This window comes from Cicer arietinum, chromosome 3, assembly GCF_000331145.2.
Source record: "Cicer arietinum cultivar CDC Frontier isolate Library 1 chromosome 3, Cicar.CDCFrontier_v2.0, whole genome shotgun sequence".
Classification (NCBI taxonomy): domain Eukaryota; kingdom Viridiplantae; phylum Streptophyta; class Magnoliopsida; order Fabales; family Fabaceae; genus Cicer; species Cicer arietinum.
Window position 1 is genome coordinate 19252142 of NC_021162.2, and position 72089 is coordinate 19324230.

General features: G+C 31.1%; 4 protein-coding genes across 6 annotated transcripts; 1 reads left to right on the top strand and 3 right to left on the bottom strand.

The window, feature by feature from the left end:
- Positions 1 to 2805: 2805 nt before the first annotated feature.
- Positions 2806 to 8644, bottom strand: LOC101512693 (WUSCHEL-related homeobox 13-like). 3 transcript variants are annotated; one of them, XM_027333079.2, is made up of 6 exons: positions 8464 to 8644; positions 8229 to 8350; positions 7928 to 8143; positions 7618 to 7741; positions 6812 to 7053; positions 4801 to 4940 (listed from the first exon to the last, which is right to left on the bottom strand). In XM_027333079.2, exons 2-5 carry the CDS (start codon positions 8322 to 8324, stop codon positions 6815 to 6817), a joined length of 675 nt encoding a protein of 224 aa, XP_027188880.1. In that variant the 5' UTR covers positions 8325 to 8350; positions 8464 to 8644; the 3' UTR covers positions 4801 to 4940; positions 6812 to 6814. The 3 variants fall into 3 exon arrangements, with proteins under 3 accessions (XP_004492094.1, XP_027188880.1, XP_073222840.1); XM_073366739.1 differs by having other exon boundaries at positions 8229 to 8366; XM_004492037.4 differs by lacking the exons at positions 7928 to 8143; positions 8229 to 8350; positions 8464 to 8644 and adding an exon at positions 2806 to 3114 and having other exon boundaries at positions 4446 to 4940; positions 7618 to 7680.
- A 638-nt stretch (positions 8645 to 9282) lies between these two features.
- On the bottom strand, positions 9283 to 12720 carry LOC101492495 (pentatricopeptide repeat-containing protein At3g12770). Its single transcript, XM_027333078.2, has 2 exons — positions 9904 to 12720; positions 9283 to 9374 (listed from the first exon to the last, which is right to left on the bottom strand). Exon 1 carries the CDS (start codon positions 12213 to 12215, stop codon positions 10041 to 10043), a length of 2175 nt encoding a protein of 724 aa, XP_027188879.1. The 5' UTR covers positions 12216 to 12720; the 3' UTR covers positions 9283 to 9374; positions 9904 to 10040.
- Positions 12721 to 19778: 7058 nt separating this feature from the next.
- LOC101513341 (WUSCHEL-related homeobox 13-like) lies at positions 19779 to 23842 on the bottom strand. Its single transcript, XM_004492040.4, has 4 exons — positions 23787 to 23842; positions 23446 to 23650; positions 21501 to 21995; positions 19779 to 20087 (listed from the first exon to the last, which is right to left on the bottom strand). The coding sequence occupies exons 2-4, from the start codon at positions 23636 to 23638 to the stop codon at positions 19999 to 20001; spliced, it is 777 nt and encodes a 258-aa protein (XP_004492097.1). The 5' UTR covers positions 23639 to 23650; positions 23787 to 23842; the 3' UTR covers positions 19779 to 19998.
- An 8820-nt stretch (positions 23843 to 32662) lies between these two features.
- Positions 32663 to 36432, top strand: LOC101513872 (pentatricopeptide repeat-containing protein At2g39620). The gene has a single exon (XM_004492041.4). It carries the CDS (start codon positions 32939 to 32941, stop codon positions 35513 to 35515), a length of 2577 nt encoding a protein of 858 aa, XP_004492098.1. The 5' UTR covers positions 32663 to 32938; the 3' UTR covers positions 35516 to 36432.
- The last annotated feature ends 35657 nt before the right edge of the window (positions 36433 to 72089 follow it).

Sequence of the window (72089 nt, forward strand, 5' to 3'; positions counted from 1 at the left end):
TGGTTATTGATGATAGAATAACACATATTTTGAAAGAAGATAATCATTTGTAGAAGGCCACATACTTAGCAGAGAGAAATCATACAACAATGACCAATAAAAAATAGACATATAATGTTAAATCATGTTCGCAGCAGTACACTCTATAATATTTTAGTAAAATATATTATATTAACATTTAAAATACATATAATATCATACATAACAATTTCAAAAAATATTAATAAATTGAGTCAACTAAATTATCAAAATTCCATCTTCAACAATAAATTAAATTTTAATCTCCACCTACAAATTAAGTTTCCATTTAAAATTATAAAGTAAAAAAGACAAAGAAAAAAAAGTTTATCAAATTGAAAATGGAAAAGTTTATCTATTTAGTCATTATAGTAAAACTGCATCAAATTTGATACATTTATTCCAATTACTTACAAAGGTTTTGAGGAAGTGGATCAATATTCAACACACATACACCTCATAATTTCATCCTTCATTGTCAATATTTTAGAGCAAATAAGGGTGCAGGTAAATAAAATTCATATTTAGCTGTTCTATAAGACGCTTTTACACAAGAATAGAATCAAAGCATAAATTTTATAGCAGGGCAATTCCAGCAATAATATAATCAAGAAAGTCCATGAAACAAAGTATATTCATGTTGCAATATCACTTTGCATCCCATCCAAAACCCCAATATGTAGTCGTGCCTCGGAAGAGAACTCCAATTCATGGAAGCTATATTGCATGCAAAAGGTATATCGGTTTCAAAGTTAAAAATGACTAGAAGGTATGAAATATGAGAAAGATGCAGCAGGTTGCATCCCCTTCAAACTTGTATCATGGCCTTAACTATTTCGTCGTGGGTTCGATCTCTCGCCGGTGCGTGGAAAAACATATGTTTCAAGTGATTAGTCTCCACAATTGCGCACAAGACACATTGGTTTACAAAAAAAAAAACTAATCTCTAACATATTTCTAATTTTTTATCGCAAATGCTTAATGCTTTCAAAATCAAAGTAAAATTATTTTCAGTCCTTAGTAATAAAGACCTATCTCTTGACGTATAATATAATAATTTTGACCAAATATATACAGAGTGACAAAGCATTAGAGGGACACATGTGTTAGGTTCATCTACAACCATACCATCCCTTAACATAATAAGAAGGTTCACCAAAAAAGTTGAAATGGTTAGAAGTGAAGTCGCAAGGTTTGCAACTACTCCTCACTCATCAAAGGTTGTATAAACAAAAGAATAGCATGAGAAGGATGTTTGTATTAGAAGAGCGGGTGAACACGAATGCATCAAAAGATCTTAAGGGAAAAAGGGCATATAGTATTGTTATTAATGTATCATTTTGGAATGATGTTATGTTCTCTCTCAAGGCGATGAGGTCATTGGTGCATGTTTTAAGACCGGTTGATAACGAGAAAAAGTTGGCAATTAGTTACATATATGAGGCAATGGATAGGGAGAAAGAGTCTATTGCAACAACGTTCACTGTAAATGAGGGTAAATACTCTGAAATTTAAACAACTATAGATAATAGATAAGAGTGTCAACGTCATGGTTCATTACATACAACACGACATTTCCTTAACCTCGTCACTTCTATAGTGACCAGCAAAGATCCAAAAGTGACAAATGGAATTTATGTTTGCATTATAAAGAATTCTAAAGATTCTGATTATAATGAAGCTATAAAGGAGATTGCTCAATGTATACTTTTTGCAATTAGAATGAGGTATATTGTCTCCCATAGTAAATTAAGTACAATGTTTTGTTAATTTAAAATTACATATTTGATAATTGTATGTAAATAGTGGGAATAATTATTTATTTCGTTAGAGTTGAATGGTGGACCATGTTTGGAAACCATGTTCCACATTAGCAAGTGGTTGCAATCAAAATATTAAGTCTCACACGAAGCTCGTTAGGATGTGAGCGCAATTGGAGTACATTTGAGGAAGTAAGTAAATGCAAATTGGTTTTCTTATATAGTAGTGAATTTGGAATTAATTATTTCCTTTTAAAATTGTAATATAGATTCATTCTAAGAAGAGAAGCAAACATGAACACCAAAGACTACATGACTTGTTTTTTTGTGTGAAGTACAACCAAGCTCTTAAAGACCGATTTGATAACACGGATTCAACAGATCATATTCTCCTCAACAATATTGATGAGTGTTATGATTGCTTGAAAAAGAATTGGATGAAAACGGTGTATTTATACATAAATGCAGTTGGGTTTAATGAACTAACAAGACTTACTAGGCACCAATCAAGATTCGCTACAACCACGGTTAATGGAGACGAGGAGGTGGAGGAAAAAGAGTTTGAATCAAGATAATATTGATGTGGTTGAAACTACAAGCAAAAATGAAGAAGATAATTTTGCACGATTGTGATTGTTTTTTAGTTTGAGTCTTATCAAGTAGAACTTGATTACTTTTAGAACTTTATTTTAATTACTATTAGAACTTGTTTACTATTACGATTACTATTAGAATTTCATTTTGATTACTATTAGATCTAGATTTTGATCTTAGATTTTGGTTATGAAGTATGATTACCTCTTTGGTCATCCCGCTATACATAAAAACTGTATTTTATAAATTTTGATAACAAAATATTGTATTGTGTGACATTTGTATGATTTAGTTTCCCTTCAAATCATGTTGAACTAGTTTGTTGTTCAATTTAAACTTACTATGTTACTAGTGAATATCAATTTAAATTTCAAAAGATAGAACAAACAAGCTATAAGGCACTCAAAAGATAAAACAAACCAACATCACATAATGAAGTCACAATTCACAACTATATTCCACTCTGAAGTAAAATGTGCCAAGTACCATCAAAAGACATGACTATATATATAAAAAACTATATAACTATTTATATATAACTTGTAAGTTTCCAATTTCAGATGGTTCATTTTGTTTTTCTAATCAAAACCAGCTCAAAACCACACTACCAGTTCTTTACAGCTAATCACATTCGCCAGAAGTAACACCGAGTGTCAACCTTCCATGCCGTAGTCGCCTGCAGACTGGTATAAGTTGAAGCTCTCAGATGTTTCTATTTTTCCAGTAAGATAGTCGCTGCTCCCTGCAAAAATTAATAAGCGATGCAACAAAGGTCTTGATTGTCACCAAGTAAAAGTAGAAAGTAATTTTCACAGACACAAGCTACATTACCAGACTCCATGTTCTAGTTAAATTCAATCACCAAAAGGATAAAATAACATTCATCAAAATGGAATATGCCATGTCATCTAAACATGGATGAAAATGTGTGGTTTGCACAACTATGTTAATGAAAATTACAGCAAGAAGACCTATAAATAATGATATAATACATGGGAAAAAATGCTCAAATGTATGAAATTAATAATAAAAACACTTCTCCATTGTAAGACATGGATGAAAATTCTCCTACAATTACTGTTTTTTTTGTTTACTTTTCATCCTTTTAAAGTGTTGACTTAAGGGGTGTTCGTAGGAACAAAGGGAATTTCTCTTACAGTTACTGTTTCTTTTGTTTTCTTCATCGTTCCGAAGTGTTCTGAGTTAAGGGGTGCTTGGAAAAAAAATTTACAGCTTACTCAGGCTGATATTATGATATAATCACTTAAATAATAAAAGAGACCCCTAAGTATCTCTCATAAATTAAACCTAGTGAACAAGAATTCATTTACATAACTTCTCAAGAAACAATTATAAAAAAGAAACACTAAAAACTCTTGCAATACCTGATTTTTTTAAAATAATAGTAACTTCTTGTAATGTCTCAATATTTTCAAAGATCACTCATTTTTACTTTTCCATAACATATTCAAAAGCTGATAAGTTAGAAACTAATCTAAATTGGGCCAAGGTTCATAACAAGCAGTGTTGTCGATGACCAATGGTGGAAGGCCACAAATCCTCCATATAACACGCTAGTGCAGCCTATAGCGCCTCAATGGCAGGCATCCCCTTCACAAATTGCCTATGGCGATTGTAAAAATTCTTCCACGGCGGCACCATGGCCACCATTTAACAACACTAATAACAAGACTCCACATTAACTCATTAAGCTTGAGAAAAGCATAATAAGAATAACTTGTGTAGCACCAGTATTTCAGATTGAAGGCGTGTCCAATGTCCAACACATGTCAGTGTCTGACACCTATACAACACCCACACATGTAGTTGCATTCAATTTCTTTCATTTTTCAAAATTATTTTTCGTGTCAGTGTCATGTTCGGTAACCGTGTCTGTGTCATTGCTTCTCAGAGAAGAACATAATATTAAACAAAATAACTCAATTACTTATTGAAGTCAACTTTTAGAATGGTATACTAACTTTTATCTAATCACATTCTTAAAATACTAATCATACTTACAAACATCGAAACATGTAAAGAAAGAAGGCACAATATAAGTAAGCAACATACTTGAGTTTGATAGCATCCCATCAAAAACAGGCTCATGATCAAAGTTTCTAGCCAGTCGCAAACTGTCATCCGATTCAGGATTGAAGTACTGCAAATCAGAGCACACTTGAGGGTTTTGGAAGCTTAAATTTTCAGCAGGCTGAGGCACAACAAACTCATCCAGTATAATCTTGTTATTATTAGAATCAACCTCATTCTCCACTTCTGATTCAGCATTAACGCTACTAGGCGCTGCATTCTGCTGCTTTCTCTTTGACCTAGCACGCCTATTCTGAAACCAATTATATACATTGGTCTCTGAAATCTGCCCGTGCTTGCTTAAATCCGCAGTTATCTCCTTTATCTTTTCCTTGCTTGGAGTTCCTGTTCCAGCTTCAAATATTCGCTCTAGAATTTGAAGTTGCAAAGGTGTCGGTGTCCAACGCTGCCTTGAACTTATTTTGTGTCCACCAGAACCCATCAATTGGTCACAATACATACCTCCCAGCCTAGCCCCTAACAATCAAAACAAAACACCAATTTATATGTCTTCATTAATCGTTGATCATAACTTATCGAATCTAATTAAATAAATATTTTATAGTGAGGGCAGCTTAGGCCGCAACGATAAGGTTGCTTCCTTGTGACCCGGAGATCATAGGTTATAATCTTGGAAACAAGCACTCTACTTGCATGAGTAAAGTTTCTTTATCTACACTCCCCAGACCCCCACCTAATGAGAGTCTCACGAACTAGCACTCTCTTTAATAAATATTTTATAATAAGAACAACCAATTTAGTCCAGACATTGTTAGGTGTATAGCAATTTGGACCATAAAATCAGAAAAACTTCAGAACTGTTAGTGAAACTAATCATCTTTGACCACATTAATATGTTTAGTTCGGTAAATTTAGCCTTGAAATTGTCAATGTGATCAAAGACGTTAAATGACTATTTTGAAACTTTGTTATGAGTCTAGAATTTGAAGTTGCAAAGGTGTCAGTGTCCAACGCTGCCTTGAACTTATTGTGTCCACCAGAACCCGTCAATTGGTCACAATACATACCTCCCAGCCTAGCCCCTAACAATCAAAACAAAACACCAATTTATATGTCTTCATTAATCGTTGATCATAACTTATCGAATCTAATTAAATAAATATTTTATAGTGAGGGCAGCTTAGGCCGCAACGATAAGGTTGCTTCCTTGTGACCCGGAGATCATAGGTTATAATCTTGGAAACAAGCACTCTACTTGCATGAGTAAAGTTTCTTTATCTACACTCCCCAGACCCCCACCTAATGAGAGTCTCACGAACTAGCACTCTCTTTAATAAATATTTTATAATAAGAACAACCAATTTAGTCCAGACATTGTTAGGTGTATAGCAATTTGGACCATAAAATCAGAAAAACTTCAGAACTGTTAGTGAAACTAATCATCTTTGACCACATTAATATGTTTAGTTCGGTAAATTTAGCCTTGAAATTGTCAATGTGATCAAAGACGTTAAATGACTATTTTGAAACTTTGTTATGAGTTAAAGGGACAACCAAGCGTAAAATAGTTTTACACTTTGACATTCGATAAAAACGCACTACTTTGTCACTGTATAATCAATTTCATTATAAAATTGTGATGACATGGCAAAACAATGGACTTTCGTTAGATGATAGTGTAAAACTAACTTACACTAGCAATGCATTTCCTTTTAAACTCTTTTGTTAGTTTCATGGACCAAATGCTCTAAACTACAATTTCAGAATTAAACTGTTTTTAGACAATTATATGTCTAATCAAATAAAAAAAGAACTAAATAAATAAACTAAATTCTGGCATGTAGTAACTGAACTAGCTGAGTAAGAAACTGCATTCACGTTCTAGGGTTTTGTTTTGCAAGAAATGAAGATAAAACGGTGAAGAAAGGGAATAAAAAAAACGTAAAAGACTAATATGATACAATAAAATAACTTAAAAGGACCGTGCAATATTACTCAAAAATTATTTAAAAAGCTTATAAAAACAGTATTTAAAGTAGACAACAATTCAATCTAGAGAAAAAATGATTTATTAAATAAACAGTTAAACACTGAAGCATTTCAAAATTACATTGTACTAGTGTATGGAAAAAAAAAAGAAGTGAAACCATCAAGGTACCGATTCCACTTGGAAACGCAACACTCATTTCCGTGTTACATTACATAGCAATTACCTCTTCAACAAAGAAACAAAACTATCTCAGCATTTAGTATATGTATGAGCTTTATAAGCTTTGCATGAGAAACATAAAGACCAAATAACTCAAAAGCAAATATAGTTAAGCCACCTTATGTAAATAAATAAATCAAGTGAACTATATTCCTCAAAAAGCATTCATATGCAAAACCTTTCATAATGGGAAGTTGACTGGTTCGCATTGAAGGGCATTCTCGGCAATCTCGGCTTGCTCCTTCTGGTGAACCTTGAGGAAACCAGTGGCTGTGGCTGCAGATGGAGCACGACCGACATATTTGACGTCGTCAAAACCACCTCTACCTACAGCTTTCATGGAAGAGACAAGTCGCGGTAAGATGTAAGTGTATCCACCCATGTTCATTGGTTCTTCTTGACACCAAACAACCTCTGCATCTATAAGAAACAAAACAGAAAAAGAAAAAAAAATATAAGACATATAGCGAAAAAATAAAAAATATGAAAATATAATGTTACCATCTTTAATGCTCAAAAGTTAAAACATTGAGTTTAACGGGGAATTAAATGTCAGTGTAAAATTGGTTGTCACCGACATCGAGAGAACTCGTCAAAGTCACATAAGCCTATTTTGTTACCTCATTTTAAATATAACTTCAAAATATTTAATTCTTATTGGACATCTTTGTAAAACTAGTTTACACTGTTGGTCCTTTTGTGTCCGCTTCTCTCAAACATTTTAGGAAAAAGGAACAAAAAACAGATTTGCCAAAAATATTATGATGACCAATTTTAGGAAAAGTGAAGAATTATCTCTCTATTAGCAGAACTACTATTTTTTATTATTATGAAAAGGTCAGAGATGCAACATGAAAATGAGAAATTTTTAAATCTTTATTTCCTAACAGAAAGACAATGTATCATTGGACATCTTGTATATATATACTTTGACAACCTGTAAAAATAAATACTTTGATGTGTTCTAAAACGAAAAATACATACTTGGATATCGTTTAACCTCTTGTTGGACAAGGTCGTAAGGGAAAGGACAAAGCTGTTCCACCCTACATATTGCAACATCCGATGCATCAACCTTAGATCGATGCTCATCAAGTTCATAGTAAACCTGCAGGAAAGAGTTGGTTTTTATAGTCAGCAACAGCATTCTTAAAAAAATATTAAAACCCTAGTACATTAAATTGAGGGACCAGATATATAGTTCAAAAACATTGTTATAAAATCCACAAGATGAAATAGCACAAAAAACTAGTTAATATGAAGAAGTTGGTTCTAATATGTGACAACCACGCACCTTTCCAGAGCAGAGTACTAAACGTCTAATACCCTCCTTGACATTGGAGTGGTCGTTATGGTCTTTTATGAGGAGCTTAAATCTGGTTCCCTGTTTGTCAAAACCAGGGTGTCCTTGGACATCGTCAAACTCTGATAGATTTGATCTGCAAGCATTGCTACGAAGCAGGTTCTTAGGGGACATTACAATGAGAGGTTTATGGAATTCTCTATGTGTCTGCAAGAACAAAAGCAGAAGGATAAGAAAAAAATATGGAACATTATTTTTAAAAACCAACATTAAACTAATTAATTGCACCGACCTGTCTCCTTAAAACATGGAAAAAGTTAGCAAGAGTTGTGACATTCACAATCTGCAAATTACACTCCTGAATCTGTTTCCGAAGAGTTGGATCCATCTTAGAGATAATATAAGGATTGTCATCTAGCGTAAAACAAGTCTACATTCAGTTTAGAATTAGCAAATATGATACACACAATTCAGTGTAATTCAAATAAATCTTCAAAACTGAAGGATATTCCAAACTATTTACTTACTCGAACCCTTGTCTCACGAAGGTTTATGATTGGTCAACTTCTAGGCCATCAGTCTCATGTTTTCTGTTAAATACCAAACTGACCAATGAAGAGAAAACACGTATTGATTCATGAAGTTTAACCTTCGTACAAAATAGCATAACTCTTTTTTAATAGGGAAAGGAGAATATTGTTATTTATATTATTATATATTTACCTGGAAGGAGGACACTAGGCCATACATTCCACAATAAAGATTTAAACCTTGTCCCTTTTAAGTTACAAAGGTGGTGGATGCTACGATGTGGACCAATGCTTAAAAGTCTTTCGAAATTTTAACGATGATTAGCGATATTCTTTAGAAGTTAACGATCTTCCTAGTCTTCAAAGCTGAGACAATGACTCAAACAATGTCAATTTAATTAAAATGAGGGGAAATGAATGTGTCCCTAAACATATAACTCTTCGAACCAATACCAATCAAGTCGTCGTCTCAATTGTAAAGACGAGGAAGGTGGTTAACTTATATTTTTGAAGAATGCCGCCGAACATCATTAGAGACTTAGATGCTTTTAAACATCGCTCTAGCACCTACGGGTACAACACATCAATTAACTTTTTACTAATGATACTTTCATGAATTGCCGCGCAACAACTGCCAAGGAAGTCTACCATTTCTAATGATGTGCTAAGTGGCAACACATCATTGGATGAAACTCTCTCTCACTATCCCCCAAGGAAAAAAAATTGGAATGTTCAAACAAAACTGATTAGCTCCTAATTAGTTGTATCCCAGATTTGTAACTTAATGTGCTTGCCAACATGATCAATGGTTCTCACCTTACAATCAATTCTGCCAATTCTGGTGGTGACAAAACTGGTTGCGAAGGAACCATTAGAAAATTGCAAAAGTAGACAACTCTTCCCCACACCTGAAATAGTTAGTCAGAAAATTATTTATTTTAGACCATAATACATATGCTCACTTTCTCTCACACACATGAGTACCATAACAGAAACATATATAGATATGTATTATTTGTATATCTGGGAGAGTATGCTCATATTATTTTACATTTTGGAGACACCACCATGATACTAGAATCTTGCCTGACTCACATAATGCTTTGCACACTATATCAATCAGCCTTCTTCTTCTTTTTTTTTTTTTAAGCATTCCAAAAATAAAAAGTTTCTAAAATTCAAAAATAACTAACAAATTAAAATTTCAGAACATCTAAGAGTAATGTATAATTAGTTTTAGGTTGATAACCAATGGAAATATATTATATTACTACATAAAACCACTTTGTAACCTAATTGTAAAAGTATATGTCTAATATTTGATTCTCATTGCACTGCACTATGAGGATAAAACGAATTTACACTGATAGCGACTAATGAATATTCATGGTTCAACAACAAAATATTGCCCCGCTAGAATGGATTGGTTACACTTACATGCATTAACAATGTCATTGGTCCCCATGAAAAACTGAATTTTCAATAAAATCATTTAGAGTAAGTTATTTTTCAACAACTTCTCCACATTTACACAAACCATCCTTAACCTTTGGTTTGAGTATGAGCCATTCATCTCACCAATAGTCTCCACAAGAACACAAACCATCCTTAAAATGGTGAAACCGATTTGCATCCCTTACAATAATCTCCCTTTCAACAAGCTTTGATATAAGCTTTATTGCTGAATGACAGTTTACACAAGCTCGAAGATTCTTCGTTATTCTAAGAGTAGTTCCAGGAGCAGTACTAATAAGCCCGTAAGCAACCGCAATTCTCTCGCTATGAAGACAAAGATTCTCCTCCTTCTCTTCATAATTCAGATCATGCAAAACAGATTCTGTATGTGGAATAAAGCCGACATCTTTTAATCGTCTTTCTAGTCTCTGAAGCTCATCGAAAATTTCATGAGCTCGCGGATGTGACATGTCTCCTACATAAAATGTATTTAGCTTCCCATTGATTTCAATAACGCTATAACCAAGGTACTTAGTCAATCCTTTCTCCTTCATCAGAACCCGAACATATGCAACGCGATCCCACATTCGAGATGAAGCATAGAGATTCGATAGCTGAACATAGTGCCCTGTATTATATGGATCTAACGAGAATAGCTTTTCTGCAGCATATTCTCCCATTGTTACGCAACGATGAATCCTGCACGCACTTAGAAGTGCTCCCCATACGCTTACACTCGGTTCGATCGGCATTTTTAGAATAAAAACAAAAGCCTGTTCCAAATAACCTGCACGTCCCAAGAGATCAACCACACAAGAATAATGTTCGTTGCGAGGCTTAATTCCGAAACCTCTCATGCAATGGAATAGTTCCCACCCTTGTTTTACAAGACCAGAATGACTGCAAGCTGCGAGAAGTCCAATAAAGGTAACATCATTTGGACACACCCCTGCTTGTTTCATTGCATCGTAAAGACGAATGGCTTCCATACCTTGACCATGCAATCCATATCCCATAATCATGGCACTCCACATAACGACATCTTTATGAGAAGCACAATCGAATACCGAACGAGCAGATTCTACGCTTCCACATTTTGCATACATATCAATAAGAGTTGTATTAACAAAAACGTCGCCTCTGTATTTACTCTTTGCAACATAATCATCCATCCATTGTGCTAATTTAAGGGAACCAACTTGTGCACAAGCTAAAATTGCAGACCTTACAGTGATTGAATCTGGTTTAACATTTCTTGAAATCATGCCACGGAATAAATCGACTGCCTCCTCGGCGTGACCGTTCTTTGCATAACCAGATATCATTGCATTCCACATCATCACATTAGGTGTCTTCATTTGATCAAAGAAAGATTTTGCAACTGTCACCTGTCCACATTTTGCATAAAACGCTGTAAGTGAGATAACCAAATCAGGCTCTTCTTCAAGACCCGTTTTGATGACACAACCATGAAGAGATCTTCCTTGCTCCAAGTCATCTACATCAGTATAAGCCTTAAGAACACTTACCAGAGAAATCCAATCCGGTTTCACATCAGTACTTCTCATTTGATTGAACATTCTCAATGCTTCCAAAGCTTCCCCATTCTGTGCATATCCGGAAATAATAGCAGTCCATGAAACAATTGTTCTATCGTATAACTTATCAAACACCATTCTTGCCATACCAACGCGGCCGCATTTAGCATACAACACCACAAGACCATTCTGTACAAACAAATGCGACCCAAATCCATAAACGATAATATGTGCATGAACTAAGCAACTTAAACCGAAATCCAAAAGCTCGGTACAAGCTTTAACTACACAAGAAAAAGTGAACCTATCCGGGCACATTCCAACCCATCTCATCCATCTATACATCTCAATAGTGTCCCTAAACATACTATTTCTTGAATAACTTCTAATAATAGCATTCAACATAAAACAATCTGGGATGGGAAATTTGTCGAACAGCTTCCGTGCATAAAAAATGTGTCCAAGATTTGAACTTTCAGTAACCAATTTGGTCATGACAAACCTATCATGTTGCAATCCTGAGACAATTAACTGGTTATGTATTTGATTAAGGTGTCTAATGTGAGTAGAATTATCAATAAGAGATGCATAGAAAGAATGTGATTTGAAACAAGGGTCATGGTCAAGAGGAAGAACTAATGAAGAAGAACAAAATTGTTTAATCAACTTTAGGGCCAAGCAAGTGTTTATTTCAAAAGGTGTAATAACCCTTTGGTGTTTGGTAGTAAAAGAATGTAAGCAAAAGATCCAAGCCATTTTAATAATTGTAAGCAAATCCTAACATTATATATATCTCACATTTGTTCAAACCCTGAAACTTAACACAATTCATTAATATTTATCTTTAAAAAAAAAAACTTTACACTTCAATAAATTGAAGCATAATTTTTTTATTTATGTACCCAGTAAAATTCAAAAATGTGATGGTTAAAAGAAGACAACCGAAAAAGGGAGGGAATGTGAGATTTTGTTGTATCAGCTGGTCTGTGAAAAACAGCTCCGCATTTTTCGTGGTTAATTGAATTTTTTAACGCATTTACCCATCCTCTATTTTATAATGATTTTTGTTTTTTATTTCGATCACCAAAACAAAATAAGGTTTATATGTGTTTGCTTTGCTTCTAAATATTATCGGAAGTTACGTAATGATAAAAAATAAAATTAGTAAATATATGGCGGAACCAGCAACCATCTAAACAAAACAGATAAAATCAATTTTAGACAATTAATATGAATTATTAATTTTACTATTTCATCAATTATTGTAACACTATCATAAAAAACTCCTTAATCTGTATTGTGTGTGGTTGCCACCGTAAAACTTTACACTATGCGCATAAAACCCAACAAAATAAACATCTACTAAAAAGTTTATAAAATAAGTTCTATTAGTTATATATATATATATATATATATGAAAGAGTTCAATTAGTTACTTTGTGGTCTTATTTTATATGTTTTATTTTATTATATAATATTTTTTTAAAATGATTAATTTAATTGATTTTAATGATAAAATGAATTTTAAATACTTAAATATTTTTATTTTTGATAAATTTAATAAGTTGAAATACAATCAATAAAAGTATATTAGTGAAAAAATAATTAATGTTATATTAACGTTATAAAATGATAAATAAGTTGAGACACAGAAAAATAATAAATAAGACATTTATTTTAGGACGATGAGAGTATTATATTTTAAGAATAATTTTATCTATTTTTTTATATACACTATTTTATCTATTAATAAATTTGAAATATATAAGAGAGTATATGATGATCAATATAATATAAACTCGCATTTTTTAATAAAAAAATTAGAATAGAAAACAATTATATTTGCTTCTCTTTTATAATTGTTTTTCTCACATACGCTGGTAAATGACTAGGTTACCTCGTAACTTACATCAAATATTAACCTATAAATCATTAACCGTTTAAACAATATTTAAGAAAATATCATAATAAATAGTAAAAACCATGACTTTAAAAAATATATTGTGCAAAAACATAAACATGAGAGCCATATTATTTTTTTGGTTTTTGTGTGAAGACAAAACTTATGAAAAATTCTCTCTATTATCTACTACCTTGATGTCATTAGGTTAGAATATTATGTAGAAATATATGTTAACCATGAGAGCATTTATTTGTTTTTACTGTGTTTAGCATCTCATAATTGGTAATGAATTGTGATTTGTGAGTTACCATATTTTCTTTTGCATAAAAAAAAAATATGAACAAAGGAATGACACAAGTTGGAATTGAAATGATAATTTAATGATAATTGTTATTGCATTTTTATTTTTGTATGAAACATAAATCAAATTTTGAATGACTTTGATTGACATTTATAATTTATTATTTTTTTAGTGGTCAATATATTCTTTGATTGACTTTGAATGATTTTGATTGACATTTATAATTTAATTTTTTTATGATTTAATTGAAAAAAACTATTAGATTTAAAATTATATTTATAAATATATGATTAATATATTTTATTTTTGGTTATTGATGATATAATTAGAATAACACATATTTTGAAAAAAAGATAATCATTTGTAGAACTCCAAATGGGATAGTTTTGTTAATAAATGACATACGTGATTAAGAGCAAAGGCACATAATAAGATAATAAATAAAGAGGTCTCCTTTATAAAAATTAACATATTAGTTATTATTGTTATAAATATAATACTTGAAAATACATAGTAGAGAGAAATCATACAACAATGAGCAATAAAAAATATCAAAATACGAAAAATGATATTGATATTCTCTCAAGCAAAAACAGTTCATGTGTCTAATTAGGTTTGAATTTATTTTATGAAAGGTTCGAATATTTTTTTTATGTAAATAGAGTCAGTTAATTAATTAGAAAAAGAAGGATTTAATCATTTTCAATTAATACGAAGAATGCTATCAAATAAAATAGAAGACTCAATAAAAAAACATAAATTCAGATAGACATATAAACCTTTTTTTGTTAGAAAATCCACACTATGATTAAGTTCAAATTTATTTTAGACAATGGATATTCTCACTCGTGTATGAAAAATTTGTTTCATTTAAAACAACCAATTTTAAATTGTTACCTTATATTATAAGTATATTATTATTATTATTTAATTGATTTGATCATGACTTTTTTATTTAATTCACTACAAGAAATTTTATATTTAGTGACAATAAAAATATGTAGATAAAAGTATAAAAACCATAGGTATAACTAGAGATGAGAATAAGCTAGGTCGTCTGTCAGGGGCCTATACCATGACCTACTTATAGTCTGGTCTGACCTGACCTATTTAATAAAAAGGTTAGACTCGGGCTATTTTTAAAGCCTATTATGTCTGACAGGTCGGCCTATATATATTTTATTATTTATTAATGTTATTTTTTATTATTATATTAATAATAATATTTCCTATTTTAAATTCTATCAATTAGGCAATCACTCAGTAGTCATTCCATATTCGGTAGTCGTTCATATTTGGTAGTTGTTCCATATTCAATAGTCATTCAATTAGTCAATCACTCAGTAGTCGTTTCATATTTGTTTGAGAGGTAATAATATGTGCGTTTGTTTCAGGAAAAAAAATATATTCTTTGAAATCAAAAATTATTTTTTAGGGTTTAAATGATATTTGTTTCAGATTTTCTAAAAATTATTTTGTTAGAAAAAATATTTTTTGTTTAATATATATATATATTTACATTGATATTGGTATGTAGACAGCATCATATGGTATGATTAGAAATTTTAAATGTTTTAATGTAAATAAGACTTTTAAATAGGTTTTCAGACCAGACCAGACTTTTAAAAAGGTCAGATCAGACCGAAAAAAAGTCTATGATAGACCGTAGGTCAGACTTAGGCCTAAAAAATTAATCGTAGGCCAGGCTCAGGCTTTTCAAAGTCTGGCCTGGCCTGACCTATTCCCACCCCTAGGTATAACCACGGATTCTTGCTATTGCTAAAGGTATAATCGTAGGTGACATACTTTTGTCCGTATTTGATTTTACCTACAAACATTTCACTGTTGGTATATAGTTTAGCCATAATTTATAAAAGTTATATTTATAGTTTTGATTATGTTGCTATACATTTAAGTGGCAATTTATTTATGTTGATATAAGTTTTAACATTAACAAATTTGATATAAACATTATTTTTTGTTATCAATAAAAATTTTGTAATAATTTAGTATTTTATTTTATAAAATTAACAAAATCTAAATACACAATAATTAATATATATATATATATATATATATGAGTCAAAATAAATTAAAAGTGTTCATCGTATATATTAAAAATTAACATAAAAATTTTACTAGTGAATCATATAAAATAATATTTAAATCATGTTCACTATAATACACTATAGAGTATTTTTGCTTAGTAATGGAAAAATTATTTTACTAACATTTAAAATATACATATAGTGTGATGCATAACAATCTCAAAAAACATTAAAAAATTGAATTCAGTAATTTGCCAAGATTCCATTTTCAACAACAAATTAGATTTTAATCTCCACCTTCAAATTAGATTTCCATTTAAAATTACAATCTCAAAAAAAAAAAGTTTATTAAATTGAAAATGAAGTTTTTTTTATCTAATTAGTCATTGCAGTAAAAGTGCATCAAATTTAATACATTCATTCCAATTACTTACAAAGCTTTTGAGAAAGTGGATCAATATTCAATACACAGAAACCTCATAATTTCATCCATCCTTGTCAATATTTTAGAACAAATAAGAGTGCGAGCTTCATTCTAATAAGTGGTCACAGTCACCCCAATTTTTTTAAATATTTTTTAAAAAATACTACTATTTTTACTTTACTTATAAAATTAACCAAATATAAATACATAATAATATATATATAAGAGTCAAAATAAAATAAAAGGTGTTTATCGTATATATTCAAAATTAACATTAAAGTTTTACTAGTGAATCATATAAAATAATAGTTAAATCATGTTCACTATAGTGCACTATAGATTATTTTTGCTTAGTAGTAGAAAACATTATCTTAGTAACATTTAAAATAGATATATAATGTCATACATGACAATCTCAAAAAACATTAAGAAATTGAGTCCACTAATTTATCAAGATTTCATCTTCAACAACCAATTATATTTTAATCTCCACCTACAAATTAGGTTTCCATATAAAATTATAAAGTCAAAAAGAAAAGGAAAAAGAAAAAAAAATTATCAAATTGAAAATGATTTTTTTTTAATCTATTTAGTCATTGTAGTAAAACTGCATCAAATTTTATTCCAATTACTTGCAAAGCTTTTCAGGAAGTGGATCAATATTCAACACACAGACACCTCATAATTTCATCCATCATTGTCAATATTTTAGAACAAACACGAGTGCATATGAGATATTTTTGAAATAATCCTACTATTTTTATCTTATTTATAAGAGATATTTGAGTTATAATTTTGTCAACAACAATTAATCTTTCATATAGTGTATGAACTAAAGCAGGGTGAGACTTTGTGTAAAATTTTATGTGTACTTTATGTACCCAAGTTCTAAGATATTTCAGTTAATATATGTAGATTGATATGCGTAAATCTTCATTGCATAATGTAGATTGTGTATACGAATTAAAATTTATTTGACTCAATTTTTAAGATTTGAATAGAATGTCCAAAATTTTTAAGTTGAACCAAATACACAAATTTTTGTAGACTAAATTATAATTCATAGTCTATTATAAAAATTTGGAGGAAATAATTTATAAAAAAAATTACAAAAACAACTACTCTAATTATATAATAAAATAAATTTTCCAACTTAAATTTCTACTAAATTTTAATTATTAAAAATGTAAACCAAAATTTGATCTACTACTTCTCTCCAATATATTTTTATAAATTTATAACTTAAAATTCTTATATGCAATATAATATTATACTTTTTATTTATATACGAAAAATTAAAAATTTCGATTGCCTCAATATTTTCGTTTAAAATCCACCACTAAGTGCATGGTAAATAAAATTAATATTTGGCTATTCTATAAGACGTTTTTACACAAGAATATAATCAATGCATAAATTTTATAGCATGGCAATAATGCAATCAAGAAAGTTCATGAAATAAAATATATTCAAATGTTGCGATATAACTTTGCATCACATCCACAACCCCAATATGTAGTCATGCCATATAAAAGAACTCCAATTCATGGAAGCTATATTGCATGCAAAAGGTATATCGGTTTCAAAGTTAAAAATGACTAGAATATATGAAATATGAGAAAGATGCAGCAGGCTGCATCCCCTTCAAATTTGTATCAGGGCCTTAACTATTTCGCAGCGGATTCGATATCTCACCGGTGCGTGGAAAAATATATGTTTTGAGTGATTAGTCTCAACAATTGCATGCGCGAGACACCTTGGTTTACAAAAAATAAAACTAATCTCTAACATATTTCTAATTTTTGATTGCTAATGCTTAATGCTTTAAAAATCAAAACAAAATTTTCGATACTTAGTAATAAAGACCTATCTCTTGAAGTATAATATGATAATTTTAAGCAAATATATACTGAGTGACAGAGCATTAAAGGAATACACGTGTTAGGTTCATCTACAATCATACCATCACCATTAATATAATGAGAAGGTTCACCAAAAAAGTTGAATTGATTAGAAGTGGATTCATAAGGTTTGCAACTACATTCCTCACTTATCAAAGGTTGTATAAACAAAAGAATAACCTGAGAATGATGTTTGTATTAGAAGAGCGGGTGAACATGAATGCATCAAAATATCTTAAGGGAAAAAGAGCATATAGTATTGTTATCAATGTATCATTTTAGAATGATGTTATATTCTCTCTCAAGATGATGGGGTCATTGGTGCATGTTTTAAGACTGGTTGATAACGAGAAAAAGTCGGCAATTGGTTACATATATGAGACAATGGATAGGGAGAAGGAGTCTATTGCAACAACGTTCAATAGAAACGATGGTAAATACTCAGAAATTTACTCAATTATAGATAATAGATGAGAGTGTCAACTTCATTGTTCATTGCATACAACATGACATTTCCTTAACCCCCATCACTTCTATAGTGACCGACAAATATCCAAAAGTGACAAATGGAATTTATCCTTGCATTATAAAGAATTCTAAAGATTCTGATTATGATGATGAAGCTATAAAGGAGATTGCTCAATGTATACTTTTTGCAATTAGAATGAGGTTTATTGTGTCCCATGGTAAATTAAAGTACAATGTTTTGTTAATTTAAAATTACATATTTGATAATTGAATGTAAATAGTGAGAACAATTATTTATTTCGTTACAGTTGAATGGTAGACCATGTATGGAAACCATGTTCCACATTTGCAAGTGGTTGAAATCAAAGTATTAAGTCTCACATGCAGCTTGTCGGGATGTGAGCGCAATTGAAGTACATTTGAGGAAGTAAGTAAATGTTAATTAGTTTTCTTATATAGTAGTGAATTTGGAATTAATTACTTTTCTTTTAAAATTGTAATATAGATTCATTCTAAGTTAAGCAAACTTCAACACCAAAGATTACATGACATGTTTTTTTTGTGAAGTACAACCAAGCTCTTAAAGACCGATTTGATAACAAGGATTCAATCGATCCTATTCTTCTCAACAATATTGATGAGTGTTATGATTGCTTGAAAAATAATTGGATGAAAACGGTGTATTTATACATGCATGCAGTTAGGGTTAATGAACTAGCAACACTTACTAGACACCAATCAAGATTCGCTGCAACTACGGCTAATGAAGACGAGGAGGTGGAGGAAGAAGAGTTTTAATCAAGATAATGTTGATGTGGTTGAAATTACAAGTGAAAATGAAGAAGATAATTTTGCATGATTGTAATTGTTTTTTAGTTTGAGTCTTATTGAATAGAACTTGATTACTCTTAGAACTTTATTTTAATTACTATTAGAACTTGATTACTATTAGGATTACTATTAGAATTTCATTTTGATTACTATTAGATCTAAATTTTGATCTTAGATTTTAGTTATCAAGTATGATTACCCCTTTGGTCATTCCGCTATCCGCGATTCCTCTATACAGAAAAATTGTATTTTATTAATTTTGATAACAATATATTGTATTGTGTGACATTTGTATCATTTAGTTTCCCTTCAAATCATGTTGAACTAATTTGTTGTTCAATTTAAACTTACTATGTTACTAGTGAATATCAATTTAAATTTCAAAAGATAGAACAAACAAGCTATAAGGCACTCAAAAGATAAAACAAACCAACATCACATAATGAAGTCACAATTCACAACTATATTCCATTCTCAAGTAAAATGTGCCAAGTACCATCAAAAGACATGACTATATATCTATAAAACTATATAACTATTTATATATAACTTGTAAGTTTCCAATTTCAATTGGTTCATTTTGTTTTTCTAATCAAAACCAGCTCAAAACCACACTACGATTTCTTTACAGCTAATCACATCCATCAGAAGAAACACCGAGTGTCAACCTTCCATGCCGTAGTCGCCTGCAGACTGGTATAAGTTGAAGCTCTCAGATGCTTCTATTTTTCCAGTAAGATAGTCGCTGCTCCCTGCAAAAATTAATAAGCGATGCAACAAAGGTCTTGATTGTCACAAAGTAAAAGTAGAAAGTAATTTTCACAGACACAAGCTACATTACCAGACGCCATGTTCTAGTTAAATTCAATCACCAAAAGGATAAAATAACATTCATCAAAATGGAATATGCCATGTCATCTAAACATGGATGAAAATGTGTGGTTTGCACAACTATGTTAATGAAAATTACAGCAAGTAGACCTATAAATAACGATATAATACATGGGGGGAAATGCTCAAATGTATGAAATTAATAACAAAAATAATTCTACATTGTAAGACATGGAAGAAAATTCTCCTACAATTACTGGTTTTTTGTTTACTTTTCATCCTTTTAAAGTGTTGACATAAGGAGTGTTTGTAGGAACAAAGGGAATTTCTCTTACAGTTACTGTTTCTTTTGTTTACTTCATCCTTCCGAAGTGTTCTGAGTTAAGGGGTGCTTGGAAAAAATATTTAGAGCTTACTCAGGCTGATATTATGATATAATCACTTAAATAATAAAAAAGACCCCTAAGTATCTCTCATAAATTAAATCTAGTGAACAAGAATTCATTTACATAACTTCTCAAGAAACAATTATAAAAAAGAAACACTAAAAACTCTTGCAATACCTGATTTTTTTTTTAAAAATAGTAGCTTCTTGTAATGTCTCAATATTTTCATAAGCTAACTCATTTTTACTTTTCCATAAGATATTCAAAAGCTTATAAAAACTTTTTTGCCTGTTAAAAACCATGAACATATTTTAATTGAGAAGTTCTGATAAGTTAGAAACTAATCTAAATTGGGCCAAGGTTTGATAACAAGCAGTGTTGTCGATGACCAATAGTGGAACGCCACAAATCCTCCATATAAACACGCTAGTGCAGCCTATAGCGCCTCAATGGCGGGCATCCCTTCACAAATTGCCTATGGTGATTGTAAAAATTCTTCCACAGCGGCACCATGACCACCATTTCACAACACTAATAACAAGACTCCACATTAACTCACTAAGTTTGAGAAAAGCATAATAAGAATAACTTGTGTAGCACCAATATTTCAGATTGAAGGCGTGTCCAATGTCCAACACATGTCAGTGTCTGACACCGATACAACACCCACACATGTAGTTTCATTCAATTTATTTCATTTTTCAAATTATTCGTGTCAATGTATTAGTGTCAGTGTCATGTTCGGTATCCGTGTCTGTCATTGCTTCTCAGAGAAGAACATAATATTATACAAAATAACTCAATTACTTATTGAAGTCAGCTTTGAGAATGGTATAATTTAGCTTACCAGGACTAACTTCTATCTAATCACATTCTTAAAATACTAATCATACATACAAATATTGAAACATGTAAAGGAAGAAGGCACAATATAAGTAAGCAACATACTTGAGTTTGATAGCATCCCATCAAAAACAGGCTCATGATCAAAGTTTCTAGCAGGTCGCAAACTGTCATCCGATTCAGGATTGAAGTACTGCAAATCAGAGCACACTTGAGGGTCTTGGAAGCTCAAATTTTCAGTAGGCTGAGGCGCAAAAAACTCATCCAGTATAGTCTTCTTATCTTTGGAATCAACCTCATTCTCCACTTCTGATTCAGCATTAACGCTACTAGGCACTGCACTCTGCTGCTTTCTCTTTGACCTAGCGCGCCTATTCTGAAACCAATTATATACATTGGTCTCAGAAATCTGCCCGTGCTTGCTTAAATCCGCAGTTATCTCCTTTATCTTTTCCTTGCTTGGAGTTCCTGTTCCAGCTTCAAATATTCGCTCTAGAATTTGAAGTTGCAAAGGTGTCGGTGTCCAACGCTGCCTTGAACTTATTTTGTGTCCACCAGAACCCATCAATTGGTCACAATACATACCTCCCAGCCTAGCCCCTGACAATCAAAACAAAACAAAACACCAATTTATATGTCTTCATTAATTGTTGATCATAACTTATCGAATCTAATTAAATAAATATTTTATAGTGAGGGCAACCTTGGCCGCAACGATAAGGTTGCTTCCTTATGACCCGGAGATCATAGGTTATAATCTTGGAAACAAGCACTCTACTTGCATGAGTAAAGTTGCTTTATTTACACTCCCCAGACCCCCACCTAATGAGAGTCACGAACTAGCACTCCCTTTAATAAATATAATAAGAACAACTAATTTAGTCCAGACATCGTTAGGTGTATAGCAATTTGGACCAAAAAATCAGAAAAATTTCAGAACTGTTAGTGAAATTAATCATCTTTGACCACATTAATCTGTTTAGTTCAGTCAATTTAGCCTTGAAATTGTCAATGTGATCAAAGACGTTAAATGACTATTTTGAAATTTTGTTAAGAGTTAAAGGGACAACCAAGCATAAATTAGTTTTACACTTTGACATTCAATAAAAACTCACTACTTTGTCACTGTATAATCAATTTCATTATAAAATTGAGATGAAGTGACAAAACAATGGACTTTCATTAGATGCTAGTGTAAAACTAATTTGAAACTGAATTCTGGTAGAGAGTACTTCCTCCATATTTCTTATGTATTTTAAGATTATTTACACACACAAAAAAGCTCAAATGTACTTTCTGCCCTCAATTTTAACGGAAACAAAATTTTAGTCTCTCCATTTGTAAATTGAGGATTTTACTCCCTAGTTTCACAAGTTTTGGATTTTTTCTCCACAGCCCTTCCCAGCTTGTTTTTTATGAAGTGTATTAATGATGTGGAATTACATTAGATGGTGTAGCATTGGTGATGAATTGCATCAGAAATCCGGTTACAAGCTTTTCTTTTTTTAGTTTCATTAATCAGATGTAAATCTATTCTTCAAAATTTCACTATATCTGGTCCAAATCAGCAATTGTCATACAATCAAATGTAATTCTACATCAATAATAAGTATAACACGACATAAAAAATAAGCCTCAAACTGGATTGTGGGAAATATTACCAAAACTTGTGAAACATGGGACTAAAATCCTGAATTTATACACGGTGCACTAAAATCTTGAATTTCGCGGTGGAACTAAAATCTTGTTTCAGTTAAAATAATAAATTATTTACTATATCCTATGATAGTTTATTATGATATTATATACTAATGTGGAGAGAAAATAGGGGCTATGATATATTTCATTCCACTTATTTCTCTTTCTAACAAATAATAATGAACATTTTTTACAAAACAATAATAATAATTTTGGTACAATAAAAAACAATAATTAAAATGACTTTAAATAGTAACAAAAAATTCCTTGAAAATTGACAAGGAACAGACGGAGTAAATAACAGTAACAAAAACTATAAGGAGTGTGATTAAATGAATATTAACAAACTTACCAGTGAGATCTTGGTGAGTAGAGAGGGTTTTATGCATTTCAATAAGCTGTTCACAAATAGTTGCGTAAACAGCAATTTGTTTCCGAAGCGTTTCAAGTTGTTCATCAGTCATGACCTTCACGTACATCATTTCAACATTCGCTGCGTTCTGATGATTCCATCGCTGTTTCTGCCACTCCATCAAGTTCACCATCACTTTCACTCTCTGTAAAATCATCACATTTTTTTTCATTTTTTATATTTATTATATTATAAAACAGAAGAAGAAGAACCCTAAATACGATTTTGTGCGAAAAATTAAATAAATATAAAAAACAAAAAAAAGAGGAAAGTATTCTGACATGAGAGTAGAAACGGTTGGTGTCAGTGCGTGTGTTTGCAGTGGGCAGCAGCAACTGTATTATGTGTCGGCGGCGAAAAAGAAGAAACTTAATGGAGTGGTAGGGTTTGTTATATTGTGAACTTTTCGGGGATATTCTTGTCCAATAGTTTTATTATTTTGTCAAAATTTTACAAAGGTTAAGTGCCAGGTTTTTGTAAAAAAAAAAAATAATTAAAGTTTAGATTTAAATATAACTTTGATATTTTATTTTTTATTTAATTTTTATTTATCTTGTATTTTTTGTGTTAATTTTTATTCTTTATTGATGTATTTTAATCTTTTTCTAATCTCAACAAAAGTTATAGTAATTTTTGTCATTAAAATCTCTTTTTAACAATTGAGAATCTGTGTACTATAATATTCTTTTAAAAAATATCAACGTAACTTAATAATAGATTTCCATTTGAAAAAATTCTTTTTGCATAATTTGAGATATATATAGATTCTTTAAAATTAAAGATATTTATCAAAGTTCTATATATTTTCATCTCATTCTTGTTGAGTTTGTATACTTAACTATATAATTGATCAAATATTATACCTCAATAGTTCATGACACTTATCAAACAGATGTTTGAAAGAGTTATGATGAAAAAAGATAAAATTTATTATTTATAAAAGATAAAAAACAAAAATAAATTAAAAATAAAATAAAGATCAAAATGAATATTTTAGAAAAAATAAAAGATCAAAATTATATTTAAAGCTAAACTTAAAGTTTGAGTTTGACTTTTATCTTTTGACAAACATGGAATAATATTTTATAATCAAATAATTTAGTGATCAAACTCGCTCAATTTTATATAGATAAATAAGGGATTTTGAATTCAAGATCATCCTTACAATTATCAATAAAGTTGTATTTTCGAGGCAATACTATTTATATTACAATATTTATTATTCAAGAATTATCTTAAAAATTGAAATATTTTATTATTTGCGTAAAAAAAGTTTTTTTTTCTTTTTAAAATATTATATGTTTAAGATTTTAACATATAAGTGGTCATGTGACTTAAAAAAACATATCTTTGATTTGCATAAAATAGTCACAGATAAATATGCGTAAAAGTAAAATTTTTACATATTTGATTTGTCTTTGTAAATTTGCGTCTTTCTCATTTTCGTCTAGTAAGTTTTTATTTATTTATTTAAATTTTATAAGTTCAATTTAGTTGGATGATCGAGAAATGAAGAGAGAACTCTAATCTCCAAACTTATTTTTGATTTTGGATGGAGGAACTAAAACATAAGACCTTCAACTTTTCTTCATTTCTTTTTTTTTCATAACTTTTTTAAGGTTTAAATATATCTTTGGTCCTTGCAATTATAACATTTTTTGATTTTGGTCCTTGTAAGCTTTTTTGTTTGGTTTACATCCCTACAAATATAATATAATTTTAAAATAGTCATTCCGTCAAATTTTTATTACAAAAACACGAACACCGTTAACATATTTTTGGTCTCACCAAGTATTTGTGAGAATGTGTAAGAGAAGTCCTCCTCCTCATTCAACACAACAACTTGAAGTACCTTACAATTGCATCATATTATTAAGAAGTACCAAAAACATCTTGTAATCCTCCAAAGCTCCGTAGGAATGCTTCTTCCTCTTCAAATATTAGTGGCCTTCTCGAATTATTCGTGTTTATGACTTAACAACCTATAGACCTCTCTAGTGCAATAATCACACTGCTGATTAATTCAATGTTGAGAAATATTTTGTTGACAAAAAAAAATGTTAAGAAATAATTTAGGAAAATAGTAATAAAATATCTCTTAAATTAAAAAATATCATTGTCTCCCAAAATAATAGAGCAGAGAGGAAGGTGTGACACTATAGAGACAATACATGCCACATTTGAACACAAAAAGAAATTGTATAAGCTATAAATCACTTTGCAAGTAAGGCCACTAATATTTGAAGAGGAATAAGCATTCCTATGAAGCTTTGGAGGATTACAAGATGTTTTTGATACTTTTTAATAATATGAATCAATTGTAAGGTACTTTAAATTATTGTTGTTGGTGTATTGAATGAGGAGGAGAACTACTCTTACACATTCTCACAAACACTTGGTGGGACTAAAAATATATTAACGGTGTTAGTGTTTTTGTAACAGAAATTTGACGGAAGAACTATTTTAAAATGAAACTATATTTACGGGGATGTAAACCAAACAAAAATATTTACGAGGACCAAAATAAAAAATGTTATAATTGCAAGAACCAAAGACATATTTAAATCATTTTTTAATCAATTAATTATTTTATTTTATTTTATTTTATTTAATTATTTAATTTATTCTTCTGCTGCATCAAAGTGTCACACCACTCATTTGTTTGCCACATAAACTTTTTTTAACAACAACTAATAATAGAGATGATTTTAAAATTAAACTACTTATAAAGTTTAAATTGAAGAGAAAAAAAAAATTACAGGGACAAAAATATGAAATGCACGAACTTATATGGTCGTATAAAATATTTAAACCAAAGAAAAATATCAAATGAGATGATTTTACAATAAGAATGTGAGAGAATAAATCTTAATGATTAATCAAATCATGAATGGTTAAGATTAAAACAAAAAATCATGTAATTGTTTTAAGTGGTGGAGTGACACTTTCAATCATGATCATTTATATATGGTTGTATAATCAAGATTTAATAATCTCTTATTAAAACTCAACCCACCTAATATATCCTTGCTTAAACTAAGTAATTGAGCTCAAGTGATTAATGAACTTCAGTTAATTGAACGAATCGTTCGGGAAAACCTGAGTTCAAATTATGACTAGAACAGTTGTTAGCCAAATTTTACTTATCTCTCAGCCAAACTCTCTTTCTCTTGAGAACCAAAAAGTTAAATACAAAAAAAAAAAAAATCCTTGAATAAAAATATTATCAAGTAAGTGTTGTGAAAATTATAATTTAATTAACTTTATAGTTTTGCAGAAGTTACTGTTGAAAAAATGTTTCCAAAGGCAAAATACTTATATAATCTCATGTCAATTCAAGATGATGAATGCATAAGCGTACTTGATGAATCTTTAAAAGTCTTAATGAAGTGAGAGTTCTAAGTTATAAGGTAATGATCTTTGAATTGTAAATTTCTTACGTTTGGTCTACTATCTCGTCTAATGGAGGAAGAAAATTATGACTTTCTTATTGTGTACAATTGTGGACTATAACCATTATTTATAGTAAGCATGTGTCCTTTCATGAAGAGTAACCGGTGACAGAACTTTTAAGGAGTCGTAGGGCCCACGATATCCCCTATTTTTTATTATAAATAATAATAATAATAATAATAATAATAATAATAATAATAATAATAATAATAAATTATTAAAATAATAGTGATAAGTTGCTAAAATATCCCTCAAACTCTTAAAGTGTGGAGAAATCTATTCACCATTACATCCCTTTTCTCCCTTTCTTCTTTGCTCTCCCTCTCTTCTCTTCTTTGTTCTCTCTCTTCTCTTCTTTGTTCTCTCTCTCTTCTCTTCTTTGTTATTCTCTTCTCTATATTTTCTCATTGACTCTCTCTCGTCTCTCCCTCTCAACCCTCTCGTTCGCGCGCACCGACCAACCTCCACACGACACGACTCTCACTCGTCTCCCCCTCTCAACCCCCTTATATGCGTCCTCCACACAACGTCGATTTCTCACTTAGACTCTTTCTTCTCGCATCCGACATCTCTATTCTCCGATCTTCTTCCTCTGCAACCAAGGTTGCCACATGCCCATCTCTCTCCGCTTCTTCGTCTCGTTTCATAGTCTCAGATTATCCCAATCTACTTCTTATATATTTTTCAGGTTATTACTCTATTACTCTTTTCCTCTTCTATTATTTGTTAATTATGAATTGTTTTAGTTTAGGTTTGTGAACTAGTAGTAGGGTGTGAATTGTATTTGTGACTTTGTGAATTGTGAATAATTTTAGTGTGAAAATTATGATTGTGAACTTTAGTGTGTGAATTGTGACTTTGTAAATTGTGAATTGTTTTTCTAATTAGTGTAGTGTGGATGTGAGATTATGAATTTATGAACTCTTTTACTTTGTGAATGTGAGATGTGACTTTGATGAATGTGAACTATTTGTCTGAATGTATTTGTGATTCAAATGTTTTTTTTTTTTTTTTTTTTTTTTTTTTTTTTTTTTTTTTATGTTACTAAGTTAGAGTTGTGTAATTAATTTGTGTATTTTTTAGGAGTGATATGGTGTTTAAAATAAGAAAATTGATACATTTTTCAAGCAGAAAATTTCCGACAAAGATGAAAATTGTAAAGTTTTAAATCAACACTTAAAAAGCATCATTCTGGTGATTAAACAATCCTACACCAATAGCTTCATCACTCCCAAACTTAAAAATTTCTTAATCTCATTTCTCCTCTTTCTATTGTTGTGTTTGCAAATTTTTGTGCGCTTAATTACAAATTTAAAATTTAAAATACAAATATACAATATTATTTTTTAATTTATTAATTAGAATTATAAAATTCGACGCCCTCAAAGTTTTAGGTCAATATCCTCCACCGAGAGTAAGGACTATCAAACTTTTATTATTTATGTTTCAACCCATCATAAAAATAGAAATAACATTTATGGTATTTAAATAATATTTTTTATGACAATTATATCCTTAACCATGAACTTTATATGAAATAGATCACTTTAATTTGATTAATTAACATAATAGTTTTAACACATTTAAATATTACATATGTGTCCAAAATTTATAAGAGATACATCGCATACAACTATAATTTTTTTTTTTTTAAGATTTAAAATGTATTTAAAGATCATTTTTTCAAATAATAAATTCTCATATGCATGTATAAAGAAAACATAAATGACATTATAATTTAACGTTTAATCAAATAAACCACCAATATAAAATAGTTTCACATCTACATGACATAAAAATTCACAATATTGCTTTGTAAGCTCAATTTGCAACCATAATTTATAGATAACAGTTAAATGTTGCATTTTCAATTGACATGAGTATAAAACTAATTTACATGAATAATACAAGTTGTCTTTTCTATATATGTTAGAGATGAATAGGTTTTTAGTCTATTCATTATTTGCAAATTTGGTCCATGTTGTGAAGTCAACATAGTTTGACTAACTAAATGCTACATGTCATTGTCATGTGGGCTATTTTAATTGAGTTGACAACTAAATACAACCAATTGAAGATAAAAAAAAAGTGAATTTAGGGTTTTTATTTTGTATTTTTTAAATTTAAAATGATAAAAAAAAACTAATAAAATATATGAGTCAACGTGCAATCAACTGACAACTCAATTAAAATAGTCTATGTAATTTTGACATGTGGCATTCTATTCATCAAACCACAATAACTTCATAACATAGACTAAACTTGCAAATGATGATTTTTATATGTATTAGAAATTGGAAAAAAAAATTATAGGAACTAAAAGTAAAAAATAACAATGTTATAATGACTAAAAATTTATTTATCTTATTAGTAGATTATTTATATATTCGTAATTTTATTGCGTTTAGTATATCTATTTTATTGCATTTATTGTACAATAACTATTTTAATTTCATATATAAAAACATAAATCAATATAATTTGATTACAAATGAGTGGATAGAAAAATTGGTCCTCAAATTATAAAGTCGTTATATTTGTTCCTAAATTCAGCCAATCGACAAATATATTATTGATATTGTAAAATATCAACTAAAATAATCTCTCTCTAAATTTTTAACTATGATGTGACATGTTTAATTAAATATATGACTCATTCATGTTAATTTCACATCAATGTCATTGCGATACGAACTGTTTTATCTATAAAATTTAGGTCTTTAAAATATTATTTTATCTGTAACTAGTTTATGTACAATTACATTTATTAGCAAATTTGTCTATGGGATGACAAAAAATTTTAGGCAAATTAGTCCCTGGTGAGATGACATTGATATGGAGAAACTACATATTCAATTAATATGTCATATCATAATCGTAAATTTTATAGAGGGACTATTTTGCTAGACATTTTATAATTTTAGGAGTGTATTTGTCAATTCATAAAATTTATAGATTAATTTTACCAACACTTGAAATTTAAAGGACCAAATTGCTCATAAAGAATATCAAGAAAACTATACACAAGAAGCAAATATTTAGATCCATTACAACTTAAAAGAAGTAACATACAAATAACTTAAGTTGAATCATCAAATAGAACTAATGATTTGTCAACCACTAGTGCTTTAGTGAGAGATACAACACTTTATTTTTTATTTTGCTATGGAGAAATGAAAATGGAATGAAATTTAGAGGTATGTGAAGCAACCCCAATAAGACCAGGGATAAAGAGATTTTGAATGCTATATTTAGTCTCTATCTATTTATAAAATGAGTTACCATTAAAACAATAATGAAAGAGAAAATACTCAAAGAATAAAGAATATTTCTTGTCTTTATGAGTGAGGTACAATAGAGGACCACACATTTTTATCTTATATGTGATGTTTTCAATCTCTCAACTTCAGCTCATCATAATGCAATTAGGCATGACAACGAGGCGGGTCAGATGCAGGGTTTGTCTCTCTTATCGCACACTAAATTAGTCGAAAAAAATTCACATCCGCTCTCATTTTTATCGGATGTGAAATTGAAGTTCTTATCCCCACGCACGTTGGAGTTTGAGTTTTACGCCATCGATGGAGTTCAGATTTCCCGCTCTACATCTACACTCATTCATATATATATAAAATAATAAATTTAGAAGTCATGTTTATTATGATTAATATAATAAAATAGTTATTATCATGCAATAATAAAATAAAATATTAAAATAATCTTTTTTATATAAAGGAGATTATAATTTATAATATTTAAAAGATATTAAATATCAAAACCTCAAATCCGCCGCAACCTCAAGTTTTAAATTGGGGAAAATCGTACTCACATTCAACCAAAATTGATTTTCTCTGACCAAATCGGGACGAGTTCGAGTGGATACTCGCAAATGCGAGTTGTGTTCACTTAAGTTCAAGATTAACCATCACACATTAGTACTATAACACCCCGCAATACCTTGTAAAACATTGAGCCTGTTGAATCCTTCGTATTAAACAAAACACGTGAAATCTAATAAATAAATGCACAAAATTGTACTTGACTTTAATTAACACTACAACTTAATATTCTTAAATAAACTAAACAAAAAGACATAAGCTGCCCATTTATCTAATAACAACTCAATATAAAAAGGCTAGATAACTTTTTTTTTCTTTCTAAAGTCATCACAACACATGATTTCTACATGGTGTTTCACATAAAATTAGATAACACAAGGTTCCTACATAGTGTTAAACATAAAATTAGATAAAAATGTCCAACACACATTATTCAAATATAAAACAAACAACAAATTATTGCACGTGACAAACTCTCATATTAATTTTTTTTCTTCTTTCTTAAAACTTGTTTCTTTTTCTTTTTCATACAACCTAATGTAGGAGGTCCTTTGCATATCTTTTCATAATAACCAGATTCACCACACATTAAGCAAGTCACTTCACTTCATGTGTTTTCATAATTACTCTCTACCTTTAATTTATCTATTTTATTTTGTTGAACCAATGGTATGTCATCCTCCTCCTCGTCAAATAACACCTCAATTCTTCCATCATTGTCAAAATATGTTTCTCCCCATATCTCACAATCTTACTATTCCAAACTTCACAAATGTTATTTGTGACGTTATCCAACTTAAGCTAATGACGGAAATGTGTCTTCACTCATGATGTATGAACCACAACTAAAAATAATAATCAAATATCTATCACACAAGGACACAAAAGTTCTAAGAGTCACAAGAACAAAATTCTTTTAAGAATACCGTAATACTCACATGAATAAAATAAGATTAAATCTAATCTTAAATTGTCAACCTGAACAATGCTCACCATCAGAATCGTGGTCACATTGTGTCATTTGTTGTCTTCCTCCCTCTTTGTCACATAGTTGATCGAGCACCATACGCTTGCCACCTCGTCTTCCTCGCTGTCGTTATAGTCGTCGTTGTCCATCAGAAGAGTGAGGAACAATTTTGAAGACTTGGGACTTCTACTTTAAGTTTTGAAAGGAGAATGGAAGACTAGTTTTAGTTGTTTGTATTCCTTTCTTTTTGTCTATCAATTTTCTTTCTTAAATTTTTGTTGTTAACTTTTTCTTTTTAATTAATTAGAGATTAACTTGTCCCTTGTTTCTTGGAGAAATACTTAGATGATCACAACTTTGTAAGACCGTATACAAAAAAAGTGTACATCATTTAATTTTTAATTTTTTTAAGTTATTTTTTGTGTGTGTATGTCTACGTATGGCGTTACATTGGTTGAGCCAACTCGACCAATTTAACTTGGATCAATTCAAAAAAATAGTTTGAATTCGATAAATAAATACAAATGAGAGATCTTGATTTTACAAAATAACAAACTATTTAAAAAAATTAAGTACTAAATAAAAGCATATCGAATTTAAAGGTAATCTAATTTCAAAAAATATTTGATTACTTTAGGATATTGGATTTTAACACTTGCAAATACTTTTATGTAATTTTAAGAATTTTGTAACTTTGTTTATATTCATACTTGCAAATCAAATATTTTATGATTTTATGATTTTAATATTTTTATTATTTTATGGTGACAAATATTTTATGATTTTGATATTTTTATTATTTTATGGTGACAAATATTTTATATATATTACCATATTTTATGACGAGTCGTCGTTAGCCATTATAAATAAAACAAAAAAGAACGTACCTAACATCTAACTCAACTTCCACGCGTAAGAGGCGGTTCAATAAAATAACTTGATTTAAGAACTAACCTGTGCTAGTTTAATTTTGCCAAAAGTCCAAAAGCAATATTTTTTAATCCGGACTTGTTTTTTTTTTTGGACCAAAATTAGTCTTTTGAGTAAGTTTTGCATTTTCGCGAGAACAAAGCGTCCTCAAACAACAAGATCTTGATTAGAAAAGTACATTAATGTTTCAAAACAATCCACAAACCAGACATTCATTAACGCATGCTTCTTATTATGTTCCAAAATGAGATTGAGAAACATCATCACATTTACAAAGAAATATTCAAATTCACTTCACTTTCACAACTTTGCAAATGCTAATTCCTTTCCAATGCCATCACATCACAATCATTACCTTCAGCTTATTCGTTCATGCAAACACTTCAACCCTCTCCTTCAAATCCATGCCCATTTCCTTGTCACAAACCCATCTCTTATTCTTTGGAACTCATTGATTAGAGCTTATTCTAGATTCCTTAAGTTCCATAAAGCTATAAACTTGTATCACACAATGTTACAAATTGGACTTGAACCTGATAAATACACATTTACCTTTGTTTTAAAAGCTTGTACTTGTGCTTTAGATTTTCATGAGGGTGTTTCTGTTTATAAAGATATAGTTTTGAAGGGGTTAGAATGTGATGTTTTTATTGGGACTAGTCTTGTTAACATGTTTTGTAAAATGGGTCATTTAGATAGTGCAAGAAAGGTATTTGATAAAATGCCGAAGAAAGATGTTACTACTTGGAATGCGATGATTTCGGGTTTGTCGCAGAGTTTAAATCCTTGTGAGGGAATGGAAATGTTTTGGAGGATGCAGGTGGAGGGTGTGGAGGTTGATACTGTGAGCATCTTGAACTTGGCTCCGGCTGTTTCTAGATTAGAGGATTTTGGTTGTTGTAAGTCTATTCATGGTTATGTTGTTAGGAGAGGTATTTGTGGTGTGGTTTCGAATTCGTTGATTGATATGTATTCGAAATGTGGCGAGGTATATTTGGCTCGTCGAATTTTTGACCGGATGCGGGTTATGGATGATGTGTCGTGGGCAACAATGATGGCTGGATATGTACAGCATGGTTGTTACTTTGAGGTTCTTCAATTACTTGATAAAATGAAGCAGAAAAATGTTAAGATGAATAAGGTAGCGATCGTGAATGCTCTTTTGGCAGCTTCGGAGATGAGAGACCTCGAGAAAGGGAAGGAAATTCATGATTGTGCTTTGCAGCTGGGGATAATGTCAGATATTGTTGTTGCTACTCCTGTAGTGAGCATGTATGCAAAATGTGGCGAGTTGAAGAAGGCTAAAGAATTGTTTCTGAGTCTCGAAGGAAGAGATTCGGTTGCTTGGTCTGCTTTTTTATCGGCTCTTGTCCAAGCTGGATATCCCAGAGAAGCATTGTCTATATTCCCCGAGATGCACCATGAAGGTTTGAAACCAGGTAAAGCGATAGTGACGATTCTTGTTTCAGCTTGTTCAGAAATTTCAAATCTTAGATTAGGTAAGACTCTGCACAGCTACGCTATTACAGCAGATATGGTGTCCGATATCTTTGCAGTAACAACCCTTGTCTCAATGTACATGAAATTTGAATTATTTATTTATGCTATGACACTATTCAACGGAATGCACTATAAAGACGTTGTGGTGTGGAATACATTGATAAATGGGTTTACCAAATATGGAGACCCGCATGTAGCATTTGAAATGTTCCGTAGATTACAATTAAGTGGGATTCAACCTGATAGTGGAACCATGGTGGGTTTGGTTTCAGCTTGCTCCATTCTGGATGATCTAGATCTAGGAACATGCTTTCATGGGAATATTGAAAAGTGTGGTTTTGAATCTAACATTCATATAAAAATTGCTCTAATGGACATGTATGCCAAATGTGGAAGCCTTTGCTCAGTTGAGAAGTTTTTTTTCTTAACCAAGCATTTAAAGGATGAGGTATCTTGGAATGTAATGATTGCAGGGTATCTGCATAATGGATGTGCCAATGAAGCAATTTCCACTTTTCGTCGGATGAAATTAGAAAATGTCAGGCCGAATTTAGTCACATTTGTGACCGTCCTTCCTGCTGTGTCATATTTGACAGTATTAAGAGAGGCCATGGCTTTTCACGCCTGCATTGTCCGAACTGGATTTCTATCCAGTACCCTTATCGGAAACAGTCTCATAGATATGTATGCTAAATGTGGACAACTCAGTTATTCCGAGAAATGTTTTCATGAAATGGAAAACAAAGACAGTATCTCATGGAATGCAATGCTTTCGGGTTATGCAATGCATGGCCAAGGTGAACTTGCCATCACACTTTTTTCACATATGCAACAGACTAATGTCCATGTCGATTCTATTTCCTACATCAGTGTATTATCTGCTTGTAGACATGCTGGTTTAATTCAAGAAGGAAGGAATGTTTTCGCCTCCATGAGTGAAAAGCACCATGTTGAACCTAATATGGAACACTATGCCTGCATGGTTGATCTTTTGGGCCGTGCTGGTTTGTTTGACGAAGTTTTGAGTTTAATTAAAAAAATGCCAACAGAACCTGACGCTCAAGTTTGGGGAGCCCTCTTGGGAGCGTGTAAAATTCATTCCAATGTTGCATTAGGAGAGGTTGCCCTGCATCACCTCCTTAAACTTGAACCAAGAAATGCAGTTCATTATGTAGTTTTGTCAGATATTTATGCTCAATGTGGTAGGTGGAATGATGCCAAAAAGACAAGATTACATATGAATCACCATGGGTTGAAGAAAATTCCAGGATATAGTAGGGTTGGAGCTCACAAACAAGTAGTTGGTGTGCAGTGTGTGTGAGTGTTGTAAACCCTGGAGTTCCAAGTTCCAGTGACAAAGCTCTGCCACTATTAGTACGTACTAACAGCATACTTAAAAACAGAATTTGGAATGAGATTGGACAAACAGGTCAAAGGAATTTTTTCATTAAAAATCATACAAAGAAGTAGGCCTGCAATCAAAGTTCCTCTTTTCGATTAACAATGAAGAAGAAACCTACAAGAATCAGCAAGTCGGGGAATCGTCTGCACTAGAATTTAAACACATTGTCATTATGTGTAATTTTTGGAAACATGGAATTGTTATGCATGTGCGCGCAGTATGTAATTTTTGGAGATTACTCATTTTGCGTTGCCTAGCTTGAGTTAACACATACAGCAGCAGGATATGTTAACGGAAAGAAGCGAAGATGACATGAATAAGCTAGTGATTTGATCTAATGGGCTTCCTAGAAAGTATTTTGAGAATTAAGATTGAAAATGCTGCAGAAGTAAGATCAAGAGAACAGTCTAATTCTACAGCAGATAACAACTTTGGTAATGAATTAGCGAATGTTGCCGTTGGAAGGTGGTCTGGTCGCAAACTTCCTGAACGGAAATTTTGGAGAATGCTTCCACCTTTTTGTACATTGGTCAGATTTATACATCATTTCTATGAGAAGGAGATGGAAGGTGCTTGCTTATATTATAATTTTAGGTTATTGTTTCTCAAATTATAGATTATTTTCCAGGAACAAGTGTTCATAAAATCCTTATTGCTGCTTATTTAGGACCATTAAGAGATTGAAATTACCAGAAATAAAAAGGTCAAGTTCCTAAACATGTTTTTCACTGTACCACTATTTTCTTACACTTGTATCAATTTGATGATGTTTTGCACTTTCAAGTTACTTATTTTAGTTCAATTCATAGATGCAACAATGTTTAGTTGTTATTTAATTACCATCTTCAGTGATAATTGATTTTGCCTTTAGTTTAATGATATCAGTCACATTTTTATAATGTTCAACAAATTGGAAATCAAGACACTCTAGGTTCGTAGAATTTGATTCCCCCAAGGTAGTAGTAGTTGTTTTTCTAGCTGATATTGTGACTTGTGGCAATTATCTTTGTTATAAACTCTTACTTCTTTGCGATAATTTTTTTGTTGATTATGAGATAATTTTTTTTGTTGATTATGAGATTCTGATCCGTAAGATTCTGCAAGAGTTTTAATTTCGGAGAAAACCGTACTCACATTCAATCAAAGTTGATTTTTTGCGTCCATATCGAGACGAGTTCGGATAGGTACTCGCAGATGCGAGTTGTGTTATTTTAAGTTCAAGATTAACCATCACGCGTTAGTACTATAGCACCCCGCAACACCTTCCAAAATATTGAACATGTTAAATCCTTCACATTACACAAAACACGTAAAATCTAACAAATAAATGCACAAAGTTGTGCTTGAACGTAATTAGCACTACAATTTAATATTCTTAAATAAACTAAGCAAACTAACATAAAATATTCATTTATCTAATACCAACTCAATATATAAATGCTGTAACTTTTATTTTTATTTCTAAGAGTCATCACAACACATGATTTCTACATGGTGTTTAACATAAAATTAGATAACACATGGTTTCTACATAGCGTTAAACATAAAATTAGATAAAAATGTCCAACACATTATTCAAATATAAAACAAATAACAAATTATTGCGCGACAAACTTTTATATTGAAGTTGGGATTGTGACAAAGGTCTCACACACACACACACACACACACACACACACACACACACTAATTAGTACCCTGGCGACGGGAACATAGTTAGACATACCTGACCGATGCTGTGTCAGGAGGAACTTGTGGGGCGTGTGGAGATCACTGGGTTATTATAGTTTTAGTAGTATGATCAGATTAGTTTGGTTGTATCGGGACTATATTTCTTTCTTTTGCGGTTGTAATTATTTTATTTTCGGAAGACTGTACCTATAATTTATACTTTCAGTTTGACTTTTGTTTTGGTGGGTCCATGTTCCATTTTTTTTGTGTGACTGTTGGGGAAGATAGAGATTCTTGGTGCAATTTTTTTGTAGAGGTGATTGTCGAGAATACCCCTGGGGTATGAGCTATGTCTGATAGGTCTCATATCCCTGATGTATTTTTCTGTTTAAATACTTTGGATTTTAATCCCAAAAACTATTTTAGGTTGTTGGTAATTATGATGTAATTACTTATGACTTTTTTCGTTTGCATTACAACTTAATATTTTATCCAAAGGTATTTCATTGATTTATGAATTTAAATTTGTTTGAAAAAAAAAATACACCCGCGTTGTTAAAAATCGAGGTGTTACACATTGGATATGTAAGGGAGGTGAGCCATATACCCATTGTCATAAGGTTTTGGAATGAGATGTGGTGTCAAGGTTTTATTGGGATCCTTGACATTTAACCCATTAATGTTATTGCGCTCCCATGTGGAATTCAAATGTGTGTGGTTAGTTCATATTGACTAGGAATGAAGGAAATGTTGGATATATAATTGAGGTTCCCCATATACCTAATGCCTTTAGGTTTTGGATTTAGATTTGGTGTCAAGGTCACTACGGGATTCTGGATGTTTAGCCCATTGTTGTTGTCGCACTTCCATGGGTTCGTTAACAAAATAGTTGTGATTCGGCTTAGTGGGGGAGCGAGAGTGGGAGATCCTAGTAAGGATCAACTCTAGTCTTGTGGGTGACTAACACTTGAGGGAGAGATTGCAAGAATTCAAATGTTAGTGGTTAGTCCTACATTGACTAGGAATGAATAAAATGTTGGATATATAAGAGATGTAAGCCATATACCCATTGCCATAAGGTTTTGGGTTGAAATGTGGTGTTAAGGTATCTTAGGGATTTTTGAAGTTTAACCCATTGTTGGTGCTCTGCTCCCTAGTACTCCCCAACAAGTAGTAACAGAGCCATGGTGTAGCTTGGTGGAGCAGTAGGAATGAGAGATCCTAGTCTTGATCAAGTCTAGTGTTATGGGTGATTCACACTTGAGGGGGAAATTGTTGGAATTAAAGTGTGAGTGGTTAGTCCATATTACTTAGGGATTGTGGAAATGTTGGATTTATAAGAGAGGTGACCCATATACGTAATGCCTTAAGGTTTTGGGTTCAGACGTGGTATCATAGTCTTTTAAGGATCCTAGATATTTAACCCATTGCTATTGTCGGGCTCCCCCTGACTTCCCAACATGTGGTATAAAAGCCATGGTTTGGCTTGGTGGGAGAGCGAGAATGGGAGATCCTAGTGTGCATCAAGTCTAGTGTTGTGGGTGACTCACAATTGGGGAGATTGTTGGAATTCAAGTGTGAGTGTTTAGTCTCACATTGACAAGGAATGGTAGAAATGTGGGATATTTAATAAAAGTGACCCATATACCCATTGCCTTAAGGTTTTGGGTTGAGATGTGTTGTGAAGGTGTAAAACACATCACTAGTTGTCTAGAATATGGAAATAAATTCATGCATTTTGACAAAACATAACGAGTCATTAAAAACCATAGAAGGTACAATCAACAAAATAAATTGTAACTATAAATTTATAGTTTACAATCATCATTTGAAGTACCAAAGTTACATTACATATTACTTTTTAAACATGATATAACTACTAAGTTCTATCCTATGATTCTAACTTCGGCCTACTTCTTCTTCTCTGCTATAATACATAAGAAAATAAGGGTGAGATAATAATCTTAGTGAGCTCTTAAAAAGGGAGAGGTAGTTTAAAAATTCTTTACATAGATGCACATAAATTATGAGAATGATATGTAATTCTTGCTAAAAATATATAACTTCAATTTTTCATAACATATATAAATTAATACATCATAGTTTTCCTTAAATTTTGGAAAATGCATGAACTCTTTATTTTCCTTAGAGTATGGAAAAATTTACCAATCATCTTGATGTGGGTCACCAAGATAATGGAGACCTCTTGGTAAAGTTGGTATGGCCACGACCCAAAATAGAAGTCCTTTACCCATTATTTCATGCCTGAAACAATCCCCAAATGTCCCACTATGTATTTGGGCCATGCATGTCTTGACTTGATGTATACAATGCTTTTTTAATGATACGTATGCAATGCACCTTTCATCATTTAGCCATCTCATATATATATTTAGATTGTAACTCAGTAGTTTAAAATTCCACATTTAAATCAAGATGCTTGGACCAAAGGCAAGCTCGGCCAGAGGTGTCCTAATAAAAAGAAGTTCAGATTATAGGTAACATGATTAGATGCAAACTGTTGATTAGAGGCAGTATGATAATAAAATACATGGATTAGAGGTAACATGAGGAAAAACAAATTATGATCAGAGGCAATATGACCAGGGGATGCATGGATTAGAGGCATATTCTGATCAGAGGCAGCATGATCAAAAGTTGAATCTGAGGAAGCATGATCAAAGGTAAAGTTAGAGGAAGCATGATCAGGGTTAGAGTTAGATGTAACATGATCAAATTCATAGTCAAAGGTAGCATGATCAGAGTCAGAGAAAGCATGATCAGAGTCAGAGGAAGCATGCCCATAGTCAGAGGATGCATGATCAGAGTCAAATTTTGATCAGAGGAAGTTTGGATGAAATAAATTCGAGGTAAAGACATAAGAGAAACAATCGAGTCAAAAGAGAAGGAAAACACCAGAGGCAAAAATAGAAGGGAACACACCAAAGGAAAAAATAGAAGGAAACATCATAGGCATGAACAAAACAAAAACAACAGGGTAAACAAGAGAAAGAAAACACCAGAAGCTTGCGTATAACCTTGATTGTGGGAACTGCACATCTAACTATAATTCATTCAATCATATTTTCCTAGGTTCCTAAATCAGTAATCCAGAAAATCATCGCAATAAAAAATATTAGCATGCATGACAATTTAAATGCAACTTTAAGTGAAGATCTCACAAGATTCCTATATGCTTAAAAGATCTATTTCCCTCTACTTCTCAAATTTTCAATAACCCAATTTAAACCAGAAAATAGTTTAATAGTAAATGAATATTTTTTAATGATATTAAGCCAAAAATCCTTATGCTAAATAAATTTAAATCTCAAATAACTCAAAGTTTTTAAGGGTTGTCTCTTAGAATTTGCACTAATTTAAGAAGTAGTTAGAATTTGCACTACATGCAAAACTCCTGGGTAGGTTTGTGGGATTTTAGCGAGCTTTTACTTTTGGCATATTTGGAAGAGAAGGGAAAAAAGGAGAGTTGATAGGGATGATCAACAATATTGGTTTGGTTGTTCCTTTTAGTGTTAGCTACGAAGAAGGAAAGGAAGAATGAGAGAAAAATAGCTAAAATCCCTGAATTTTTCTCGGGAAGGATTAAAATGAGGGAAATGTGAGTAAATTCTCCTTTTTTTCCCTTGGACATTTCTCTTACTAACTTTTATCCCGTTCCTATTTTAATTAAATTTCCTATTTATAAATTAATATGTTAATATTTAAAACATATTTATTTTGAATATTTTTTAATTAAATGGGTTATTACATTATCCCCCGTTAATAAAATTTTGCCCCAAAAATTTGAGAATCTACCTATTGAAAGAGGTAAGGATACTCCCTCATCATATCTTTTTTTGACTCCCAAGTTGCTTCCTCTAATCATGATCCTCCCCAAACAACCTTCACTAAAGAAATAGTCTTTGTTTCTCAATACTTTTATACTACTGTTAATAATTTGAACTGATATTGGATTGTAAGTGAGGTTGGATATAAATTGAAGGTTTTCATGGCTTAATGTCAGGTGAGGATTTGAGATATATTTGTTGAGCTGTTAAACATGAAAAACATCATCCATACTAGACAAACAAGGTGATAAGGCTAGTCTGTAGGCTGAAGGACCTATCCTCTGAAAGATCTAGAAGGGTCCAATAAAACGAGGGCTAACTTTTTTGACTTTCAATAGTCTTCTAATGCCAACAGTAGGGTCTTCTCCTATGGTTCACATAACTCTTTTTCATACTCTAGGCTATTCTCATCTTGTCACAAATGACTCTAATTTTCTTAGTGGTTTCCTGAATAACCTAAGGCCTTAAAATTCCTTTGTTCCCTACCTCTGACCAACACAGAGGAGTCCTACACTTACGCCCATACAATGCCACATAAGGTGTCATGCCTATGTTGGCATGATAATTTTTATTATAAGCAAACTCCACCAGAGGCAAGTGTGTGTCCTAGCTTCCATGATCTTTTAAGATACAAGCCTTTTGAAGCAACAATGTCAATTATAAGGAAGGGGGGTTTCAATTATAATTGCCATTTTTTAAAAATTCCTATTAAAAACTGAAAGTTTTAACTCAAGATTGATCTTGGTTATAAACGAAGAACGTTCTTGGTTAGTGGAAAAACAACAATATCAATTTATCAATATAAAAATTGAATGTAAGACAAATAATAACTAGAGATAAGGATAAATAGATCACACAAGCATATATCCTGGTTCACCCAACACGGGTTACGTCTAGTCCTCACAAATGTGAGATTTTCCACTAAGTGCTTCAAAGCTAGATCATTCTTGTTTTTCACACAGTTTCCACATATTAGTCTTGATCTATTACAAGGTTCTACCTTTTTACCTAAAAAGGATTTCCACAAGTTACCTTACACTATTTCAAAAAGGATTTTACAAACTACCTTTTAATCATAAAAGGATTTCAACTACTCAAACTATGTTAACAAGTATAACCTTGAGTTACAAAGTAATGATTTTAAGAATGTTAGAATCTGGATATTGCTCAACTCTCGTTTGAGAAATAAATTCTATATATTAGAACTCAGTAATCACTGATTCTAATATCACACTAAGAAATGGAGCTGGAACTTAGAATGATTTGAGAAGCTGGAGTATGATTGAATGAGTGATGTTTTGCTTGACACTTTGAGTTCTGATTTGTTCTTCATCGTGAAGCTTTATTTATAGGCTTCAATGATAACTTATGACAACTCATTTAACCATTTGAAGTAGGCCAACTATCATGAGTAAGTGAATGGATAAGATCAACTAAAAAGCAGGATTGTTCATGCTGAAACCTGGAATGTTCTTGAGATCCAAGAACGTTCTTCGAATTGGTTTGAGATAAGCTGACTTGTACTTGTGATCCTGTCAGTTGTTTGAAATGATTACTAGCTTTAAGTCATGTGTGCATGCATGTTTGAAGGTACAACAACAATGTCCTTTATAGCCTGTTAGTTGTACTTGCATTTGCTTAACTTGGAGAATGATCTTTTGGTGTGATTTTTCAACTGAGCAGAGTCCTCTATTCATAGAGAAATTTGGCAACTAGTTGGGAGAAAAAATGTAATCCAATAGACTGGATTCACCTAAATTGCCACATGAAAATCTCTAGGTTTTGACCATACTGGAAAAACTGACGTGCGAAGTTTAGGAAGGATTGACCGAACCAATTGTTGACTGTTGACTCACTGGAGGGCATAAACGTGTGTATAACGTATCAACATCAAAGAGAAAAGGGCATGCACAAGGTTTTATAAAATAAATATTTTAATTTTCTGGATATGCAAAAATGATACACCACTTTTTCGAATACCTTTTTAGGTACCTTTAATGAATGAAAGAATTGTTGTCACTATCGAGTTGATTTACATAAGTTCTAGTTTGTGTCAAAATTGGCACAATCTGTTTATAGGATTCTAACTCTTATTGAGAGGACATTACATTTCAAATCTTATATCAATTCTAGTAACTCCATGTTGAGAAGATTTTTCATCCATTCTTTTATTTTGATGTGTTATAAGTATTTAAAGAAATTCTTCTTAACACATTATGTTTTTCATTCTCTTAATTACTTTTTCATACTAATCAATTACTACTTAAATAATGAGAAATATATTCGTTGAAAATGTTACCGATGGAGAACTTGAATAAGCATTTAAGGCAAATAAGCCTTTAAGAAAAATAAGCCTTTAAGGCATATCCATATATATCTTCTTAATTAATTCAACGTATCTTGAATTAAAAAGATAGATTTAATAGGATGTTACTATTAGAGGATGTCACACACTTTTTTAGTCAGAGGATAAGTCCATATTTAACAAGAAGATGATGTTGGAATGTTGACCTGTTGTTAGAGCATTGACTTGAACCGTTGACCAGAAGGTCAATTGATTTACCATAATTATTAGAAGCAAAATCATTTGAGTAAGTCCATATATATCTTCTTAATTAATTCAACGTATCTTGAATTAAGAAGATAGATTTCATAGGATGTCACCATCAGAGGATGTCATGCACTTCTTCAGTGAGAGGATAAGTCCATCTTTAATAAGAAGAGGATGTTGGAATATTGACTTTTTATTTGAGCGTTGACTTGAACCGTTGACTAGAAGGTCAACTGATTTACCATAATTATTAGACGCAAAATCATCCGAGTAAGCTTGTAATCAGATTGATCAAAGACACACTGATAATACTTTTGATATAGTCAATCACAACTTTATCAGATGTTCTAGAGTCATGGTCCACTAGATTAGTTAATTATCTTTCTTTGTTCATTTGAGGGTTTAACTTGTACTAAAACATTGACTATATTAGAGGCTTTATTTTGAGCTTTTTCTTTTGATATTTGAGTCACATGATTAACGTTGGTCTTGACTATTGTAGAATTATTTTCCTTTGTGATCAGAGGATCAATCATTCACATATATTTGCTTGTCTTTAACGCTTTGACTCGGACAATAACTTTATCAGATGCTTGTTGCAATGCTTCTTATTGCTATATTAAGATATACTCTATTAGTAGACATAATCACTTATTTATTAGGTGATAATATATTGTGTTAAAAAAACTTAGATTATTACCTCTAACTCATAATTTATACTAACTTAAAATAAATAGCCATTAATATAAATTTTTGTCTTCTAACTTAATTTGCACACATAATAAATACAATTAGGGGATAAATGTTCTTATTTGTTTGTTTAGTTATCATCAAAATATTAACCAGAGGATTATAGCTAAAACCACTTTTGCACTAACACAATATCCATCCAATCTTGATCTAAATTAATCCTCACAAGTATACTTTTGTGAAAGTTTACTTTCAATCCAAACAACTGATTAAACAACTTAAGCACTGCCTGAATAGATCACACATTTTCCCAAATTTTTTCTCCAATAATTTGAATGTCATATGCATATTGCAGATGAAATATTTGCTCCATACTTACTTCAAAGTTAACTCAATAAAATCTTTCAATTTCCACCGGCTTGTACATTATAACATTGAAACCTTCAACTGCTGATAATAATAGAAATGAATATAATGGATCCCTTTGGTTTGACCATCTCTATATTATGAATTCGTTAGTGTTGGAGTCAAGTTGGTTTTATACTTAGAGTTTTGATGTTAACAAAAGTATTTTATGAGAACAATATATTTGACTTCATAAAGTATGAAAAAAGATTCTTGTTTTTGAAGACAATCTAAAATAAATTTTGAATTAGATTTATAATTGAAGAAAATCTTTGACCAAGTTGAAAATAAAATATGGTCAAGATTTGAAGAAGATATGATCAACGTCTTATCAACAAAAAGATATAAATTATTTACAAGAAGGTTTGATCAAGATTTATCTATAAGAAGATATGAATTATTTACAAGAAGATTTGATCAAGATTAATCTACAAGAAGATATGAATTATTTACAAAAATATTTGATCAAGATTTATCACAAGAAGATATGAATTATTTACAAGAAAATATGAGCTATTTACAATAAGATATGATCAATAATTGTTTACAAGAAGAAACAGTCATAAGAAATACATTTATTATTTAGAAAGATATGATTCAAATTTTGACAAAAGATAAAATACTGAATAAGACTTAGTCATATCCCTACTTGTGAAAGTTCAAGAACCGGCCCAACATTATGTTTCCGCCCAGATCAAAGCAAACAATAGGAATGAAGTTTCATATGAAGAATTTGAGAAAACAATCTAAACAACATACGAACAATATGAATTTGAAGAATTTACAAACTCAATCTTAACATATTCGAACATTATCAATCTAAAGAATTTACAAACTCAATTTGAACAAAATATGAACATTATCAAGTTGAACAAAACACAAACATAATAAATCTAGAAGAAATGCTCATATTGAATTTATAAATAAAGAACTGGCTAAAGAATATGTTATCAAAAAGCATATTGTTCAAAATTATATTTGAATAAGATCATTGTGGACCAAATTAGGAAGGAAGACACAATTCAAAATAAAACAAGGACTAAATTGAAGCCCTAATTTTATCTATAAATAGATACTCAAGGTTGAAGAAGAAGATCATCGAAATATAATAAAAGAGTAGAAGAACTCAAACTCAAAATTCCAAATTCATCTTAGAGTTCAAAGTGAGAAATACTTGTTCGAATGAGAAATAGTTTATAAATGCTTTTCTTAGAGTGTGATAGTCATTATTATAATCACCTTGTTTGAAGCTACTATTCAAGTTTCAATCCTTTATATTCAAACCCGATAATGATGTTAGTGTGTCTTCAACAATCTAGGATTGTTAGATTGTATGAAGAAGACTTGGCTGATAGAGTCAAGGTGTGTGTGTCTTCCTCAAAAGTCTGGGGTTGTTAGATTTTTTGAGAAGACTGGATTGAATGGTCACGTGCTTTCTTTTCAAGTTGTTGAATATCTGGATTAAATCATTATGATCGAAGGAATTGGATGTAGTCAAGTTTGTGGTAAACCATAATAAATTATTTGTGTCACTTTATTTCTGTATTCCTTAGTTTTGTTATTGCTTCTACTCTAAGTAAATCATCAAGTTTGAACAAGTTTAATCAAATAATGAAAAAGTTATCAACTTAGTCAAACACAATTCAACCTCCTTCTCGTGTTTGCACCTTTATTTAATTGGGCTCCTATTCAAGAATACTGAGATGGTAGCATACTTAAGAAAAGTCTTTATCCATTTTTGCTATTTGTGATCAAACCTCATTTTCTCCATAAAAAAATTCAAGTGCTCATAATCTACCAAATCATATAGCTATTCGAAATTAACTTTGCACATTTATTGTACAATTGCTTCTTTTGTGTTTCATCTACCACTTCATTTGTAAATAATATACCATCTAAGATCTAACAACTTGCAATGATCGTTGTTTGTTCTCTATGTGAATATATGTCTTAACATGAATTATTTTGTTGTGATGATTGACAAAAGAAGTTCTAGAATGACAAGGATGTGAAAAACAAAAAAAGAAGATCAAAATTTCAAGTCTTGAGTTTTAGGATTTTATTTATATGTATTGTTTGTTTTTAGGATTATATTGTGAGTAGTAAAAAGGTCTCCTAAAATTTATTCACACACTCACAAATTATTTATTTATTTATTATTTTCTTAAAGTTAAATAAAAAACCTTTTCACTAAATCCTTTGAGAAAGTTTTTGAAAATAATATTTGAAAATGAAGATTTTTGTTTGTTAACAGCCATTAAAACATGGCATAATAACATAGTTGATTACGAGTGTTAAAGTCTCCTCCAAGTTCTTTATGAAGGTGTCGAAAAACACAAGAAATGTGAGGTTTGAATTTTGTTTTGTCATTTACGAAAGATACTTCAAAAGCTTAATCAATAAGGTTGTTCTTTATCAAATCATTCAACCTACGATTAAAACAGGTTTAGAGACATAGATGTTGAATCATAGAGAATATAACTAAGAGAAACAAAGAGAAAGAGAGAACACATATTTTTATACTCATTCACAATAGACTATTGCTACATCTTATCCTCCACTTATAGAGAGATTTTGCCACAGTATAATCAATGACTTAATGCACTATTTCAATAGTAGTATACAAATATTGTTTACTTTACCTCTTTTGGCTTTGAGTAATCTTCTCTAGTCTATCCAGGTTGTTAAAGTTAGAATCCTTCTTCAACATTTTGGTATGTTTACTGTTGAGGTTCATAAGTGTTGTTGTACATCTTATGGGTGAGAGAATTGTTGCCACTATCGGGTTGATTTACATCAGTTCTAGTTTGGGTCTGAATTGACACAAAGTCTGTTTCTGAGATTCTAACTATCATTGAGAGAATGTTTCATATCAAGTCCTATATCAATTCAAGTGTATGAAAACACTTTGAACGATTTACATTTATTCTAAATAACTCTCTATTGAGAGGATTTTCATTCATACTTTTCTTTTTATGTGTGCTTAACTTTTTCAAAATTCTTTTTTTAATACATAGCCTTTTTTCGCTCTCTCTCACACACTCGATTGACTGAACGAGTTTTTCTAAAATGGAGAGAATAAGTGTACGTTGAGAATGTTACCGTTGGAGATTTTCAATCAACATTTAAGGCAAATCAGTCTTTCAGATGTATTCATATATATCTTCATGATGTTACTATTAGAGGATTTCACAAAGACGTTCAGAAAATTAATAGATTCAAGATGTTCACTAGAAGATAAACAAATTTGTCTTCTTTAGAGTGCTGAATATTTACAACGTTGACTTTTTTAGAGCTTGCCATTTCAGAGCAATTACTTTCATTATAGCATTAGCTATCTAGAGTGTTGTCTTTTTATTAGAGCGTTGAATTTTCAGAGTGTTGACTTTCTATGAGAGTTAGACTATACAATGTTTGTCACAATTATTAGAGGCAAACAATCATTTTGCTTGACATACTTATCAAAAGCAAACAATCATTTTGCTTAACACACTTATGAGAAGAAGATGATCATTTTTCTTGACAATCCTATTTATTTTTGTTATTGTTAAAATATCAACTAAATGATTCGTAACTAAAACCACTTTTATACTAAGACTTTAAAATTGTGATAGTTGATTATGGCTTTAACCATATCGACTACGGGTACGGAAGCCATCTTCAAGTTTTCAAACTGGTCTAACAATCAATTATGACTATGTTAAAATCAACTATGACTGCTAATAATGGATTGCAATTATCTCATAATCGATCATGACATGAAAAGTTGTCTCTGACTTGCGATGACAGGTTGTGCAGCTTTATAAGAACTAATTGGTAATATTTTGTTTTCCTTTTTGGGTTGATCTCGCATTCCTATAAATAGGAGAATTTTTTCCACAATTTATAACACACCAATTGAATCTTTATCTAGTCAATTCTCTTCTTCTCCTTTCTTTTTATTGTTCATTTCCTCACGTTGAATATTTTTCTTTAAGAGCTTATGTTCTACGTATTTTATCTTGTAATTTTGTTTGTGCTTTAGCATATTCGTCTAATATTATGCTATAATCATTTTTATCTCTTTTGTTTTTGACAAAAAATGATATTTGTTTACTCAAATTGGTAGAATATATTAATACAATACAATACAAATTCATTAAAATAAAATAAAAATGATGAATTTATGAATAAACTTACAACAGACATGTTAATAGCGTAAAACAACAAAACAATATCAAATAACTACATATCTATCAATATGACAAAATTCAAGTGTGTGAAATATTCATACTTCTGAATCTATAACATTGACGACGCCAAAGTGATTGGTTGAAATATATAATTGATGAAAACTACTATGTCAATTGTAACCAAACGAACACTATGGCAAAACGGGAAAAACAAAAAGTGTTGCACTCAAATGACGAACAAGCGTCACACTTAGACGACAAAATTACAAACAAAAAAATATGAAGAAAAAAAAACTAATTATGTGTAGAAGCCACTCATTTAGATAAAATGAACAAAGATATTGATTTGGAGGGGTGATTCCGGACCAAAAAATGTCCTAAATAATGAACGAAGAAGACCTAGTTTTTTTCTTTTCTTGTGGAGGCAGCAACTTTGTGACAAGAAGAAGAATATCATGTTTATCTTTTGTTATAACATTATTTGGTGTAATCACATTTGTTTAAGAGAGGTGATATCTCTTGGTTTTTAGACTCTTCCACAAAGCGAGGTGATATCCCATTATTTTGTGTGGAGAGTGCTCTTTGGTTGTAAATAGTATCTGCTTATCCAATTTTAAAAGCTTGGGTTAGTAATATTGCTTGAGAATTTGATGTAGCCCTTAGTTATTTGTGTTGAAATCTGTATAAATTCTCGTGTGCTTTTTCTTCTCCTTTTATCATGTTTATTTAATTTTACTGATTTCTTAGCATAGCAATCAATTTGTTTAGTATGTGTAACTGCTTATGTTTGGAGTCACTCACTTCCAAACATGTTTGATTTTACTGATTTCTTAGCATAGCAATCAATCACCTTCCTCTTATGTTTGGAGTCACTTGTTCAACACTCTGCAAATACTCCACTTATCTCATATTTTATCCTATTTGTCAGCACATTTGAAAATATTTTAGATATGCATCCTATTAACGAAATAAGGGAAAATTATACTAAGCTCTGAGGACATCTATTCTTTGCTATCAAAACAATGAAGGAACTATTGACCCGTCTTATGAGGCATCAATTTGTATGGAATTCTATCGTCTTATGACATATTCCAAAAAGAATTCTGAAAACTAAAGTTCACATTATCTGGTCTTGAGCTTTTGGAGTTGTCATAGCCCCAAAAGGCTTTCCTAAACTCCTCATCGGACAATTCACCAATTTACACATTTATCCACCACGTCTCTTTCTCCCAACCTGAAATTGATCATTGAAAATGACTAAAAACTATTTTCTTTATGTCATATTGTTCAAATACCTTTTCATTATTCATTGTTGTGAGATATTTCCAAAATATTGGATAATACATATATTTATAATTGGTTATAATTGAAATGAAATTTTTCCTGGTTTAGTGGTTGTGTTTATTGTGTGTCAATACAAGGTCTCAGGTTCAAACTTAAATTCTGCTTTGAAAAGACGTATCCCTTCGCAAAACAGTAGCAGAACCAAGAATTGTAACTCTTTCTCAAGTGACATTATTTTTCTATAAATAGTGTCACTTTGGACAGAATGTGGACACGAAATTTGAGATATTGCCATCTAATTTTCTCACTCATTCTCATATTCTAAGTCAACTTATTCTTTTCTAATGCATGAGAAAAGAATAGATAACATTCTTTTGTAACATACTATTGAAAGATATTCTTGGTGTGATAGTGCAAATCATATCAAGGTTTTCCAAAGTACCCTGAAGGGGATTCGCTGGTTATCTCATTTGCATCCGATTGGTGGGGGCGAATCGAACCTAAAGGCTAGTGTAATAACACGCTTTGGAATTTGCTACATATAATCTTCATCAACAATTTCACTATTAAAGTCTTGCAGCAATTGTCACCAACACAGATCCGACATTCTTTAGGTTCGATTTTATTTTCAATCAATGGTTGCATCACTCAGAGAAATGACTTCTAATTTTGTGAAGTTGGAGAAATTCGATGGAGGAAATTTTATCCGTTGGCAGAAAAAGATGAAATTCCTCCTTACAACTTTGAAGGTGGTGTATGTTCTGAACACCACAAGGCCGCTGGAGAAGGAAGTGAAAACATTAGCAGAAACAAGAGAAAGGCAGAAGTGGGACAATGATGACTATATATGCATGAGCCACATTCTCAACGGAATGTCTGACTCCTTGTTCGATATATATCAAAGTAGTGTATCTGCAAAGGAACTATGGCAGAAATTAGAGTCAAGATGCATGCAAGAAGACACTACAAGTAAGAAGTTTCTTGTTTCTTAATTTAATAATTATAAAATGGTTGATAATAAATCAGTAATGGAACAAATGCATGAGATTGAACGTATTCTTAATAACTACAAACAACATTGGATGCACATGGATGAAACCATTATTGTATCCTCCATAATAGACAAACTTCCATCTTCATGGAAAGATTTAAAAAAATCTATGAAACATAAGAAGAAAGAGGACATATCACTTGAGCAATTGGGTAATCACCTTCGTTTAGAAGAAGAGGATCGTAAACAAGAGGATACTAAAAACCAATTTTCTCATGAAAAGTTCCATGTAATGGAGAAAGGAAATTCAAGCAAATCTTTTAAGAAAAGAAATCGAGATTTTGATAAATCTCATGAAAAACACAATGGTAATGATGAACAACAAAAGAAAAGAAAAGGAAGTTGTTATCATTGTGGAAAACCAGGACACTTTAAAAATGAGTGCAGGTTCTTGAAAAGGAAGAACAAAGAGAAGAATTCAAGTGCAACAAAAGATAATCTTGTTGCTGTCATTTTTGAACTCAACATAATTGAAGATGTTGAATCTTGGTGGATAGACTCTGGTGCTACCCACCATGTGTGCAAAAATAAAGAACTATTTAAGACCATTGATGAAGAAGATGGAATTTTTTTGTACATGGGAAATGCCTCAACTGTCCAAGTCAAAGGAAAAGGAACAATGGAGATTGAATTCACTTCTGGAAAAGTACTTACTCTTAAAGATGTATTTTATGTTCCTGATATAAGGAAGAACTTGATTTTAGTACCTTTACTTAAAAAGTTTGGTATCAAATGTGTATTTGAGGGAGATAAATTTATTCTCTCTAAAGGTGGTATGTTTGTAGGGAAGGGTTACCTTTGTGAGAATATGTTCAAATGTAATGTTGTTAGTAACTATAATAATCATATGATTTATGCTTATATTGTTGAGTCTTGTGATTTAAGGCATATGCGACTAGGACATATTAACTTTAGAAAATTGAATGATATGATGAAATCAAATTTAATTCTGACTTTTGATAAAAATTCAAATTCATGTACTACTTGCATGCTAACTAAAATCACAAGACAACCGTTTAAAAGTGTTTTAAGAAGTTCTAAGGTATTAGATTTAATTCACTCTGATGTATGCGATTTACGTGGTTGGCCTACAATTGGTGGTAAAAAGTATTTTGTCACTTTTCTTGATGATTACTCTAGATTTTGTTATTTTTATTTGATGCACTCTAAGAATGAAGTTTTAGACAAATTTAAAATATTTAAAGCACAAGTAGAACTTCAACATGAAACTTTTATTAAGTGATTTAGAAGTGATGGGGAAGAGAGTTCTATCATCCTGAGTATTTTGAGTCCACTGGTGTTGTGCATCAAACAATTGCACCATATTCCCCACAACAAAATGGAATTTCATAAAGGAAAAGTATGGTATTAGAAGAAATGGTGAATGCCATGTTATCCTATTCTGGTTTATCTAAAGGTTATTGGGGAGAAGCCATGCTAACTGCATGTTATTTGCTAAATAGAGTTCTCAATAAAAGGAACAAGATAACTCCATATGAACTCTAGAAGAACAGAAAACCCAATCTTAACTATATAAAAGTTTGGGGCTGTAGAGCAATTGTTAAGGTTCCTGAACCAAAAAGAAAGAAATTGGGAGAAAGAGGAATTGAAAGTGTATTTATGGGCTATGCTGAAAATAGCAAGGCCTACAGATTTATGGTTGTTGAAACTAACGACTCATATCCTATTAACACAATGATTGAGTCAAGAGATGCAATTTTTCAAGAAAATAGATTTAACTCAATTCCACATCCCAAGGAAACTGTATGTTCTAGTGTACAAAGTCTAGAAAATAATGTATCTAATAATGATACTTTGACATGTTCATAACCCATAAGAAGTAAAAGAGTCAGAAAAGAGAAAGATTATGGTCTAGACTTCTTTATGTTCCTTGTAGAAGGTACAAATGATTCCATTAACAGTTATGGATCAATTTGCAACAATTTAGAGAGTGACCCAAACTCATATGAAGAGGCAATAAAATCTCAAGACTCTTCCTTTTGGAAAGAAGCCATCCAAGAGGAAATAGACTCAATTATGGGGAATAAAATTTGGAAATTAGTAGACCTCCCACCTGGATCCAAACCAATAGGTTGTAAATAGATCTTTAAGAAGAAAATGAAAATTGATGGTACCATTGATAAATTCAAAGCTAGACTTGTTGCTAAAGGATTTACACAAAAAGAAGGTATCAACTACTTTGATACTTATGCACTTGTTGCAAGAATTGCATCCATAAGAGTGCTTTTGGCACTAGCTTCTATCTATAAGTTTGTAATCCATCAAATGGATGTTAAAACTGCTTTCCTAAATGGAGAGTTAGATAAAGAGGTGTATATGAAACAACCTGAAGGATTTGTTATCAAAGGGCAAGAACATAAAGTGTGTAAATTGACTAAATCCTTATACGGGTTAAAACAAGCACCCAAACAATGGCACCAAAAGTTTGATGAAGTTTTGCTTTCTAATGGATACAAAATAAATGAATTTGACAAGTGTATTTATAGTAAATTTCATAATGGAAATGGTGATATGATTTGTTTATATGTGGATGATATATTAATATTTGGCACCAATTTAGATGAGGTAGAAAAAACTAAAACTTTCCTATAAAAAAATTTTGATATGAAAGATTTAGGTGAAACATATGTGATTTTAGGAATTAAAATCATTAGAGATGGAGTAAATATTGGTTTATCCCAATCTCATTATATTGAGAAAGTGCTAAAGAAATTTGATCAATTTGATTGCAAATCCGTTTCTACCCCATTTTATCAAAATGTTAGTTTACAACCACATAAAGGATGCCATGTGGCACAACTAGATTCTTCAAAGGTAATCGGATGCTTGATGTATGCCATGACCTGTACCAGACCTGGTATAGCATATGTTGTAGGCAGATTAAGTCGGTATACTAGCAATCCTAGTAAAGAACATTGGCGGACTGTCAATAGAGTATTAAAATATTTGAAAGGAACAATTAACTATAGTTTAGTCTATAGTGGATATCCTTCAGTTTTGGAAGGATATACAGATGACAGTTGGGTAACTTATGTTGAGGATCATGCTTCCACAAGTGGATGGATCTTCAACCTTGGTGGAGGTGCAGTTTCTTGAGGATCAAAGAAACAAATTTGCATTGCCGACTCCACCATGGCTGCAGAGTTCATTGCCCTAGCTGCAAGTAGTAAAGAGGCAGAATGGCTAAGAAATTTGTTGTATGAGATACCAATTTGGCCAAAGCCAATGACACCAGTATCCATACATTGCGATAGTCAATCCACACTATTCAAAGCATATAGCCAAGTATATAATGGAAAATCTATACATATTGGTCTAAGACATAGCTATGTAAATGATTTAATTTTAAATGGAGTAATATCTATAGTATTTGTAAGAACTGAAAAAAATCTTGCAGATCCTTTGACGAAAGGTCTGACAAGGGACATGGTGTTGAAGACATCATTAGGGATGGGACTCAAGCCCATATCTAATTAATCATCAATGGTGGAAAATTGACTCACACTAGAGTAACATCAAGTCTTGAGTTCAATGATAAAGTACACTATTAGAATGATTGCAAGTACTTGAATATGGATACATCCCAAAGGTTGAAAGTACTTGGACCATAAGTATAAAGTTGAAAGATTGTGTTTTACTCTTAATAGACATATAGCATAAATTTGTTGAAATACATATTATGGGTGTATTTCTGATATAGTCTACCTATGTGAGGATAAAGTTAGGACGCTTCGAAGAGTTAAAGGGTTTGACTCTTAAATTCTCATGAAAAGCGTACATGATACAAGGCCTTATCAAATGTGTCATCTTTATAATTCTTTCGATAGTACCGAGATTTTATGTGTAAGTTGTGCACACTTGTTCTAATGAATAACTGGTTCAAAGCTTATCTACCAATCTATTCGGGATAAGTGGAACCCATAGCTTACTAAGTAGTGTTTCAAATCGTAAGATACCAATATCAAAAACCATAATATTTCTAAAATTATGGGACTAAGTATATTTTGAAAATGGTGGGAATTGTGAGATATTTCTAAAATATTGGGTAATATATGTATTTATAATTGATTATAATTGACATGAAATTATTTTTGGTTTAGTAGTTGTGTTCATTGTGTGTCAATACAAGGTCTCAAGTTCAAACCGCAGAGTGGATTAAGGAATGATAGTCGATAGAGAGAGTTGACAAAACAAATGTAAGAAGAACCACCCTACCACCAATAGATACTTGTTCGACCACTCCCATCGACCTCTTATTAAGCGAGTCTAAAATAGGCTATTCATAGCTAGTTTTATGGGATTAGCGCCAATGGATAAGTCTAGATATTCGAAAGGAGTAGAACCAACTTTATATTTAAGAAACTATGCCGCAATAACCATCCAATCTCACATTTTCCCAACTCTTTTCTCCATTAATTAGAATGTCATATGCAATATTTACTCCATAATCTTGAACCAGATGCACCTCTCTTTGGCATGGTGATGAGCACGTTTGCATTATTTCCTCGTTCACTTCATCAAACTCCGTTCGAGTTATTGCAATCGTCACAAAAGTTAGGCCTCACTCTATTTTGGAGAATTTGATTTGATACCCAATTGTATGAGTTTCCAAAAAATTCCATAGAAAATACAAAAATTTGAACAAAATCCGTTTGTTTTTTTAATCCAACATCTTATTTTACATATATAAAAAAAATCTAGGTATGTAAAATTCTTTTTAAATTTTTTGTACATATAAATAATTGGTTCAAATTGTAATTTTTTATATATAAAATTTTTTCTCAGTTTCTTTTACATATCATAAATTGAGTTTTCAAATTTTTTTTATATATTGAAAATTTTGTATTTGAAATTTATGATATATAAAAAAACTTCTGTCATTTTTCAAAATATTCAGTATGCAATTTTTCTTTTATATACCGCAAATTTTATTGAAATTTTTGGTATATAAATTTTTTTCTCACTTATTACATACTAAAAATTTTAAATTTTAAATATATTAATTTCTAAATTGAATTTTTGAAAAATAAAATTTCATAATGAAGAAATAGGTCCAAAAATTTTCAATAAAAATAATACAAGTAGAATTGAATTTTTCAAAAATGGTGGAAGTAAGAGTCAAAGTATAGAAGTAATAAATTTTTGTTGATTTTCCTCTCTGGCTTCTGGTTGTCTGAATCAGATGGCCCACAGAATTTCCTAGGCCATTAGTTAATTGTGCACCTTCATTTTGCTATTTGAACCCCCAAAACGCTATGCCCAAAAATGTTTTTTTTAGTTTCTAATGTATTACAAAGTTAATTTTTTTCATTAATTGCTTAAAGTTTAAATATACAATTAATTCTTGCAAAATATAAAAAATTTGATTTTAATTCCTGCAAAATAATTTTTTGGTTTTAGTCTTTGAAAAAGTTCATGTCATACCTGTTTTTTTTTTTTTTTTTTTTTTTTTTTTTTTTTCTCATCAATTAAAACAATTAATAGTAGGACCAAACCAAGCAATGAAAACATATATTTTGTATTACACAGTAAGAGAAAATGCACCGGACATTAACTAGTTGGAGTAAGTTTCATAGCAATCAAAAGTGACACTAAAAGGTTGCACAGTTATAAAATAGAGCTAAATATATTTTTAATTTTTATAAAATTTCAACATTTTAATTTTAGTCCTTATAAAACAAATATAACTTGTAGTCCATATAAAATTATCATGTATGCACTTTTAGGTCCTCCTGATAAACCATCATAACTTTTTGAATAAACTTTTGCATACATGTTTACAACATTATAAAAAGTTTGTCTACAAAAAATTAATGTCTAGTTCTATATATTCGTTACTTTTATCTTGAATTTTTTACATTTAAAAAATTCATATTTAATTCATCCAAAATAAAGAAATTCTGAATTTTTGTGGAAGAATTTTCTACAACGTTCTAAACATGCTTTCAAAAAATTTGTTTACCATTTTTAAATTGAAGAACAATTAAACATGTGTTTGTTTATCATGACAAAGCATGTGACTGCTTTAGGCTTGAAGTATTTTTATTAGATGTTAAAACTAAGTTAGCTTAGAACTATGGTAAAGGATAACTCATTAATCTCTCCATGATAAAAATATAGTTTTAAGTCCAACTATCTCCATATCATAAATTATTTGAAAGATTCCCTTTGAACCCATAGTTTTTACAAAAACAACTTATTTAATTCGAATTATACTTAGTGTAATTCAACTTACACCTTCCAAGTCAATGAGATTTTGATTCGGCAATGTATAATTCCTTTGTGCATAATTTGAATTGGGCAATTCGAATTATCCATATTTGTAATTTGAATTATCTATTCATAATCAACATTTTAATTACTCTTTATGAGGTGTAATTAGAATTACACAATAAGGTAATTCGAATTACATGTTCAAAATCAACCTTTCATTTACTCTTTGTGAGATGTAATTTGAATTACACATTAAAGTAATTCAAATTACACAGTAAAAACTTTATAATAGTGTTTTTATCATGTGTTGTTTTCACACACTCTTTGACTTTCTCATATAAATCATTTTACTTTATTTTTTCAAATGGATAGAACATCATTACTCTCTTCTCTCATAATAAAACATATCTTTGAAAGCTCTTAGAACCATTTTAAAATAGCAATATTAATCGCAAGGAAGGGGGGTTTGAATTGTAATTCCTTTTTAAAATATTAATTCATGTTTTTAATTTAAATTAACTCAACATCGATATCAGTTACAAATAAAAATCCATAACGTTATGGGAAAGTTAAAAACGAATAAAGCAAGTTATTTCTAGTGAGTGAGAAATAAATAAGGATAGAGATAAGAAGATCATATAATGATGTATCCCAGTTCACCCAAGGTGGGTTACGCTCAGTTCTCACATTCTTTGAGTTTTTCCACTAATGTGCTTGACACAAGAACATTCTTGTTTTCACACTATCTTTCTTGATCACTCTTGATCAGTTACATAATTCACCTTTCAACCTTGAAAGAATTTTTACAATTACCTTTCACTCCAAAAATGATTTTTACAAGGTACCTTTTAATCACTAAAATTATTTTTACAACATACTCAAATTATCTTAAGAGATATACTTGATTTTCAGATGATATGTATGATAAAATAATTTAGGATTAGAATCTACTTAACATTTTTTTGAGATTGATTATCACCAATAACTCTATAAAGAGATCCATGAATATAGTAAGAGAAACCTGGAGTTTTTACTTGATTGAATAGTTTTGTTTGCTTGAGTATGATTGTTTGAGTATTAGAATGATTTTACTAAAAACTCTTGTTACTATCTTCATTTGGATGTTCTTTTTATAGGCATAAAAAAGGTTAGGAAAGACTCATTATACCTGTTACTAATCCTGAGTAAAAACACATGTTCAGTGAGATGTAATATGCATGTGTGCTATTTAATCTAGAACATTCTTCTTCAAAACTAGAACGCTTTTAGTTCTGTTTTGTATGGAAAACGTGGATGAGTGATGTTGTAGATGTCAAGTGTCAATCCTTTGTCTTATAGGCATGTTGAGCTTTCTACAAAAAGTGCAACAATCGTGTCTAAAGGTGCAAACACGAGAAGGGGGTTAAATTTTGTTTGACAAAGTTGATAATTTTTTGCTAATTTGCTGAAGGTTGGTTGGTTTTTATGAATTACGCAAAAAAGTGAAAGCATAAACAACTGGACACATAAATTTATCCTGATTGACCACTAATTTGGCTACATCTAGTCTCCTCATTCAGAATGCTTTAATCCAATAATTCAAATACCTTAAATTACAAAGCACTTGACCCTCCAAGCCAGTCTTCCGAAACAACCTGAAAACCCCAGACTTTTGAGGAACTAACCACCTTGACCCTATAAGCCAAGTCTTCTCATAACAATCTCACAATCTCAGATTAAAATAAGAACTAAACCATTATCGGGTTGGATGCAAAAGATTAAAACTTTAAGTGTTTGCTTCTAATAAAACTAATAATAATAATAATAATAACTCTCACACTCTAAGAAAAAACACTTAGAAAATATTTCTAACTTGAACAAGTATTTCTTTCTTTGAACTCTAAGATGAATTTTAAATTTTGAGTATCTATTTATAAATATAATTATGGCTTCAATTTAGTCTTTGTTTACTTCTAATTTGTATCTTCATTCCTAGCTTGGTCAACAACGATCTAATTCAAAAATAATTTTGAACAATATGCTTTTTGATAATATGTTCTTTAGTCAATTCTTTATTTCTAAATCCAATCTGAGCAGATTTGTATTTTGTTTAGATTTGAGTTTATAAATTCTTCAGATTGATTATGCTTGTATTTTGTTTAGATTGATTATGTTCGAATTTTATTATAGATAAATCTTAATCAAATATTGACCATATCTTCTTTTCAACTTGGTCAAAGGTTTTATTCAATTATAAATCTGAATCAAATCTTATTTTAGATTTTCTTCAATTATAAATTTGAATCAAATTTTATTTTAGATTTTTTTCAATTATAAATTTGAATCAAATCTTATTTTAAAGTTTCTTCAAAAACACATATCTTATTTCATACTATGTAAAGCCAAATATATTGTTCTCATGAAATACGTTTGTTATCATCAAAACTCAAAGTATAAAATCAACTTGGTTCCAATAATCTCCCCCTTTTTGATGATAACAAAACTTGTATACCAAGTTTTCTTTATATTTCTTTGACTCCCCCTAACCTAGGGATTCCCCTAAGTCTAAGTATCAGTTTCTCTTTTCTCGACTTTATCAAATATCTTTCTCCCCTTTTTGTTATCACAAAAAAGACTTAAAACTGAAACTTTCATTTTTTTTAATTTGCTTTTCTTTTTAATAATAGAAATATAATATATTACAAGAAAATATAAAAACTAATAAAAGCTAATGTAAAGCTAGACTACTTTGAAGTTATCACAACATTAGTCAGGTATGATGGTAAGGTTTAAATTTTTCTTGATGAAGTCAAACCTATCTCCAGCTAGTGGTTTGGTGAATATGTCATCCCATTGAACCAAGTCCCTAATGATGTGGTATTTAGTACTCCTTTTTGAATCATGTCCCTAATGAAGTGGTGTTTGAACTCTATGTGTTTAGCTATAGAATGTAGGAAACGGTTTTTGGTTAGGAAAATGGTAGAAGTGTTATCACAATAGATGGGAATGTTGGATTCTAGGATTTTGTAGTCTTTAAGTTGATGCTTCATCCAAAGTAGTTGAGAACTGTAGTCAATTGTTTAATGGTACTCAGCCTCCGTTGTTAAGATTGAAATTGTGTTCTGTCTCTTACTTGACCAAGATATTAAGTTGTCACTTAGAAAGGTGTAGTTGCCACTAGTGTTCAGTCTCTCGAGGTTATCTCCAGCATAATCAGAATTACAATATCCACTCAATTTTTACTTAGGATATTTCTTGTAGAACAAGGTACGGTTGGTAGCGCATTTTAGGTATCTAAGGATTCTCTTAACAACATTTAAATGGTATTCCCTTGGGTTAACTTCAAATTTTGTACATACACATACACTAAACAAAATGTCAAGTCTGGAAGTGGTAAGGTAAAGTAGGGATCATATCATTCCTCTATAGGTTTTTTGGTCAACTTTTTGGCCTGAATCATTTTTTTTTTAAGTGAACAGGTAGGGTGCATTGTTGTAGCCATGAGTTTCAATAGCTCATCTTAAACTTTTTGAGAAACTCTTTTGTATATTTAGTTTGATGAATGTATATACCTTTTTGTTAAGAGCTCTTTTGTACCCCTAAGAAGAACTTAAGCTCTCCCATCATACTCATTTGAAATTAAAGTTGCAACAATTTAGAAAATTCTTGGCAAAGAATGTCATTAGTTGATTCAAAAATAATGTTGTAACACCCCGTTTTTCAAAGCGAGGGTATATTTTTTTTTCAAAAGAATTTAAAATAAAGCAGAGAAATAAATAAAGAAATGCCTTTGGATAAATAATTGAGTCATTATAATTTACAAGCAGCGGGAAAGTTACTCCAATTATAAATCCAAACCATTTACCCAACAACAAATGGTACATGTAACCCATCGAAAATTATAGGTACAGTCTTCCATTTTAATGTGAATGCAATACAAAAGAAAGACATCTGATCCCTCTATGTCAACCTAATGTGATCATTTTACAACACAACTAAACACCCTGACTAATCTCCACGCGCCCCGTGAGATCCTCCTAACGTAGCTGCAGTCAAGCGTTCCCATCTCCATTTCCGTCCGTAGGGTACGAACCGGTAGGATCGTCCTGACTCTCATCTGAGGGCAAAGCCCAGATTTCCACAATAATTGTAAAGGTCACCAACCGAAAATAACAGTTAACACATAACATTTAAGTTTTAAATGCTAAAAATAACTTTTCAACTAAGCATGCACCTTAGCAGGATTTTCAATATGCGAAAAGTTCATACAATACTTTGCCAGTTAAAATGAAAGTAAAATGAGGTTCTCAATCCCCTAATTATAACATAACAAATCAAGACATGGATAGTTTCATGAGCAAACAGTCATACAACTAAAACTGAGGATTTTCACTAAGCCAATCGATTAGGCAATCGATTGGGGTGAAGGATTTTGATGAAACAGAATCCTGGGATGAAATCAATCGATTGGGAAATCGATTGAGTGAGTACTGAGCCCCTGACTTAATACCAATCGATTTCCAAATCGATTTCCTGAAGGTTTTTAGTGAAATTTTGAACTCTGGCTTGATTCAATCGATTGGGCAATCGATTGACAGGATAGCTGAGCCCCTGACTTAATGGCCAATCGATTTCCAAATCGATTTGGTCGAATATGGATGAGTCCCTGACTTAGGCCCAATCGATTGGGCAATCGATTTCGTAAATGATTTTCGAAAAACTGATTACAAAATCGATTGGCTAATCGATTTTGTCCATTTGGCCAAGTCCCTGTTTACTATCCAATCGATTGGGAAATCGATTTACCTGTGTATTCTTTCAAAAATTCATAAACTAACTCAATCACATTCATGCATAATCCCAATTCTTAACACTTAACACTGATAACACAATTACTACGACATCATGGATTTCGAAATGGTATTGCAATCAAACATGTTATCACCAAATTCCAAAACATAACACTTAGCATTTATAACACATTACTACACAAACAAAATGAACCAACAGTTCACAAATCAACAGGGTGTAGTCTCTCGCGGACAAACACAATTCCCTCAGGAACGTAAGTCGTAAACGTACTACCTATCACGGGTCCGTACCGTTTACCGAGGTGCCACCTATCCCGGGTCAGCACAACTTACCAAAACATACACGAGTAAACGAGACATTAAGAGATTCCCCATTCTTAATTCTCATCTAACTTAAACCAGGGCGTAGTCTCTCACGGACAAACCCCTGCGCAGTCTCTCACGGACAAACGCAATTCCCGCAGGAACGTAAGTCGTAAACGTACTACCTATCACGGGTCCGTACTGTTTACCGAGGTGCCACCTATCCCGGGTCAGCACAACTTACCAAACACAATTCCCTCAGGAACGTAAGTCGTAAACGTACTACCTATCACGGGTCCGTACTGTTTACCGAGGTGCCACCCATCCCGGGTCAGCACGACTTACCAAACGTAAATCGTAAACGTACTGCCTATCACGGCCCGTACTGTTTACCAAGGTGCCACCTATCCCGGGTCAGCACGATTTACCGAAACACACATAAAAAAGCGAGACATTAAGAGATTCCCCATTCTTAATTCTCATTTAACTTAACGATTTTCAAGACAAAACATTCAGTAAATAAGTCATTAAGAGATTCCCCATTCTTAATACTCATTTACTGAAACGATTTTCAAAAACGAACATTAAGTAACCGAGACATTAAGAGATTCCCCATTCTCAACGCCCAGTTAACTTAAACAATTTTCCAAACAAAATAATAAGTAACCGAGACATTAAGAGATTCCCCATTCTTAACGCCCAGTTAACTTAAACAATTTTCCAAACAAAATAATAAGTAACCGAGACATTAAGAGATTCCCCATTCTTAACGCCCAGTTAACTTAAACGGTTTTCAAAACAAAATGTTAAGTAACCGAGACATTAAGAGATTCCCCCTCCTTAACGTCCAGTTAACTTAAACGGTTTTCAAAACAAAATATTAAGTAACCGAGACATTAAGAGATTCCCCATTCTTAACGCCCAGTTAACTTAAACGATTTTTCTTTAAAACAAAATATTAAGTAACCGAGACATTAAGAGATTCCCCCTCCTTAACGTCCAGTTAACTTAAACGGTTTTCAAAACAAAATATTAAGTAACCGAGACATTAAGAGATTCCCCATTCTTAACGCCCAGTTAACTTAAACGATTTTTCTTTAAAACAAAATATTAAGTAACCGAGACATTAAGAGATTCCCCATTCTTAACGCCCAGTTAACTTAAACGATTTTTCTTTAAAACAAAATATTAAGTAACCGAGACATTAAGAGATTCCCCATTCTTAACGCCCAGTTAACTTAAACGATTTTTCACAAACAAACGCACATTAAGTAAACGAGACATTAAGAGATTCCCCATTCTTAACGCCCAGTTAACTTAAACGATTTTTCACAAACAAACGCACATTAAGTAAACGAGACATTAAGAGATTCCCCATTCTTAACGCCCAGTTAACTTAAACGATTTTTCACAAACAAACGCACATTAAGTAAACGAGACATTAAGAGATTCCCCATTCTTAATACTCATTTAACTTAATGGTTTTCAAATTTCACACAACACAAACTCAACAAATTCTCACATCAAAACATATCAATTCATTTATTCACAAATCCAACCATACACATATCAAATTTCATCAATATCAATTAAGAGCATGTCAAAAACAACGAACACAAATCAAAGCAACATAACACACAGATACATCAAATTTCATTTACTCATAATCACACACAATGACATTCAAATTCATTTACCACGAAACATTCATCAATATAAACAAAACCTAACTCTAAGGTTGTTACCCATAACGCACTAGTTTGGTTTTTCCCCAAATCGATACATTTAACCCTAACAAATTCCTTCCCACACAACCACAGATAAGTCCCTAAATGCAAACTAAAAGTTTGGAAGGAGCCCTTACCTTCGCGTTAGCTCTAACGTGCGTTTCCGGTACCGCGAGCAAATCCGGTAAAAATCTCCGCTCGCAACGTCGCCTCCAAATTGGTCCCCTAGCACCGTAGCGTGGTAGTGAGCAACTTTCCCTTCTAACTCTTCGCGAAATGAAGCTTGGATCTAGAAGAAACGGAGGGGTTTGTGTTTGAATCTCAAATACCGTTTTTCTTCGTTTTCGAATCAAAGAGGAAGAGTGGAGTTGCGAAATCTTTGTTCTAGCACTCACCCAACCTTGGGTTACTAGTCTTGAAGAAAGAAAAGTAACGAAAATGAAAATGGGAGAAGGAGGGGAAAGGTGGCCGCGGGTGAAGAGGAAGAAGATGGAAAAATCAGTTTTCCTTCCTTCCTTTTTCCTTTCTTTGTTTTTCCTTCCTTTCTATTTCCTTCTTTCCTTTATATAACCTTTTCTTTTCCTTTTTCTTCCTTCTAATTTCCTTTCTTTCTATTCTCACCAAGCAAACCCACATATATATAAATATATATTAAATATAACTTAACAAATATCTCAAAATATCTAGATATTTGTTAAATCACCTTTTTACCCGTAACGCATTAAATTCTCCGAAAAGGATTTACCGCACTTAATTTAAATTTATTTATCGACGAGTAATTCTAAACGGGGTCAAAATAACTTTTTGATCCTATACACACCATAATATTATTAATTTTGGCTAAAAAGCCTCCGGGCCAAAATCCAAAACACAATAAATACATAAAGTGTAATTTAAAATTATGGGTCTTACAAATGTCATCAACATAAATTTGAATAATAAGAATGACATCTCCTATTGATTTTCTAAAAAGTGTATTATCTACTTGTTATCTTTCAAAGTTATTTTTAAGCAAAAAATTATTAAGTCTATCATACCATGCCCTATGTGCCTGTTTTAGACCATAAAGAGATTTTCTAAGTTTAAAAATATGATTTGGAAATTCAGAGTATCAAAATTTGGGGGTGGTTTAACATATACTTCTTCACTTATATAACTATTTAGAAAAACACTTTTAACATCCATTTGAAATAATGTAATGTTATTATTTGAAGCAAAAAAAAAAATGTAGGATACGAATAGCCTCTAACTCGGTGATTGAGCAAATGTCTCAGTGTAATCAATGTCGTTTTTGCTGACTATAGCTTTGTGTAACAAGTCTTTCCTTGTTTATGACCACGTCACTTTTTTTTATTCACCTTTTTTCTGAAAATTTGTTTGGTTCCAATAATGTTCTTCATTGGTTTAAGTATAAGATCCCAAACATCATTCCTCATAAATTCATTTAACTCTTCTTGCATTGCAAGAATTCATCCATCATTTGAATTTCCAGTGATTAATGTTTCGGGATGACATGACTTTTACTTTCATCCAAATTTTCTTTCTGATTTATCTTGGCTACTTTTGGCATGGTCTGATTCATCTTCTGATGATTTTCTTATATCCTCTGATTTTTCAGGTTCTTCTGGTTTGCCTGCAATCTACTTCCTCTAGTACTAGTAAACCTGCATTATCATCAACTTGCTTTGACTTTTCAAGGTCAAGTTGTTTTTCATATAACATAATATAAATTAGAGATTTATGAATGAAACAATATAGCCCAAAACACCAGTTTTGCTTCTGGTGGTTTATGCTTCTTTCTGAAGAAACAAACTTGTATTATGCTTCTGCTGAAATGTTCATATTTTGTGATTCTCCTAGTTCCTCCAAATTTTTTAGAACTTGCAAAATACTAATATAGCTTTGATTTTTAAGATCAAGCTTCTTGTTATCACAATAAACATAATATCAGACAATAGTTAAATTTAAAGAAAGATATAACATATATGTCAATAGTTCCAATTTCACTATGAAAACCCTCTTAGTTCTTCTTTATTAGTTTTCAGATGCTGAATTTGTATATTCTCTTATTGGAGGATCTGGTTTGTGTAACATCCTAAATTTCATAATCAACTATTTTATTAATTAAATAAGATTTTACAGAAATTAATTTGGTGTTAAAATTATTTTAGAATATAAGTTGATTAACTTTATGATTACTTCTCCTTATATATGTGAGTTTCTTATGGTTTGATAATTGTATATTTATTTAATTTAATGAGTAATATAAATTATAAATATTGTTTTTGGTTATTTAATTTATTTTAAAAAATATAAGGGTATTGTAGCAAAAGTAATTTAGAGGAGAAGACTTTGAGTGAGTTTACATGTAGATTTGCATTAGATATTTGTGTGTTAAACTACATAATAAATTTGTTCATAGTTATATTTTAATTATTTAAGACTATTTCTTATTTTAATTATTTGTTTTATAAATAGTTGTCTTAAGATAGTAGTAATATTGTGATTAATTTCTTTATTTTATATATTTTCTATGATATGATGGTTTTATACAAATTTATTGAAATTTAGTAATAAATATAAATTATTTATGTTTTATTTATTTATTTCATCGTTTTGACTATTCTGTAAAGATGATAGTATTTTATGTGATTATTTTATAAAATATTATAGTGATAATTGTAGTTAATATTGTGAATATGAGAGAAATAAAAATTAGGATTACCGTTTGACATTGCTGATTGATAATTGTTCTAGGAAACTTTCTCCGTTTTCATCTAAATTTCAGTATATAGTTTCATTCATTTAGCTAGCCAATTAAATACACTTTTTCAGATTTTTAGCCATCTCAGTCTCTCTCTAAAATACCCGACTTTCTCGTTTATAGAATTCATTATTTTGCACCGTTCTTCTTCATCGTAAGTCTGATTTGAGTGAAACCAATGCCAAAACGACCGTGTCAACGATGGCTATATTATACCATGATTATTTTCTGATTTAGGTAAGATAACTTGTTTCAGTTTCGAAAATTGACCTTTTTAGAGTGTGTTTTCATAATTAATTTTTGACGTTTACTCATAAACTCTCGAGTAAGATCGATTGAAGGACAAGGAGTCAAAGAACAAATGTTTTTCTTGCGGACTTGTATTCGTGTGCGAAAGTGTCGGAAAAAGGTAAGAGGTGAGAGAGCGTTTGAATTCATGAGTATAATATATTGTGAGATTAACGAGAAAATCATATTTCCCGATGATTCATTTGGGGCTTGCTATGCACGACAGTAGCCCTATTTATTAATAATTGATTTAATATGACTAATTATAGTTTGTAGGATTAAAATATGGATTAGAAACTTTTATTAGGTTGTTGTGTGATTTAAATTCTGCAACTGTGTGGTATGTATGAAGAAAGTTTAAGTTTTATTTTTAATGTGTTGACAGTCTTATTTATGATATATGTGATAAAATTTGAATTTATGTGTGGCATATATGAAGATTTTAATTTCTATATGTATGTGATAAAAGTTTAAATTTTTATGATGTAATAGATTAAAGTTTTGATCTTTGTGATAATTGTTTATGAATATAGGATCTTCGTCATATGAGGGGTGGAAGCTTTGATTTTTATGATAGTTGTTTAAGAATATTTGATTTTCTTGATAAGAACTTGAGATGTATGATTTAGTCGTATTTGAATAAGGTGGTGATTTTGTATTAGTTATTTTGGATCATTTGACTTAATCTTAGGGGGTTGTGTGGGAATGTTTGATTTTGATGATACATCATCATGTCATGACATATGCATCTTAGTGGATTGTGTGGGAATATTTTATTTTGATAATGCACCATCATGTCATGACATATGCATCTTTGTGAAAGTTGCCTTTGTGGCCGTTTTTTCCCCATTGGTATGAGTGATTTTCTATGAGAAAGTTGCCTTTGTGGCAAATTTATTTTCCCCATTGGTATGAGCGATTTTCTGTGTGGAAGTTGCCTTAGTGGAAGGTATTATATCTGGATCATATAGTTATTAGGAGCATGCATAGCATTGCACCGTCTTGTGATTGTCTGGTTGTGGTTAATGTGTATTTAATATGATAATAATTTCTCTTAGATGATTTGATGCTATAATGAGATATTGATTCTCCTTGAGTGATTTTGACTTTATAATATGATTTTTTTCTTGAAATGCTTTGTTATATTGTGATGTGTTTGATACAGCTATGTGTTGATTATTTGCGTGTTTTTCTTACTTATATTATACTATTAACATGATTTTAAAACTCACCTCCTTCGTTGTTTGTGTTTGACTGGTTTGGCCCTGTGTTTGTGAAATTGCAACAGTTATTACAAGTTAATGAGTGTTGAAGTTCAAGTTTGGGAGAAGCTCCGCTCTGTTAGGTTGTATTGGGGATGAGAGTTATAAGTTATATTTTACTTATTTAATTAATGAAAACTATACAAGTATTACTAAGTGTTAGGATTTATATTACGAAATTATAGTTAAATCAAGTTTATTGAGATTCCACTTTTTATAAGAGGAAAAAGACTAAAGTATTGAATTTGTATATTGAGAAACGTGATATTCTAATAACTCATAAAAGTTTATTTTCTTTTGAAGGAGTTTTTATGTATCCGCTACGAATTCTAGTAAAAATATGATATAAACTATTATTTATATTATTTTGGGGTTTAGGGTTTACTAATTATTTAAATGAATAGTAGTTTAGGTATTCTTTCCTTTATAATTAAAAAAAAATGTCATAATTTTTCTAAGCAATAAGTACTTTTAAGTAATACTTTGGATAAAAAATTTGGGGCGTTACAGTTTGTATTCTCTTATTAGAGACTTTTCTAGTTTTCAGATTTTGAATTTTCATCCAGGTTTGTAGTCTTGATAAATTTGATTTGAGTATTCAGAGAAGTCTCCTGATTATGAATATTCATTTAACACTTGTTTTTCTACTGATGTATCAGATTCCTCCGGTAATTTTAGTTCTACTGATAATTCACATTTATCAGATGGTTCTAATTTTTCTCATAATTATGGTTCATCATATGGTTATTCTTTTTTCTGATAGTTATGGTTCATCAGTTGGTTCTAGTTTTGATAGGTATTGTGATGACCAATCCTTATTTCACCAGAGTCAGGTCTTGGGAAATATACCCTTTTCCCTTCATAAGTTGCTAGCATCCACTTACCAGATGCTATGATTGGTGTTTCAACTTGGTTGCTTAGAACATCTGCAACATAAACAAATGTCTTTTGGTACACAAATATAAGTGGGTCCTAGTTTGTTAGTCTTGACAGTTTTCTTGTCTTTCATTATATTTAACATAGGACAAGATAATTTAGAGTGCCCTTTCTTAGAACAAACAATGCACCAAACATCAGAGTGAATATGTTTAGGTTCAGTTACTATTTCTTCAAATCGTAGACCTCTTTTACCATTTCTACCAACACCATAAATCATAGATGCATATTTGCTTTTTTCTATACCATTAGCTAGAAAATCTTGGAATACTTGTTCTGTTTTAAATTCAACAGTTTGATTCTTTAAAACATTAACTTTTTCAGTTAGTTTTGTATTTTATTTACTAAGTATTTTCAATTTTAAAGAGAATTTGTGATCCTTGAATAAACCAGAATGATCCTTTGATAAACCATAATGATCTTTTGGTAAACCAGAATGATCCTTTGATAAACCATAATGATCTTAATTACCTAGAATGATCTTGTAATCAATTTCAAGTTCAATTGAGGCATGATGTTCTTTGATTTATATCATGGTGAGATCACTAATTTTTGTATGAATGTATTTTATCACTTATCTTTGAATAAATCACTCAAAAACACAAGTTAAATAGGAACACAATCAAAATCAGGATTAAAGATTAATTAACTTGTTTGTTTATCTTCAAAACACTTAATTTGGGATTTTGCCTCAACAATCTCCTCCTTTTTATGATGAAAAACATGTTAATTCGATTTTAAATTTGATTCTGATTTAAATATAAAATTGTATATAGTATATTGGTTAAAAATCTCCACCTTAATTTTTGTATCTATTAACAGATATTTTTGAACTAAAATATATTTTCTTCATTAATGATATTAAAAAAGTTCATGCATATGGTTCAAAGAAAAAAAATAGAAAAGTAAAACAAAGAAGTACATAAGAAGTTCAAAAATACTTCATTTAAATCCTAAATCTAATTTCTTCTTCTCCCCCGTTGTCATAGCAAAAAGAGGTGGGACGAAAATAGAGATAGAGCAGTTCAAAATGATAAAGATGGAGATGAGTCATCAGAGGATGAAGAGATGGAGAGCATGGGTAGATCAAGAAAGGTTGGAGGCGGATTTGGGTAGAGGTGGTTCAAGTCCCAGCTTGGGAGCAAGTTGAGTACCCATCCAATCCATTAAAATTGTGTTCTCTCTATCTTGATTAACATGTATATCAATGATAGTTTGAAGAGCTATAAAAATATTGGGAATATCCTTTCATGTCTTTGAGGTGTCCTTCTCTATCTTGATGTGTTTTGGAGGACGAAGGTCTTCATTCACAAGCTAAGAAGCTGAATAAGGATAACCTGGAGATGGAATAAAAATAGTGCGCAAAAGTGGGAAAAATAGAGCCATTTGAGATGATCTCTCAAAATGAATTTGGGAGCAAAGATGATGTTGAAGAATTTGATTTTGTAGTTAGTGTGGTGTTAGGATACCAAAAGTAAGATCATTAAGAAGTGGGGTGGATTCAGATTGATTAGTGGTGAAGGGAAGAATTTTGTTCTGGAAAGCATAACGTTTTTTATGAAGGTTTATCCCAATATTTTTAGTATTAGGGTTTAAAGATTTTTTCATTTCTGAGCATTTTCTTTTGTTGGGACCAAGAGAACGAGGAGATTGATCTTGAGGGACATGCAGAGTTGGTGGAAGCGATGAATCTTTTTTCATGTGGGAGATGTTTTTGGAAGAGAATTTGGAGATTTTGATGATGGATTGTTCATTTTTGAGAGGGACATTGAAAATTTTGAAATTTTTTGTGAGAACCATACCATAGGGAACAATATTAATTTTGTAATCACAAGTGGGGGAGGCTATCATGTTCTGAATGATGATGTAGGGGAGGTTGGGTCTTTTTCAACTGAGGAGGTGATAAATGATTAAGGTATCATTGTCAGAAACATACTCGTAAAAGTCACAATGAGGTAGAATGGAATGTTGACTAATATTGTTGAAGATTTTGGGAAAAAGTTTCAAATATGCAAAGACATAATTGGTTGAGCCAAGAATGAAGAACTCGTTGAAAACTGCATCTTTGTGAACATTTAGAATAGAATACCAATCTTTTCCAGAGATGATTGGCCCTTTAGTACACAAATGCATAATTTCAACCAATATTGAAGGAGTGAGATGAATTTTTACCCCTTTTAGAATAGTGATAAGAAAAGCTTTGTTAGGGAAGGTTTGGGTTTTGCAATAGAAAGCACGAATGACCTCTAGATAGTAGGAATATGTTATTTCTAGGAACTCAGGCCAGTCAAGAGCATCAGTGTGTTGTTCGATTGAGGTTCCTTCAAATTGAAGGCTATCAAACACAATGATCCGCCCAACCACAATTGGTCTTAAAGTCCATTTGTCTTGGTAAATATTTTGGTATTTGGCTTAAAGTAATGGTGGGATAAGGATTTTGGAAGTTGTTTTCTGAGGTGGCTTTGGTTGGGTTTTAGTTAAGCGTGAAGAACGTTCATGTGGAATTGATCTAGATGG

Coding starts and splice junctions, on each gene's coding strand:
- LOC101492495 (XM_027333078.2), bottom strand. CDS start 12,215: ATGGCTTGGATCTTTTGCTTACATTCTTTTACTACCAAACACCAAAGG.
- LOC101512693 (XM_027333079.2), bottom strand. CDS start 8,324: ATGGATCCAACTCTTCGGAAACAGATTCAGGAGTGTAATTTGCAGATT. Junction 8,144..8,228: donor TCCATGTTTTAAGGAGACAG/GTCGGTGCAATT, acceptor TTGTTCTTGCAG/ACACATAGAGAATTCCATAA. Junction 7,054..7,617: donor AGAGGTTAAACGATATCCAA/GTATGTATTTTT, acceptor TGTTTCTTATAG/ATGCAGAGGTTGTTTGGTGT.
- LOC101513872 (XM_004492041.4), top strand. CDS start 32,939: ATGAGATTGAGAAACATCATCACATTTACAAAGAAATATTCAAATTCA.
- LOC101513341 (XM_004492040.4), bottom strand. CDS start 23,638: ATGGTGAACTTGATGGAGTGGCAGAAACAGCGATGGAATCATCAGAAC. Junction 21,996..23,445: donor TACTCACCAAGATCTCACTG/GTAAGTTTGTTA, acceptor TTTGATTGTCAG/GGGCTAGGCTGGGAGGTATG. Junction 20,088..21,500: donor TGGGATGCTATCAAACTCAA/GTATGTTGCTTA, acceptor TAATTTTTGCAG/GGAGCAGCGACTATCTTACT.